Source organism: Saccostrea cucullata, unplaced genomic scaffold, assembly GCF_032062105.1.
Source record: "Saccostrea cucullata isolate Sc308-1 unplaced genomic scaffold, CSIRO_AGI_Scuc_v1 ctg1999, whole genome shotgun sequence".
In the NCBI taxonomy this organism is placed as follows: Eukaryota; Metazoa; Mollusca; class Bivalvia; order Ostreida; family Ostreidae; genus Saccostrea; species Saccostrea cuccullata.
In genome coordinates, this window is record NW_026920764.1 from 111,744 (window position 1) to 172,838 (window position 61,095).

The 61,095-nt window shown below is 32.3% G+C and overlaps 1 protein-coding gene and 2 long non-coding RNA genes across 3 annotated transcripts; all 3 read right to left on the reverse strand.

The window, feature by feature from the left end:
* Nucleotides 1–6,560: 6,560 nt before the first annotated feature.
* On the reverse strand, nt 6,561–10,904 carry LOC134257122 (uncharacterized). The gene is made up of 5 exons (XM_062739770.1): nt 10,773–10,904; nt 10,618–10,676; nt 9,937–10,068; nt 9,376–9,528; nt 6,561–6,580 (listed from the first exon to the last, which is right to left on the reverse strand). Exons 1-5 carry the CDS (start codon nt 10,850–10,852, stop codon nt 6,561–6,563), a joined length of 444 nt encoding a protein of 147 aa, XP_062595754.1. The 5' UTR covers nt 10,853–10,904.
* A 9,295-nt stretch (nt 10,905–20,199) lies between these two features.
* Nucleotides 20,200–43,138, reverse strand: LOC134257110 (uncharacterized). The gene is made up of 3 exons (XR_009989853.1): nt 43,063–43,138; nt 42,737–42,862; nt 20,200–20,333 (listed from the first exon to the last, which is right to left on the reverse strand). It is a non-coding gene; the product is annotated as an uncharacterized LOC134257110 (long non-coding RNA).
* A 13,734-nt stretch (nt 43,139–56,872) lies between these two features.
* Nucleotides 56,873–58,836, reverse strand: LOC134257117 (uncharacterized). Its single transcript, XR_009989854.1, has 3 exons — nt 58,767–58,836; nt 57,864–57,995; nt 56,873–57,518 (listed from the first exon to the last, which is right to left on the reverse strand). It is a non-coding gene; the product is annotated as an uncharacterized LOC134257117 (long non-coding RNA).
* Between the last annotated feature and the right edge of the window lie 2,259 nt (nt 58,837–61,095).

The following is a 61,095-nucleotide window of genomic DNA, read 5'->3' on the forward strand; positions in this document are numbered from 1 at the left end:
CTATACAAAATAGGAGCAGAACAAACACAGACCTCCGAAACATCAGAGGTGGGATCAGGTACCATGGAGGAGTGAGCATCCCCTGCCGGTCAACCCGCCGTGTGCTCCTTATCATGATCGGGAAATAACAAGCAAACCTTTCCATACCTAAGAACTTAAACTAGCAAAACGTGATATATGTCGAGCCAAGAGACATGCTGATAACAGGGCTTACATTTAAATTTGTAAAGAACTTATTTAAATCCAGATCAATCTAAGTCATCGAGATAACAGCTGCTATCTACAAGGAAGGAATACTAATCGGGTATAATTACAGTAATTGGAAGCGATCCAAAACACATTTATGGGATAACAAACAATCTTTTGGGTAATAATGATGATCCCCGCTCTTGACAACAAAGAACTTGCAAACATTTTTGGAAGTTTTCTAATGGGGAAACTAGTAATCTTCAACAGAAGCCATGATATCTATGAAATTCCAACACCAGTTAAAGGATCGGTGCTCTCCATATTTAGGACCTTTTTAAAATAGGTGATCAAAGGTGCTCATTATTAACTATATTTTCCTCACCTGTAATAATGTGACCAGCAGGAAAATAGTTATAAGGCAAAGGCGAACATAAACACGATGGAGGACTTTGTTTCAGATACTCGATATCCAGGCCATGTAAATTTTTATTGTAATTGAAAAGTTTGGAAGCAATGGTCGATGTATATTTGTAAGAAATACAGTGTGTAGTTTTTAAGTTGAAATATGGAGAAATACAAGACTGGACCCTATTAGACATGAAAAGAAGAGAATGCCTGCTGTGGACTTCAATTGGACATAAAGATCTATCTCTGGCGTACTATTTAAGGGGGCTGACTGTGGTTTTCATCGGGCAATTTTTCGCGCATCATAGTTAAATGAAGCGTATCTATTGCTTTTAAGCATTTTTTTCATTCAATTAAAAAATTAACAAAATTAAGAAATCATATAAATTCATATAAATGATTTTTAAAACGATTTTTCAACTGATTGGTAGACTGACGTCGCAACTGTGTAGTTTTTGACGTTACAATAACGTGAAGCTCTTATATATAAGGTAGTAAAATTGTTGTAAAAGATAAATTATCAACTTGAAGCTCTTGAAGTTTAAAATATAGAAAATTGAAAATCTCCATTATTTTAATTATATTTTGTATAAATCTTTTCTGTTATATTTTGTAGTACTCTTTTTTATTAGTGTTTTTTATTATTTCTTTGGAGACAATGATGTATGCTTGTTTTTCTCGACCTTGTTCTCGTTCAGACCCGCATATTCCCCGACACTACTTTCTTGTTTACTAAATCTGTTAGATACAAGATTTCTATCGTCTATTTCGTGGTAAGATGTGACTCGTCCATTATTCGATACACACGACATCCTATTTGGGTCGCTCTTGTGTGCTTTCTTTTGTCCTAGTCGGAACACCAGGGCAACCATGACGATCATTGAGACGGCAACAGTGGAAACTAAAGACAGGGCGATTATGACGATCATATCCGACCATTCCTTGGATGGGATTTGCTTTCCCGTGAGGACTCTGTCTTCATCTTATTTCTTTTGTCATCCATAGAAGAGCTTCTTCTTCACATACATGTTAACTTCATTTGCTAATTCAGGGAATTAAATTAGAAAAAATTAGCTGTTTATGCAGTCATGTATTTCTCAATATATAAATTTGTGGTATCTGTCTATTATATAAACATACGGAGAACAAATATCTTCAATTCTGCATGAAGTTTGTCCATGGTCAGAGGTCAATACGTGACCTAATCACACGACGCAATAATATCTACCGGTGCATAAATATAAGATGACTTGCTCTACTTGTTTTTCATGTATAAAATGAACAAAATATGCAGGTAGAATAATAATTATTTTATTTACAGCGTCAACAAGTATTTCATACAGTTTTTTTGCCAATCGATTTAATATGTGTATATGGAGAATATACCGATAGATACTTGCTTTTGTTTACAAGTTTTATGTCACTTTTTTCAGCTTTACAGTCTCTAACGTTTATCCTTATTTTTGGGATAGACTTTTAATTAAATCTTCACAATAAACTATATTTTTTTCATCAAATTCTACTCATAATAAATGTGTAAATCTGTTGGAAAATATCAAAGAATTCAAAACATGACAAACACTTCGGCGCTGTCGTAGTTCAATGTAAGTTTTCGCTAGTGTCCCCGTGATTTGTTTACATCATAAATATGCATTTAGTTATTGAAATCGTTGGTTAAAACATTTTTATCCTAAATACTGGATTGCAAGTAAACTGGCACGGTCAAGTGTTTCAATCATCGGATCATCCATCCCTTTCTGGCGACCGAAATTCCTTCAACGTTTTATCATCGATCTTCGTACGTGTTTCTTGTGTCTTTTCAGCATTTATTATCAATTTTCTCGAATCGAAATATTCCCAGACACCAATCTGTTCTCTATTACTGATCACAAGTAGCCTTTCACAAAATAGTCCCTTAGAAATAAAATCCTTAGCCTAATGAATTCGAAGCGTAACCGCCATTCAAGCCGATTTACACCTTGCGTCATTTTTCAAAATCTACGACGGATGGTTGGTGCAATAATTATATTCGAAATTTTCAATGGTCTGTCTCAAATGTATATATTGAAGAAATAAATAACAAGTTTATAAACTTCAATGGAAATGGAAGTGGGTTGGTACGTGATCAAGTCTTCTAGGAAGGCCTTCACAGGATTTGATCACGTGACCGACCCACTTCAATTCCCATTGAAGTTTATAAACTTGTTATTTATTTCTTAAAAGAAAAATTGGTGACATCTAGCGCCTTTTTGGTAATAATTAACAATCAGCCATGTAACAAAACCTGAATGTTATGCTTAGCTTTGGTTAAATAAAAATATCTCCTTTCTCAAAGAAATCATAAAACCTGACAAACATCCACGAGTGTTGTTGCACTGTTTCTGGGGACAACTACACGTACCTTCAAGACACCTATACCCATATGTTGGATAAGGACATGCGGGCTCACATTTAGGTCCAAAGTATCCCTGAGGACAGGCTTAAACGAATTCAAACAAAAAAAAATGATTTTTGATGGTTTCTATATTTTATTATTTTTTTCACATCATTTGAAAATTTAGAACTTTTTCAATTTTTCTTTGAAATTTTCTTTTGTTATGTATGACTGAAGCAACCATTTAAGTTATTTGATATTACAGAATCAGGATTGGATATTCATAAAAACTCAAAATAGTTTGAAACCAAAATATATTATGTACGTTTTAAAATTCTGATTAATTGAATTTTGAATGTAATAAGTGGGGTTAATTGACATGATAAAAGTTTTTAATTTATTCAGTACCTTTCGTATTTGAATATAACAGTTATATTTGATAATTTGGTTTCATTATTTCTCTTGTTAGTCACTTTTTCTTTACTTGATTTTGTTTTGTTTTGTTTTTTCATTCCTTTCTTCTTTGCTTTCTTTGCATTATATTTTTTTTACGATTTTTTTTTTGAAATTTTACTTTGAGCCTATTTTTTACATTTAACATTTAGAAAATTGTAACTCTTAATATTTATTAGATATCAATAATATAAAGTCTGCAAAACGTTAAGGAATTTTATCTTAAATATTATGTTTAATGTGCCTGAAAAATTATTTTATCATTCAATTCTCAATATGTCTAATATATATGAAATTCCTACATAATAATAATAATAATAATAATAATAATAATAAAACAGATACATATGCTCTTTCTTACGAGTGCATCTTCCATCCTTCAAATAAAAATCGGCACAGCAAATTTCTGTTTGGCCTGTTCTGTAATAATAATTCATTGTTTGTTGTTTGATACCTTTCTTGTGAAGATATAAATTGAAAGGTTATTTGTTTTTATTAAGTTTAGAATTTCACTGAGGTTACCTACCTTAAACAAGCCTTTTCTGCAGTTATAAAACAAAATATCTCAAAAATCCCTATAAAGAGCTGCAATGTGTTAGATTGATGCATTGTTTTAGTAAAGTGTTTACTTGTAAAACTGAGAAAAGAAGAAACAATTGTGATGTTATATACTGTTTAGTTTCATTGTTCAGGAAACAAATAATGAATAGTAATAATGCTTATTTTTCACGAATAAAATAATATCCCTCAATGCTTATTTACTTTTTAGGTCAAAGGTTTACGCCCCTTTTTTTTTTCTAGATTTCTGCATATAAATTCCTTCCATATTTCATATGGAACTTTTTATTACTGATTTATTAATTTCCCCTCTAAAAGACTTTTCACAATGTTGTAATATATTGACATTTGATTTTTAAAAACTTTCATTGAATCACCTTTAGATACTTATCATGCAATTTTATATTCTATTTCTTGATATGAAAACAAGCAGCAGAAATCAACTTACTTACTTTCAATGAGTTATGACGGTGTGAGACATAACAATTAGAAATGTAAGAATTGCTATTTATACTGTAATAATCGTCATATAATGTTGTTAAGTTCCCAAACCTTTTTATAATACTTGGTAAGTATAAACATTTTTCTCCAAGCTATCTTTATTTATCAAGTGTTGAACGTGTCTATCATAATTTTTTATTTACATTATTTTTTTCAAAAGCTTATAAATTTTTCCATAATTTTCAGTGATAAGAGGAAAAATATGTATATTAAAGAATTAAAACGAGATATATGGTTAAATTATTAGTTCTTATAAAGACATATGTATCAAGTGGATTATTATGATCATTTGTTTTAATTTAAATCGTGCATCAAAAATTAAACTAATTAAGGAACTATTTTTGAAATCAAATCAAAGTTCCATCTGCCTCTGTGAAGTTTCCGGGTAAGAATATAGTTAGTGAATCCTTGTCACTGATACTGAACATATCCAAAGATCTTCGAAGAAGTGTTTGAATGGGAAATTCCTGTCCAGTCTTTGCGATAGTCTATCTCTGGATATTTTTTTAACATTCCTTGTTTACAATCAACAGCTGAGTTCCACTTTCCGTGGTTGAGAACAAACTCATAAAACAACATCCAGTGAGAGAGTAACCAGTCATTGTTTATTTCAGGAATTTATGATGCCTTAAATACCTTTTGGTAAATACAGTGTTTCTGGACGTCTGCAAAGTATTTTGTCAAAATTTAAAAAAAACATTTCTGACAAAATTTAAAAAGAAATGCACCTTAAATTAATGACTATGTAAGTGATGGAGAGTTCAATTCGAGTACAATCAATTAAAAACTATAATTGAGAGCAAATAGAGAAAGTCTCATATTTAACTGCTCAAGGTATTTTTGTGAAATCTTTTTCATTAGTTATGTCCAATAACTTCTCACCTGAAGACAAAAAATGTCTATGTTTTATCCTTTTTATGGGTATTTGAGTAAGAATCGAAAACCTTTATTGGTCGCCTAGTTAATCTTTTACAATTAAATTTTTCCCTCTTGAGTCGAGTTTCGAGACTTCAAGTTTTGGTATCTGCATATATATCGAGTAAGAAATGGATATATTGAAAAGTAATTAAGCTTGAAAATCAATTCAAACAATACAAGGTGTTAGCAGAGTAAATAATGACCTCTAAAAATAAAATTCTGGTATTAAGTGCCATGAAATAGTAAGCGTTGCTGGTTAATCGGTCCCAAGAAATTTTTTATCGTTTATCTAAGCCAAATGTTACATGTAGCTTAATGTTTATCGTAGGGCTTGGTTGTTACATGTAGATTACCATTAGCGTCTTTTTCAAAGTATCGAAAAAACGAAACAGATTTGTAAGATTCTGCTGCATTTTATAAGAATGAAGACAGAGTCTGCTTCATTTAAGAAGGGAAGGATATGGAGATAACGAACAGAATTCAATCTCAACGTCCATTAAACAATATACAAAATAAGAGCAGAGTAAACACGGACTTCCAAAACATCAAAGGTGGGATCAGGTGCCGTGGAGGAGTGAGCATCCCCTGTCAACCAGTCACACTCCCCGGGTGCGTCTTGACAGGATCGGGAAATAACTGAAAAATCCGTCCTCAATTCAGTGTATAAGTAATGGACAGTGTATAAGTAATTGGTATGAAAAACGTCAGTCAGCATTTGACTCAATAAATTGAATTTGCTGACAAGGTCGTTGTATCGACCATAGAACTCACGAAATAATGACTTTAATCGAGACTGCTGACATTCTTGTTTCATCAACTTGTTTATCAGAAATTTACCTCCCTTTAGAAATTGTTCACTAAGATATATGAACTCGGTATGCAAATGATAAAGGTATGTTACTGCATAATGAAGGAAAGTTGAAGTCCTCATGTTTATCACAGGGCTTATTTGTTAGATTACCATCAGCGTCTTTTTCATAATATCGAAAAACGAAACAGATTTGTCAGACTCTACTGCATACAGTCTGTTTCATATGAATACAAAACATTACGCTAATAATGAGGTGCAATTGATACCCAAGAGAATTCCAATAGATTGTTAGAAAACATCGTCTCAAAAAGCCACATATATATATTGTCAATCAGAAATTAAGCCTCTTTTTCATGTCAACTTCAGAGTACCTGTATGTCAAATCAGAATGTTTTTAACAAAATATTTTTGCAATTGACCAATGACAAGGTAAGTAAATCAGCAAGGTCCATTTTTATTGAAAAAAGAACCGTCAATAATGTCAAAAAGCCTGAACTTTAATTTGTCAAGGGAAATGGTTGTATATATAGTTGAAAAGTCTTAAGGTTCAAAAGTCTTATGTTTTTAAGCTGTTAATCTTGGTAAAATCTTGTGATTTCAAATTTTCCAAAAGTTCCTTGGGATTTTTGTGTTCATATCTAGTCCAAAAGTTTTCTCAGCACAACATTTGAGGTGGTAATTGTTGCTTCACAAAAGGAACACCTACATACGAAATAAATGAATATGTATTAATACACGATTTTTTTTATTTATGTTATAACTTATAAGACAAGAATGAAAAATTTTTTAGGACAATATATACAATAATTTCTAGTTCTGAAAGACTATATCATTTGAACTTTATTCAGTTACAGGTATATGATGTTTATTATTGTTATAAACAATTTTGCTACGAACCCTTGATCCATTACCTCTTGACTACTTTTCAGTTTTACTGCTTTGTAATGAACTCTGTCCTGTAGACTTACATAAATAAACGCGTTGGCATTATGTATCTCTATACCACAAGTAAAAACGGGATAGATTTGTTGCGTAATCTTAAATAATTTTTTTGCACACTTTAGATTAGGTAAAGTCAATTCAGTGTATAAATAATGGACTAACTAACTCAAAAAAAAAAACGTCAGACAAACCTTTTTGTAAACACAAATGATAAATTGTATTTGCTGACAAGGTCATTAAAATCTCAACAGACAAATTACAATAGAACTTACGAAATGATAGACACACTTTAAACAAGACTGCTGATATTCTTGTTTCATCAACTTGCCTGTCAATAATTTACCCCGTTTTAGAAATTGTTCATATGTAGAGCATGCTCTTGCATATCGAATCAACTGAGATATATAACTCCGTATGCAGGTGATGAAGGTATTTTGCTGCATAAGTAAGGGAAGTTGACGATAGAAAAGTTAAAGTTATCACATTTATCATATAGCTTGGTTGTTAGATTACCATCAGCATCTTTTTCAAGTTAAATATCCAGTTATGAAACAGATGTGTCAGACTCTGCGGAACCTTTTTTCTCAGGCTCACCAGCATACTGTAAAACGAGAAAATTTGGCGCATACGTATTTTAGCGCAAACGCAAATGGGAATGCATTTGCGCAGATAAATTTTAGCGCTTGCACTTGTCATAAAATACTAATATACAAATGTGATATTTTCTCTTTTTTTATCCAAACCCGTATTTGAATTTTTGGTAAGTCAAGCACGGAAACACAATAGCACTCCCGTATAACTATAAGTAAACATTCGTCAACTTTACCACGGTCTTGCAATGATAGGGACGTAACATATAGTTAAAATTTTATTTTATTTTTATTCTAAATAAAATAAATGGAGTATTTACGCATTTTATTCATGTCAAAACAATGCATGCATCAAAATAAAGTTACTTGGATAAACGGTAATCATTACCATGTATATTCTGCATGCTCAATCGCCATACTTGATTGCAGTGTTTACCTCGAGTCGATAGATGATTGACATATCGAGAAGCCAAACTTTGAAGATGCTAATGAAAAGAATCCGGTAACAACTACCGGGGTGACAATAGTTTAATTATTCAAAATTATAATTTCATTTTGGCAGAACTTCTCCATCAATCCTACCATGTGAATTTTAGATTCCAATATACATATGGTAGTTCAAATTCATTTTGGCTCTGTGTAATAATAAAAATATTTAAAACTGACATATGATTTTTGAAGAATTTCTTCCTTAAAAAGGAAAGTATGAGTATAAGTAGGATTACCACTTGTAGAATTAAATCCAAGTTCTTCTAAAATACAATATATATAATGAGCCTTACAAACGAAGACAATATTGTTACGTGCTTTGTCGGCAGGGACGAGTACGTACTGATCATGTTATCTATTTTAATTCTTTTTTCACTTCTGGATTATTGAACACAGAAGGATATATGGTTTTCATATTGCCCCTCAATCTTTTAATACGCGACTTTAACATGGATGTGATGCATTTAATCCATTCTGACAAGGTGTCAACGTCTTCTTTTTCATATCTGGCCCATCGTCTGGGGGTAATTTTCAACAGAATCCATAATATTCATGAAATTCCGACGCCAGTTGAAGGATAAGGGTTCCCTTAAATAAGGACCTTTTAAAATAAGTAATCTAAGGTCTTCATTATTACCTGTATTTATGTCATCAGTAATAACGTGTCCAAGAGGACTATAGTTATAGGGCGAAGAAGAACATGAACACGATGGAGGATTATCTTTCAGATACTCGGTATCCTGGCCATGTAAAGTCTTTTTTGTAATTGAAAAGTTTGGAAACAATGGTCGATGTATATTTAGGAAATACAAGGTGTAGAAAACTTTGATGTAAAAATAATTCAATTTTAAGTTAAAACAAGCTACGATTCATGCACTTAATTAATTATCACAAAGCTTATTTATAGAAATTAATCATTATTTAGATTAGAAAGTTTGTAAATAAAACAATCTTAAACGTAATCTTGTACGCTCATAATCTCAACCCCAGGACTACGTTTAACTTTACACCACGGATATACCGTAACAGTTGAAAATAGGAATCTAAAAAAAAATGTTGTTCCATCAACAGAAACGATTTGTGCGTTGCTTAACTTGTTTTTATTCTTAAAATATGATTGAACTGTTTTTTATCAAGTACATTACCTTTATTTTTAATATCAGTTTGAGTTCTATCCCTTAGGTCATGATTTTTTCTCAAGGTAGTTGTCCAGATTTTTAACTCATCATCAGTGGATGTTTTTGAGGACGAAAGAGTTGTAATTATGGCGGACATTATCCATTTGTTAATGTCGTTTTCTACAAAAATAGTAGAATCCTTTCAAATAAAGAGGAGATATATGTCATAAGATTTTATTTGTCTTTTTCCTTTATACCTGTTGTGATAAGTAAAAGTAAATTACAAACAGTAAATTACATTTATTTAAATAACTTTAAAGAAATAAAAAGAATGCATTTGAAAATTATCATTTAATTTGAACCAATTTCAGAAACTTATTCTAGATTCTGTACAAAGCCAAACAGAAATACACCCCTGTGTAAATATAGAATGGGATTAGATACATGAATTCAAAAATATTTTACTTCTAATTGCAATTGAAGGTATGTTTCTTATATAATCAATAAGCTCATTTTAATCATATGCCAAACATATATGTATTAAAACTAATATTTAATCAAAAATAATTAAAAACTTCTACTACTAACTCCTCAGACATCCATCGCTGACGGAGCACCATTCCTTGGGACACCTGCAATTGCCATCTAAGCACCGATGTCCGTAGCTTGGATAAGGACATGAATAACTACAGTGGAGTCCGAAGTATCCTCTAGGACAGGCTTTTATATTGAAAAATAAAGTTTTGTGCATGAATTATGACAACATGCTTGTGTGGTAGTAATGTATTTTCAAATATTAAAAATATGAAGTAAAAGATTATGAATTGCTAGCATGATTTTGGGTTTCTTTAAGAATATGTATGTTTCTTTCGCGTACACATTGGATATCATGAAATATTTGTGCTATTTTATTCCAGTTTTTAGTATATTATGAACAGTTCTCAAATATAAACGCAATTAATACATTTCAGTTTAGTACTACAGTTATGGCAGACCTTCATATTGTTAAACATTGATAAAATCTGTGCATTCGAATGAAAATGTGACTTTCGGGGAAAAAAATCAATTTTAAGAGATTGCAATTCGGTTTTATTTTTATCAAGACTTCCAACTTAGACAAAATCAAATTGAATCTTACAAAAAGTGCCATGACACTGGAATGATTTCTGATACCTTTGTGAAACTCAGATAATTGCTAATAAGAAGACGCAAATCTTTCTTTTTGAATTTATTATTGAATATATCATTAAAAATTGTTTTTATCCTTACGAAGGCATTCTCCATTATTGGAATAAATATCTGCACAGCAGTTAGTTGAAAATCCTGTTCTACAAAATTAAAGAAAGAAAGCATATTTATTTATATTATTATCATTAACACTCATAAAAATATAAAACAATATTTCAACAATAAAATTTACCTACTTAAAGCATATTTCTCCTGATACCATCATATGAAATACTGATAAAGATATTATAAAGATTCTCTTCGCTATTGTCACCATTGTTGTTAACTTTGATTTGAATTTGTTGCGAGTGTGAATTTATAAATTAAAGTTATCATTTCAGGATTCAAATACTTAGTATATGTTTAACAATAAGTACTTCCGTAAAGCTTTTTACATTACACTTAAACCAATTTAATAAAAAAACACTCTCCTTAAGCAAAAATTGTTGAACCCAGATTATCAATTTTTAAGAAAATCCTGAATTTTTTAAAATTTGAAATTTAATCCATGGCGGAAAGATGATGCGCGACCACGATCCAGTGATAAGCCCATGGAAACATTATACAGTTATTGACTGGGTATGAGGACAACACATGATTTATGAAAATGTTGCCCGAGGCCGTAGGTTGTTGGACCTGAAGGTGAAAATATTGCCCGAAGCCGTAGGCCAAGCGCAACATTTTCACCTTCAGGTCCAACAAATCATTGCCCGAACCCCACTCTATAGCTGTTTTGCTATACCCTTCACTTAAGATTTAATCATTACACACTATATATATCAATTACTTTATTCGGAAAATTATAGCTTAATCTGTAAATATAAAACAATGGCTGAGAAAGAACAACTATAAATTAATAATATTTTTATTACATCACACAAATTATTCATCACAAAACATACTCTTCCCTCCTTCCTTACCATGCTGGTTTTTTAACTTTCTAATTAGAGTTATTACTGTTTGCTATTCTTATGTTTTGCATAAACATGATTTAAAGAATATTGACGTGTTTTACTTAAATTAGATTAATTACTCAAAAAAGATTTCATATAAAAGAAATTCATTCGTTTTTGAAATTCTTGTGCACATCGATCTAGATCAAGTCGATATACACAAGTGATTGTACTCGACTATACTAATACACAAAGCAAGTTTTTAAGTAGAGTTTATTTTATTTGCCTTGATTTCAAAAGCTTATCAAATCAACAACTTTTAAGATAACTATTAAGATGCACTACATTTCACTTTCATTCTCAATGTGATGCAAGTATTTTGAAGTGTAATTAAATTTTCTATAAATAGAAACCAAATTAAAAATCTAAAATGTGTAAAACCAAACAATATCCAAACAGACATGATTATCCTCAACAAGTATACTGTGTATCCGATATTCAACATCTATGCATTTATCACTATATTTTCAACATAATTTACAACAGTTGCAAGTGAAAGAGAGAGCAGTGCCTTATGTTACTGTATGATGAGCAAAAGGGGAAATGCATTTCTGAAGTAACGTTTTAGGAAAACAACTACAGCTCCCAATATGTATCATATTGGTATATAGTAGTTAACAAGCATCACTTTAATCTAAAAAAAAATTACCACCAAATACTTTTTTAATCGAAATAGGGAAGAAAAGAAGGCGCAAAAGAGTGTTATTTGTGTATCATATTTGTAACAAGATATCAGGTAAAAGGATGGTTAAACTATACAATATTTCCATTCTTTCTTTAGTTATAGGACCAACTCATGATGTTAGTGAAATGATAGTTTTCATAAAACACATTTTATATTTCGGTTAAAAAGTGCATTTCACTTGTGGACGTATAATAGCTGAAATGGTATTCACGTAAATGTACCTTAACGATAGCAATGTTAAACATGTTGTTATTATCATTACACGTTAAACAATTGAATCTTTGTTAGAAATCTGTTGACCTTTTCATAAAGATTCTTATGACTAACGTAATAAATTTACAACCCTGTAATTTCTTAATTTGAAATGGTTCGATTTTTTTTTTTCTTAAACATTCCCTTTATATTTTTATGTACTAAAATGTGAATTTTTCCTCACCTACCATAGTTTAGATACTTTTCGGAGAATTGCATCATTTTTAGTAGTAAGACATTTTGTGAAAAGGTCACTGATTTTTACAATAAATGAAAAAAAACCTTCCGAGTTTTTATTATTCACAACTTAACCATTTGATATAGCATCTGGGTGAGCTACCTTAATTACCGTATAAGTGGAAATTTTAGCGAGACGCAAATTTAGCGATTTGTCTTTTAAATATGATATCTAATTTTTAGCGAGAAGTAATTTTAGCGATTTGAAAATGCTCACTAATATAGCTTTTGCAAATTAAATACGGTTTTTTAACGATCTTTAATTTTAGCGATCTCAGCACCATCGCTAATAATACCAAAATTAAATCCTCGCTAAAAAATCTACTTATACGGTATCATCATTATCACTTCTCAAAATCAGTTTTTCTTTTAAGCTACAGAGGTAACAGAGAAATGAAAAGGATTCGTAGTTTTACGAAGACATTTTGACCTCACTTGGAAAACAATTGTCACAAGTAAAAGGACAGAGACTGTTGTTCCAGCAACAGAAATCAAAACAGTTTGTATGTAAGTCAACATGTTTCTATAGTTTAACTTTAACTTTGGTTTGACTGTTTCTTCCTAGGGTAAACTTCTTTCGTTTTCAGATTCAATTAGGTGTTTTTTTACCCTGGTCATGTTTTCTTCTCCAGGGAGTTGTCCAGTTTTTTAAATCCTCCTCGGTGGAACTTTTTGATGGAGAAAGGGATCTAAATATGACGGACATTAACTGTGTATTATTTTCATTTCCTGCAAAATAATAAATTCAACCAAAGATTAAAGGCGGGAGTAAAATGTATTAATTTTGTATACATAATCTTTACCTTTCTACTACTGCATTAGATACCTGATTAAAATGAACAGCATAAATTCATATCAAAGATATAAGTTTTACAATATCAAATGAAATGTCTTTATTTTCATTAAACTTCATTATCCATTAGGTATCTTATTCAAGATTCTATAGTGGAACAGAAATATATTCTTAGATTAGTTAGGAATGAGCGGCGATTTATTTGAAACTTTACGTAATCTACCTTTGATTGAACTTGAAAATATGTAGCTTATAAAACAATTATTGGCTAATTAAAAATTAGCTCATATGATTAAATATCAAACTTAAACTACATGTAACATTTGGTCAAACAATAATAAAGCTTATCATTATACCCACGTCTTAGACATCCAGCGCTGAAGGAACACAATTCCTCAAGACATGTACAACTGCCTTCCAAGCACTTATGTCCGTAGCTCGGATAAGGACAGGAATAACTACAGTTGAGTCCAAAGTATCCTCTAGGGCAGGCTTTTACATTGGAAAACAAAATGTTTTTTAATGATAAAATGCTTGTGTAGTACTTTTGTATGAATTAATATTTAGAATATGAAGTGATGAAAAAAAACTACAATATTATCACAATTTTCGTTTTTTGAAGAATATGCATGTCATCGATTTTTATTTCAATTACGAAATGGAAATCAGAATATATATTTTAATATCATGCTCTGTCTTACTTTGTATTGTTTTATGGACTTTGATATTGAATATTGTTCGTTATCTCCATATCTTTCTTTCTTCTTTTAGCGATAGTCTTCCTTGTTATAGTGTGTTAAAATTTAAGCTTTCCAAGACAATTTGTATCAATTTGGAATTTCCCAATCTATTTTTAAGTATTGACCTGGAACGTCACGTTTTTTTTATTGTTCGTTATCTCCATATCCTTCTTTCTTCTTTTAGCGATAGTCTTCCTTGTTATAGTGTGTTAAAATTTAAAAGAAACTCCTTCTTACGGCATTAGTTTGATCAAAACATTCAGCAAATCAGAGAGATGGAAATTATTCAATCATATAATAAATATTTTTATATCATGCTCTGTCTTACTTTGTATTGTTTTATTGACCTAGTCTTCCTTGTTATAGTGTGATAAAACCACAGATAAAACCACAGAATCCATTTATATAATGTTTACACAATTATATAGTTATATTAGTATTCAATACCATGCAGTTAGAGATGATGTGGTGTTTTCTTGTATTAACATATTAATGAAAATCATTTTTTATCCTTACGAAGACATTTTCCATTCTCAAAATAAAAATCTGCACAGCAGGTGGTTGAAAAGTCTTCTCTACAAAAAACAAGAAATAATATTTCCACACAATATTCCATTATACTTTGTTATATTTTTTTCCAATGATACAGTTAAAATTATAATACATGTACGACAAATTTCACCTACTTTAAACATTTTTCTGCTGTTGTCAAGAAAGAAAATGCAAATAAAAACATTATAATAATTTCCATTTTTGATAATATGGCCATTGTGGTCAAGCTTTAATTAAAATTTGTAAAGAATGTGAAATTACAATTTATAAATTTTCATTTCCAGGAAACAAATCTAACCATTAATATTTCCTTTACTCTGGTTAAATGACATTATCCAAATTCATTAAAAGCACACCAATGTAATTATATAACAGATTGAGCTTTAAAGAAAAATTACAGATTTTTCCTTCCTTGAAAACAGTTTTTTTTATATAAATTACCCCTCTTCGTTGGAATGGTATTCCATATACTGACTTATTTAAAACCTTTTCTTTACGTTGTCATAGGTTTAACCCCTTGCGGTGCGACTTAACAACGTCGATAAAAATATACTTAAAATAGGGCCATCGCCAAGCTTTCTATGAAAGTTGCGAGTTCTTCAGATGGCACCTTTAAATTAAATGGTTCAATTGTTCTTGAAGAGACTATGAAATATTGGAATTCAAAGAAAAAGGTGATGTGCCACTGAGGTCTGGAACAGAACAGTAAAAAGTCCGATTCATAATCATATGCGTTATATTTTTTTAATACTGAATAAGTTGAAATTGAGGACAATACTAAGTTCTAAGCCAATTAAATTGTACAAAAAAACCGATGGCTACATTACTCAAAATCTAAGAATGCTTTGTTTACTTTTTCGACAGATACTAAATTTCTCCATATGACGTGATACGTTCTCTTCGGGACATATTATTCTAACGTGTTGAAACATTACAAATCAAAACTTTTATCTATGTAAATGTCAAAAATCAAAAAAGACCAAGTTCCAATTCGGCATTCATCAAGCACAGTCACATACTATGGAAATAAAGAACAGATTTTAACTTCCTTTTGATAGCGAAGCATATCTGTCACTATCTCATCAATTATCAAATATGCGAACTGTTGGGTCAGTTTCCTCGGTTCTGTAATTTACGAACAAATCGTTAGTTACTGTTCTTATGTACAGCCCTGCTATTCTTTAAGGACTCGATCTGATGAAAAGGCAAGGAGAATCGATATCAATTCAATGCCGTTTTTGCATCTTCATGTTTTACTAAAAGCGCTGTGTTCGGAAAGTCTTATGTCCACATCACGGCCGCGACTGACCTTAGTCGATAAAAACAGTTAGTCACTGTTTATTCCCTATGCTCTCGGCACTTTAAACTTGTGTGAAAGCATCCTTGGGCAGTGTAGATTTCAATTGTTTAAATCTTGACTCCCGAGGAAAGTGTGAAAAGTCACAATAGGGAATTAAAGTTTAACAATAAATAATTATGTAGAAAAAAAAATTAAAATCTTCTTCTAAAGAACCCCCGTGCGAGAAAATCTAAAATCAATGTTCTACATACGAAAAACTTCTAAAACGAGGTAAATTATTGACGAACAAGTTGATGAGGCAAGAATATCAGAAGTTACGTTTTAAGTCATCATTTCGTAAGTTCTATGGTCGATACAATTACATTGTCAGCAAATACAATTTATCATAAAGACAAAATCTGACTGACTCGTTAGGCCATTATATACACAATGAGTTGTCGACAAATTTCTTTGGGATTATTTTTCGAACATGACAAGGAGCACGCGGCGAGTATGATAGGTCGGCAGGTGATGCTCATTCCTCCAGGCACCTGTGGTTAATTCAAATTTGGCGTATGAAAATATTTTTACCGGGACTACTTATCCATATATCCTACTTGAGCCCCTTATTCCACCTCAGATTTTCTGGAATTTTTTGTTTATACATATACATTATCCAAACATTACATCATCTGTGTGTAGTTTAAGAAATAAAGGCTCTAAATATTTATAAAAGGTTCAGAGTAAAGTTCCATTATAAATCAAAGTAACAAAGTATTTACTATAATTAACTATAGTAAAGTATATCTAATTATAGTAATTTTGTAAGGGTATATTTGTTCTGTGTCTATTTTATGTTAAACGCTTCTTCCGAAAAAAAGTTCACATATATGGAGTCGTCACCAGTTGCGGATGAAGAGCTGCAAATTTTGTTGACCTATGCTCGGCAGTCTGGGCCATTTATCAGTGAGACATATTTTTTGAGGCAGTACCTACTCCGACACGGGGCTTTGATCTATCTACGGTATCATCTGATGACTGGTCTCCGATTCCCACGGTGGGTTCACCGATTCCCACGGTGGGATCTGAACCAGTAACGTTAGGATCAACTGCTTAATCCGCTATTCTAGAGTCGACACTTGAACCACTGCACCACACGGGCGATCCTTACGTGTTAATAGACAATTGGTTGTTACTTCATTAATTTTTGTTTGTTTGGTTAAAGTCCCCATAAATCATAATGAAAATCCATCATTGCCGAGATGAAGGTCAGCAAATGAACAAAGGAAGCCCTTATTTTTACGATTTTTCCCGAATGACCAGTGTCAACGTCCAGCAGTATGATTCGAACCCGCAATGTAAGATCAACTCCATCCTTTGATAGAGTAAATATTCTAACCAATAAGCCAGACCGATGACTCTTTTATTTGTAAATCAAAAATGAAGGCGTAAAATGTTATTTGCAATTCCCTTTGTTATGATCTGAAAGAATTGCTCTCAGCTTGATGAAAGGAAAATAAGTTAAAATTGACCTTTATACCTTACTTTCTTAGTTGTAAATTCTATTGATCTATATTTCACATACTTTTGTATGATATGCTCTGAGACTACTTAGACACTCATAGGGAAGAAACATAGAACCAACTTGTTATTACTTCCTGTTATCTCTCATTAAACTTCGTTGGAGATTTTGTCATTCTAATAAACACTCATTATTAAATTGAATGCTTATCATGTGCACATTTTATACAGCTTTCAAATGAATTCATAAATAACACTTATCCCATGCTGACTATTTCAGATTGCAACATGTTGTTTAATATTAGATCTTAGCTCCCCCACCCCCTTTTCACATATAAGAGAAATTAATATCGACATTTATAACACCTACTTTATCATGATTAATACAAAGATTGATCATTGTAACTGAATACTTTAATCTCATAACCCCCCCCCCCCACCTTCCACCAAAAAATCCCTGAACCAGGCGTCATGCAATTTACAAATTTGGTTGAGGCACTCTTGTGCATAGTAACTATAGACTAAGATAGTTTATTTAATACCCAGAAGCAGAGAAAAATATTTGAAGAATTAATGTATTTTCACTATATAATCAATAGAGCCCCCCCCCCCCCCCCCAACACCAGAACCCCTGATCTAGGGGCCATGAAATTCACATTCACAATTTTTGAAGAGAAGCCCTTGGTCATCATAACAATATAATTAGTTAATTTGTTTAATACCCAGGAGCTGGTGAGGAGATTTTCAAAGAAATAATGCACTTTTACTTTATGGTCTATATAGCTCCACTCTAACACCAGAACCCCTGACTCAGGGGTCATGATTTTCACAATTTTGGTAGAGGACTCAATGCTGATTAAAATCATGCGAACAGTACTAGTTTGACTGCTTGATGTCCAAAATAAAGGAGAAGATTTTTAAAGATTGCATTAATTTTGATGCATTTGGCCCCATCCTCAGGCCCCACGGGGGCAGGGGCCATGAAATTCACAATTAATTTTCCCCTATACCCATCAATGCTGTATACCAAATTTGGCTGATATTGGTTTAGTGGTTTCAGAGAAGAAGCTAAAAATGTTAAAAAGTTTACTCGTACGACCGGCGACGGACGAAAACAGATAGCAATAGGTCACCTGAAAAAATTAATCAATCTTCAACATATTAACATGTCTATTGAAAGGGGTATTTGTACATTATATTTTTGAAGTATTAGATTGAATATTATATTCATTATGCCTCGAACAATGATTTTTTAAAATGTAAAATTGATATTTGTCTACATCCTTGTTTTCCCTGTATAAGTGAATATTACTCTAAGACAAATGTAATTTCCTATTTTATCGTATTGATCATAGGAGAATTTTAATATGTTTTTTAAATAAGAAATCTGTCTTGCTATAACTATTCTTGAACTGCTGTTATGAAACGAAAACTTTGAAATTGAATTTATTGGAGCTTCTTATAACTAAATTACACGTCATCAGACTAAAGAACTATAGCCTTCACAAAGAGCCTATACATTCATTATTGTTTTATTGTATACTGTTCGTTATCTCCATGTCCTTCATCAATGCAAATGCAATGAACGGGATTTTAAGATTTATAAAGAAAAATCTTTGTCAGAATTGATTAAGGCATGTTAAAATCTCGCATTAGTGCTTAAGTGGCAACATGAAAAAAATGTCTACCCTTCTGTGTTTATTACTCCGAAGTGAAAAAAGAAAAAGTTAAGATTAGAAAATAAATAAGTACTGGTATCATTTGACAATTCAGGTAAGAACTTTGTATTTGTTTACAAGGCTCACTATTTTTATTGTATTTTAAAGGAACGTGGATTTATTTTTGCAAATGTTAATCATATTTATATCCGTAATTCTCTTTTGACAGAAGAAATTCTTCAAAATGATTTTAAGTTTTAACTATATTCTTCAATATACTTTACAGTCAAAATTGATTTGATGAACTGAATTTCTAAACTCTTACAATCAGAAATACATTGCGGGTTCCGGAAAAATACTGTACCATTTTTTTCTTTATTCCTCAGTAAAATACTAACATCAGTGAAGAACAAATACCCGAAGAACTTTGCAACAATTTATTTATTTAGTATGAATTAGATGAGAATACTTGAACGCTCAAGAGAAATCTTGGAAAACCTGAAATCACAATTATTTTTACCAAATTCAACCAATCAAACCGTTTGACTTTTCAACACTTTATACAATGAAAATATGGAGATAACGTACAGTACTGAAAATCATAAGTCCATAAAACAATACAAAACAGGAAAAGAGTAAACACGGACCTCTAAAACATAAGAGGTGGGATTAGGTGCCACGGAGGAGTGATCATCCTTTGCCGCCATACCTCACGAAAATACTATTTTTCTATTTCTGATTTTTTTTAATTGAATTAACTTAAAACTTTTATTGTTTGTGTAATATATTTTCTTAGATTTGTTATTTCTGTTTTCTTTTTAAATCTAAGTAATATGGTTTATTCCTGAGTATATACCTCTTTGTTCACAGCCAGACACTGCCACCGCGTAGCATTTTTTTTTTGCTTTGAATACATTTTTGTAGTAATTGAAAAAGTGCGATCATCAAAACAACAAACAAAAGCAATGAACCAGTAGTATATGTGATGATTGTTATTCCAGGAAGTCTTGATGACTTTATATTTTGTGAGATTCCGATAGATGCATTTCTTGAAGCAGTCGTTGGTATCCCATTAGAGTCTGGAGAATCTGAAAAATTTAATTTTACGGAAACCTATCAAGTAACATTATGTACTTTTTGATATGTTTTCAAATTACTTAAGATTGCAGAAAGTATCTGTAATAAGAGACACTCACTACAGCCATAGGAAATATCACACTCGTCTATGGAGCAGTTACATTCTCTGTCAAGACATCGGTATCCAAACTTTGGATAGGGACAGGGGTGAGAACAGTTAGGTATCCCTAGGGGCAATCTACGAGTGGATTGAGTATGTTACTAGTATTTATATCTATATTTCATATATTTTATATAATTAATGTGTTCCGATATGTGGGTGTTTGATCAATTTTTAAACAAGTGAATACAGATTTCTATAATCTAATAAACTATATTTTTATTATATTATATATACTGTATTAAACTTTTTAAAACAAAATCTAAAATATATGCGAACCTCTGCACTTTCCTCTCTTTGAATAAAAGTCAGGGAAACATTTCTTGGAATCTCTTAAAAATCATACTATTTTTTTGTAGATTGAAGACAAAATAAATTACAAGTGTAAAGATAAAAACCCTCATTGTAAATATACATACACAGAGTACATAGATCCATTGTACAAACACAAAAATGGGGTTAAGATCAATGTGAAATGATAGACAAACATGATCTTTGCCAAGCCTAATACTGTTATATTATTTGTATATCTTGTCTGCAGCCAAGACCTAGAACTTGTTTTGAGTTATGGTGATATCGTAAACAAGTCAACGTGAAATTGACACTAAGAGCCCGAGTTATGTCCAAGACACGATGTAGATACGATATCGACAAATTACTTTTTTATAGTTTACTACAATATTTCTCTATCCTTGTGTGTTTATTACAATACTTTCTGTCTTAAGAAGTCTTCCTTACTGTCAATATCCACGATATCGTGTCGATATCGAATCATGATTGTTCAAAGAATTATGGTTTCTATCTATAATACAAGTACTGTATTTTTAACATGTGTTATTTGAAAACTATCTTTTATCAAACTTTCCCTGTAGTGTCGATATCGTCGATATCGACGATGTCGCTTCGATATCGAATCATGTTTGCTCACCTCTTTGTAAATACCGTACCTGTTAAATTGTATGTGTATTTATGTTTAATAACTTTACTATAATAAAGATTATACCTGCAATCGATATCGTCGATATCGACGATATCGTATCGATATCGAATCATGGTTGTTAAAATATATTATTTATCAACCGTCACCCTAATACAAAATCTAATTTTTTAACATATCCCATGAAAATAAGTTCTATTTCTTCATGCAACGCTTGTGTTTATTTACTTTCTGATTAATTAGTTTACCCCTCTGTCGATGTCGTCGATATCGACGATATCGTATCGATATCGAATCATGATTGTTAAAATATATTTAACAACTTTCACCCTCACCCAACTTCTTACTCTACACCTAATCTAAAACAATAACAACCACTTACCTTTTCTTTATCATAATTTAATTTCATATTCATGCTAATAATGAATTTGACATCTCTTGTGATCTTGTAAAATTATGTTATACCACATTATGAAAATAAATTCTACAAAAAGGATCGATATCGATACGATATCGTCATGTTATTGACGATATCGACGATATCGACATGGCACAAAGTCTCATATATGGTACCAAGTATTTCAAATTAACAGTGCTCATCATGATCGATATCGATACGATATCGACATAATATTGTCGATATCGTCGATATCGACATCGAATTCGTTCTTGGACATGTATGAAGAGCCCTTAAAATTTTATGTTGTTGTTTACATTCAAGTTAATCAAAGTTATTTTATGAAAGACAAATGAAATTAATAAGACAAACAAAAACATGAAATTATTTTCCGTCAAATTTTAGAAAACGTAAGCTCTTGTCACTTATGCCTGGAAAATTTACTAAATTGCCGTTAAAGTTGACGTCAAAGATCACCCTTGTTTCAAATTATTGCAATCTACACCAATTAAATTGCTCAAATAAAATTTTGAAAACTTCAAAGGGACGTTCCAATTTCTAGGACAATAGATTATATCCAATTAATCGGTCATACCTGTCACGATCCCTAAGTACTCATTATAAAACGGAATAACCCTTTTCAAAAAAAGTATAATATTAATGGCCTAAGAATCCTTGCAAACAAAGATACATAGCGAGTTCCAGTAAATGTTCAACCAAGCCTTACTCTTCACTAAGATATTAACAGTAGTGAAGGAGAAACTTCAAGAATACTGCGCTACAATATATTCAAGGATGTGAATACTTACAAATTCCAAGGAACTTTGGACAATTTTAAATCACAAGATCTACCAAAATCAACAGCTTAAAAACACACGACTTTTCAACTTTATACACAACCATTCCCAACGATAAATTAAAGTCCAATTTTTGATATCATTAACAACTTCTTTTTCATTAAAAATGGAACTCGTAAATTAACTTACCTTGTCATTGGTCATTTGCAAAATTATTTTTCTATGGTTGATACAATGACCTTTTCAGCATATACAATAAATCATTGAGTCAAATGCTGACTGACGTTTTTCATACGAATTTCTAGTCCATTATTTATACACTGAATTGACGACGGATTTTTCCGTTATTTCCTAATCATGACAAAGGAGCACACGGCGGGTGTGACCGGTCAGCAAGGGATGCTCACTCCTCCATGGCACATGATACCACCTCTGATGGTTCGGAGGTTCGTATTGCTCTGTTCTTACTTTGTATTGTTTTATGGTTTATGGAGATTGAATACTGTTCATTATCTCTATATCCTTCTTTTTTAAAAATCATTCTGATTCTACGCACAAGTGTTCTGAAGTTGACATCAAAAGGATGCTTGAGTTTCTGATTGATAATATCTATGTTTTTGGAGACCAGGTCTTCCAACAATCTATTGGAATTCCCATGTGTAGTAATTATGCCCCATTATAAGTAGACCTATATTTGTATTTATATGAAGCAGAATTTGTGCAAAATTTTATGCGTGAAACAAAACACTTGCTGTTGCCTTCAACTCGACATTTAGATATATCGATGACGTATTGTCAATTAATAATGGTAATTTCCATTCCTACGTTAAAACGACATATCCTGGTGAGCTTGAGATAAAACATACCACAGAGTCTAACACATCTGAATCATACTTGGATATTTTACTTGAAAAAGACTTTAATGATAATCTAACAACCAAGCTGTATGATAAACGTGATTCCTTTATCATTTCAACTTCCCTTACTTATGCAGCAATATACCTTCATCACATACATATGGAGTTTATCTCTCTCATTTGATTCGATACGCAAGAGCTTGTTCTACATATGAACTTCTAAACCGAAGTAGATTATTAACAAATAAGTTGATGAAACACGAATGATTTCGTAAGTTCTGTGGTCGATACATTGACCTTATCAGCAAATACAATTTATCATTTAGTCAAATGCTGACTGACGTTTTTCATACTAATTATTGGTCCATCACTATAGTATTTACACAGTGTATTGAAGACAGGTTTTCCGTTATTTTCCGATCATGACAAGGAGCACAAGGCGGATGTGACTAGTCGGCAGGGGATGCTTACTCCCCCGTGGCACCTGATCCCACCTCTTATGATTCCGATATCCGTGTTTGCTCTGCTCCTATTTTGTTTTGTTTATTGGACTTTGAGCATTTTTACTGTACCTTATATATATATATATATATATATATATATATATATATATATATATATATATAGAAAGCACAAAGAAATTCACTTTTACATGGATACCCACTTCCGCCCCAGCCCGGGGTTGAACTCTCGACCTTCGGAATCTGTCTCCTAGCAGTGCAGGAACAGCGCGCTAGACCGCTCGGCTATCTAGGCAAGTCAAAAAACTTGCTTTCGATGCCGATGGAATTCTCGCGGCGCTGTCCTACACTACACGGTCATTGAGAATAGAAGTGAGATACAGTTATTTGGACATTAGTTTTAACAGAGGATTGTTACCAATACATGTTGTAATGAAATTAATTATTATTTATAAAGCACATTTTACAACAACTCTTTAAACTAACATAACTGCCCTAAGTGAAGAAATATTAATATAGAAAGCACAAAGAAATTCACTTTTACATGGATACCCACTTCCGCCCCAGCCCGGGGTTGAACTCTCGACCTTCGGAATCTGTCTCCTAGCAGTGCAGGAACAGCGCGCTAGACCGCTCGGCTATCTAGGCAAGTCAAAAAACTTGCTTTCGATGCCGATGGAATTCTCGCGGCGCTGTCCTACACTACACGGTCATTGAGAATAGAAGTGAGATACAGTTATTTGGACATTAGTTTTAACAGAGGATTGTTACCAATACATGTTGTAATGAAATTAATTATTATTTATAAAGCACATTTTACAACAACTCTTTAAACTAACATAACTGCCCTAAGTGAAGAAATATTAATATAGAAAGCACAAAGAAATTCACTTTTACATGGATACCCACTTCCGCCCCAGCCCGGGGTTGAACTCTCGACCTTCGGAATCTGTCTCCTAGCAGTGCAGGAACAGCGCGCTAGACCGCTCGGCTATCTAGGCAAGTCAAAAAACTTGCTTTCGATGCCGATGGAATTCTCGCGGCGCTGTCCTACACTACACGGTCATTGAGAATAGAAGTGAGATACAGTTATTTGGACATTAGTTTTAACAGAGGATTGTTACCAATACATGTTGTAATGAAATTAATTATTATTTATAAAGCACATTTTACAACAACTCTTTAAACTAACATAACTGCCCTAAGTGAAGAAATATTAATATAGAAAGCACAAAGAAATTCACTTTTACATGGATACCCACTTCCGCCCCAGCCCGGGGTTGAACTCTCGACCTTCGGAATCTGTCTCCTAGCAGTGCAGGAACAGCGCGCTAGACCGCTCGGCTATCTAGGCAAGTCAAAAAACTTGCTTTCGATGCCGATGGAATTCTCGCGGCGCTGTCCTACACTACACGGTCATTGAGAATAGAAGTGAGATACAGTTATTTGGACATTAGTTTTAACAGAGGATTGTTACCAATACATGTTGTAATGAAATTAATTATTATTTATAAAGCACATTTTACAACAACTCTTTAAACTAACATAACTGCCCTAAGTGAAGAAATATTAATATAGAAAGCACAAAGAAATTCACTTTTACATGGATACCCACTTCCGCCCCAGCCCGGGGTTGTACTCTCGACCTTCGGAATCTGTCTCCTAGCAGTGCAGGAACAGCGCGCTAGACCGCTCGGCTATCTAGGCAAGTCAAAAAACTTGCTTTCGATGCCGATGGAATTCTCGCGGCGCTGTCCTACACTACACGGTCATTGAGAATAGAAGTGAGATACAGTTATTTAAACATTAGTTTTAACAGAGGATTGTTACCAATACATGTTGTAATGAAATATATATATATATATATATATATATATATATATATATATATATATATATATATATATATATATATATATATATTTCAAATAATATAACTTTGTATAGGTTGATTATTCAAACCTTCCTAAAGTTTGATAAGATTTTACAAGGTAAGTGATTATTTATGTGAAGTACGATTCTATTAGTATGAAATATTACCTGAATATGTTTCTTACTTAATAATGTTTACCAATTATTGTTTTTTTGCTAGAAGCACTGACTTTTACAGTTGTCGATTTACTTTGACATGGAAACTTGTATCAAGGCCGGGAGTTGAGGGTAGGGTGATTGTTGTTTTCTTCGAGGAAAACTAATATGTGCTTTAATCATGAAATGATCTTGTGTAAAAGTAAGCTGTCGACTGTAATTAAGTCAGTGTTCCTCGCAAAAGTCCAAAAGTAACAATTCGGGGTAATGTTAACTTTTTATGTATGTTTGAAAATTATAGAAATTTTTTAATGCATTATTGTATATTAAATTATATGTACCTGAAAAAGCCTAATTTTTGATACATCAGGAGGAAAGGGCACGTAGAATGTCAAGAAATATTCTGTTTCGATGTATGAATATACAGACTTTGAAAGGTACTTGGACACAGATTTGAATTTATTATTTTCTCTATAATATTACGACTTATATATTTTAATAGCATTTCACACATTTCAAAAATTAATTGAAAATCTTTTTTCATTTAAAAGATATTGAAATTTCAAATTTTTCGGTGGATTTGATTGACATATCCTTGCACTCTCACAAATTTAATTGTATTCTTAATCCTTAGGAAAAGTGGCAATCTCGTTTGTATCAATGAAAAATATTAATACTATAATCCAGACATGTTCGAAAGCAAAAAAAAACACACACAATATATTGTCAGTCCGTGTGCAGTTGTGGTAAGCAGACTGTGATGATTGAACACACCCGGTGAATTCTAAATATAAACAATAACAAAACTCGAGCCCTGTTTACAAAAACTGTGTACATTACACGAGTGTGCTCGATTTGCTAAACTCTGTGATGCATCTCTTAGTTCGGAATGACGATACTTGTGAACGTGTTTTGATTTCTAACATTTCTACTCTGAATAAAATTATTTTTCTTGATAAAAGTTTAATATTTCTCATTAATACACATCAAAATTGTCACTTTTCCTTAGGATTAAGAATAAGGTTAAGATTTGTGAAAGTGAAAGGATGTGTCAATTTTTAATTAATTTGTGTATTTATGTATATAAAAGAATTTATGGGATCTAAATGCTCAAATTTTTTTGTATTTTGATTAACTAATAATGTGTATGAATGTTTGGGTCTTGAGGGGTTTTTCCGGGTTATAGTTTCCAAGCGCCCTCTATGACGGCTATTAGCCTAACCCATATTCATAATGACGCTTGGCTCCAGAAAACGTGGTTTGAAAATTTTAGAAGTTTTTACTTGTGTTGTGAGTATTCATAAGTGTATAAATCATGCAGGATAGTGTCTTGATTCTCGGGCATTCGTTTATTGTTCGTTTACAGCGGTTTATGAATCGTTCTGAGCAGTTACATGTTAATCTGGATTTGAACGTTAGGCAGAGAGTTTTTTGCAGAAGATATTCGGGTTGTACAGTCGATAGAATATCAGTTAGAGGCTTAAGAGAGGTTGATAGATTTAAACCAGCTGTAGTGTGTCTGCAGATAGGTTCGAACGATTTGTGTAACTTAGATGTTGAAGTTTACGATCTGGTTGAAAAAATAGTTTCATTTACCGATAAGCTCCGGGCTCGTGGAGTGCAGAGGGTATGTGTTTATCAAATTCTTCACAGAAAATCACCAAGTAAACCTGGCAGGTTTTCAGTAGACGTCGAGTGGTTCAATGCCAGGGTAGATGTGGTTAATAGGCTTTTGAATGATAGGTTAGGAAGAGACTTTGGCTCGGGTGTCAGATTCTGGAGGCACTCAGGATTTTGGTCACAGGAAAACAAGGAAATAGTGTACTGTGAAGATGGTGTGCACCTAAATGAAACATACGGGTACCCAACATATTACAATAGTGTTAGGGCCTCAGTTGTTTCAGCGCTTAAAAGCTTACAAGTGGTTTTATAAAATTGAATACAAATTACACTGTTATGGTAAGATGGGGTTGCTTGTGCATTGTTTTATCAGGGAACTTGGGATGTCAGGAAGTGCAATTAAATGACATAGGTTTATCTACAACTATTAGGTTTTATGTCATTTGTTGTTCACCCGGTAAATGTTACGTCAGTCGATTACCATGTTTTTCATGGTTTACCATAGGATTCAATTCATGAAAGTTTCATGGGTTATTTTAAACAGGTATTCCCAAAGTATATTATATGAATTGTGACCCCTCATGGTTGGGCTATCAGTGCTGTAGCTCTATATTGTTAAGCTATATGTTTCCATGTATGGTTGGGCACCATGGTGTTGTTATGCCCTATATGGTAGGGCAATATATACTATGGCCCTATCTGGTTGAGCTATATGCATCCCAGTATGGTTGGGCTGCATGGTGTGCTGTCCTATATGGTTATTGTTTGGACACCATGGTGTTGTAACGCCCTATATGGTTAAAATTTTTGAAAGTGCAAGGATGTGTCAATCAAACCCGCCAAAAAAATTTGAAGTTTTAATAACTTTTGAATGAAACAAGATTTTTAGTTAATTTTTGTGTGAAATGCTATTAAAATATATAATTCGTGATATTATACGGAAAAAATGAGAAAATTTTATCTTTAAATCTGTGTCCAAGTACCTTTGAAAAGTGTTGTAAATTTTACAACAGTTTTTTGGAGGTTTTTAGATTAAAAAAAGCACTACTAGTTTTGTTAGTAGTTTCAGGTGATATTTATCAGAAGTGAAGATTGGAGATTTCTGGAACTTTAACTTGACCCTTCCAAGAGTCTAATGCATCAACCTTCAAAATGCATTCACTTTCGTAGTAATAAAAAGATGCAGCTTTAATCTTTGATGTATAAAATTTATTTTATCAGCTTAACTTCAATTTTCCAAAAGGGTTTAATTGCAACAAACAGTCCAAAAAATATAACGTTTTGTTAATATTGAAAGTTTAATCATTTTTTTATGCAAAACTTATGAATGTAATAAGAAAAACAAATACTTTTCAATATACTTCTGGAAATCTTAACTTTTGTCTTTTATGTTTAGGGTCTTGCCTATCTTGCCATCCAAGTTTAAGTTCTGGCTCAGTTAACAAGCCAAAGAAAAATACATGTATAGACTGACACAACACTTTTTTCAAATGGCAGTTTCATTTTCAACTCTTTGCATCAATTAAATGGCTTCAGTATTATTCCAAAAGATAATAGAAGGAGTCAATCTAAAAAACGGTAATCTATCAAATCCTAGCACATTGAGTTTTAATATTCAAACACTAGGGTCTTGCATCTATTTCAGCGTTAATTCCACTATTATCCACGTCTTCTTGAAGTGACATTGTCGCCGTCTCTCATTCATGTGACTGTCTTTGAATACATTTTTGTCTCATTTGATCAATTACAAGTGTTAATGTAAGGAGTGTGACAAAGCAACCAATCACATATATTATCGTTGTGACCGCATTTAGTCTAAATGATTTCTTTGCATATGTCATGTTTGAGAATTCCTTCTCTGAAACATTCAAATGTATTTTTTAGAAGTTGGACATTCTTTTCAAGTTAGTTTAATTGTGCTTGAATCTATCATTTACAAGATAATGTATCAAACATTGAAGGTTTTTATATCGTTAAATCATATATTTAAGTTTACAGATTCAGATGAATGACTGATTAATGCCAAATTAATGCTAAATAAAACAAAAGATAACTTATGTTCAAATTTCTGAAACAAAACCTGAATAGATTGCAATAAGATTGCATCTTCCCTTACCTATGCATCAATATACCAGTACCTTCATCACCTGCATATGGAGTTTATATCTCTTAGTTGATTCGATAAGCAGGAGCATGTTCTACGTATGTACAATTTTTAAAACAAGGTTGATAAAACCAGACTATCGATAGTCTAGTTGAAAGCCGACATTTCATAAGTTCTATTGTTTGTAAAGTGACCTTGTCAATACAATTTATTAATGAGTCAAATACTGACTGTTGTTTTTCATACGAATTGTTATCATTATTATTACCACACTGAATTAACGACGGATTTTTCAGTTATTTCCGACCATGACAAGGAGCACAGACAGGCGTGACTGATCACCAGGGGATGCTCACTTCTCCATGGCACCTGATCCTACCTCTGATGTTATAGATGTCCGTGTTTGCTCTGCTCCTATTTCAAATTGTTTTATAGACTTTTGATCTTGAATACTATTCGTTATCTCCATATATTTCAATGCAATGAATAAAGGGATTTAAAAAAATAAAAGATTTATATTACTAATCATCTAATGTTAATTATATAATTAATTATCTAATGTTAATGATATTTTAAGAAATAACATTTTTACTAGTTCATATCAATACAACATGATTACCATCATAACAGCCGTTTGCAAAGTCACAAAGTTTGATGGAACAGTTGCAGACACCTTCTAAACAACGACGACCATAATTTGGATATGTACAGTTGTAAGCACAATGATGTCCATACGATCCACGGGGACACTCTATAAATAACATGTAAATTTTGTTTCTTATTTAATATGGAGATAACTAACAGGCATCCTGGAATATCATGGAAATCTAGAGAGAACAAGTTTGGCGCGGTTTCTGGCCTTTCTAGATTTTCCATGTAATTCTAGGACGCCTCTACATTTTTCATCGTCAGAAATCGGCGCTTCCGTTGCTTTCAATTTCTGTACTTGGTATAGAAGACGTTTTCGGTTTACTATTTGTTTTATACGGCAAGTTCAAATCGGCAAAAGTTTGAAAGGCGTTATTCAATCATTTTTAACGCTAGATCTCACCCGACATCGGTAGGAAAAATGTAGAGATTAATTGAATTCAAGTGTAAACCGAGGCACCCCCTGAAATCCAAGATGGCGAGTGACTCTCCTTTCTTCTTTTTATATATAGTAAATATGACATTTTTTAAACGTGCTATAAAAGCTAATTTCAGCAAATTTTTATTTTTTATTTTAATGAGGTTATTCAGTCACACCTACAAAAACACATAATACACAGAATACACAATCCTGAAACCAAGCGCCTATGCTTCAAAGGAGCTTCCAATACATTTGTTTATACGTTTAACTTTCCAGCCGTTCGTTGCACGAGTACGACTCATTCAACCATTTTTGTCACAAGTGACCAAGATATTGACGTCATTTTCAAATTGTGACCTTACAAACATGGAGCAAAACATTTTATTAAAAATTCTATCTATAGAACATTTGACTCCTTGTGTGCCTAATTTCATTCTGATCTTAATAGAGGTTTTGTAAATATAAAGATAATTCGCGAACCGTTTGGTCATCCCTCGTAATAGAGAACACCAAACACGTAGCGAACGAATATCGGTTTAACGAACGGTAAAGTTGTTTACTTTGTGAATACCTGTGTAACTGACGAAACGTACGGACGAATCACACGTATAGAAAAATAAAAGTTATTTGTGAATTTGATAAGTATATTCGCTTTGGTATTCCATGTACCAGTATGATTTAAATATATGCTTATGTTCAGGTGTGTATTTATTGATTCATTTCAATTAACTTATAATAAATGAAAATTGATCCATATTATATTATAGCATTGACAGATCAGAGGGGGGGTTCCAGGGGTTTGAACCCCCTTTATTTTTGTACAGAGAGAAAGAGAGAGAGAATTTATAGCTTTCCTGTAATTTTGATATTTATACGTCTAATCATTTGAAAAAAAAAATCTCTGTCCTTTCTGCTCGCTAGATCTGTAGATTTTCGCGTATATATTTGCATTTCTCCGTGTACCTTCACAACCCCGTTTAAGGGCTCCGAACTTCCACAAGTAACATACAGTAACAAGGAAGATTCCAGCGAACTTTAGCTTTTGGACCATCTTCAGAAGTAACTAACTTTTAGAAGTATGCATATTAAATATTTTTAATCAATATAGAAAAATGTTAAAATGTTCATGTAGTATGCAGAAGAAGGGGGCTCACGTTTTCTGAGAATAATCTTTTGCTACAGTTTTAAATAATATTATGTTTTGGAAGCTCCCTCCACATCTTTCATTGCCGGAAAATACACAGATTCAAAATTGAAAGTAATGTACCGAACAGAAAAGTGACACGAAGTCCCCCTCTACCCCCTCCCAATTTTAAAGTGTGGTGCATAGGTTTTTTTCGTTTTGTTTTTGTTTGTCAAATGTTTTTGGAGCTCCCCCTTCTTATAAATGAAGCTACGGACTTGGTGGCTATGGTGTGAATATATGCATGAGTGCAGGGTACATCGACCTTGACCCCCCCCCCCTTTTAACAAAATTGCCGCATCCGCCCATGTTAAAGGATGACCTTTGTTCATTACTATAATGTCTTATATATGACACGCCAAATTCACAAAAATGAGCTAAACATAGTTTCGCAGTCGAAAAACTAGGTTTATCGGTTGTACACTATAGTTAACGGACTGTAAACTATAGTTAAAAAATTGAACGTTAATCTATATTTTACATCTGTAAATCACAGTTAATGCGATAATCTATGTTTTAGAACCGTAAACCATGGTTTACAACTCTAGATAACGATCTGATAAATTTAGTTTCACGATTTGTGAAACTATGATTTTCAACTCTTAACTAAAGTTCACGATTGTAAATTATAGTTTAAAGACGTGAATCTGTGTTTATCAACAAAATCTTTTGTTAACGTTTAATACAGACAGATAAACTTAGATTAGCATTCGTAAACTAGAGTTAACAACCGTTAAATATAGTTTTACAGATAGTTCACGAATTGTTAACTATAGTCTACGGTTTGTAAAATTTAGTTTACAGTTGATAAATCTAGTTTATCAACTGTGAAATGAATTTGGCGTGCCATACTTATAGGTTGTAACCATTATCAATACGACGCTTTGCAAGAGCTGAGCACAATTTAACAATTGATGCAAGTTCCCATCTAGGGTGTCGATATAAGGAACCCGACATAAATATAAGAACCCGAGATCGGTCGTTCATATTTAAGTAGGAAGTGTAGCAATATGTACTAGCAGTTAAACTGTCTTAATATTTATTCAGCGTTTGATCCGGGAATTTCAAAACGTGGAGGGGGGTTGCAGTAGAAGACGGGGAAGTGTGGGGGCTGCATTAAAGCCCCCAGTTGGTCCACGACAAAGCCCTGGTGGGGATCCAGGGGCGAAGCCCCCGGAAACTGAGGAACTCTTTAACAAAATAGAGGTGTTTTCCTGTTGATTTTAAGTTAATACAATCAAATGGGGGAGGGGACGCATGCCCAGTGCTGGATCCGCCTATGAAATAATTAAAAAATAAATACAAAACGAGTGATGGTATTTATAAACTAGTAATACGGTTAATATCGTCGAGATACGTTCGTTCGCTACGTGTTTGGTGTTCTCTACTGGCACAAGTAAATAAGTATAACAACATTAAAATCATATTTTCTAAAGCGAATAGAAACTTGCATGTAGATATAATTATTTGGCTTGTAAACATAATTAAACTTGCATGTAAGGGGCAGAAATATGTCACCACAAATAACATATTTTCCATGAATTAAACAATATGCAGATGAGAGTTGATATGTTTAAAGGGGTATACTCAATTTGGAAACAAATACCCGATTATGATTGATTTATTTCAATAAAAAAAAAAACAATACTCAAACCTATCAGGTCGTGCATAATTTATCAAAATATTGTTTACTTTCTGATATTCAAAAAAAGGAAAATTAGGAAAAGAACTTACCAATACATGTCCTGTTTTTCAAATCCCATTTAAAGTCTACGGGACAATATTCTCTGCTTCAAAAATATTATTTTAAATGTTACTTTGATATAGTAATAAAAAGGTTTAAGGATATATGAAGTAATTAAATACATGTACCTTTCTATTAAAGAATTAAATCCTAAAATTAAGATCAGGGTCATGTTTACACTTTTGAAGAATAGGTTGCCTTTTGTCATTACCATATCTGGTAATATGAGAAGTTTTGGGATGAGGATGTGATGGACGCTCTCCTTCAACCGAAAGAGGAACTGGAATACAGAAAAAATCTATCACTCCAATCGCATATATTACATTAAATTGCAAAAAATAAACTTTAAATTACACTTCAATCGTTCTCAAACCGGAACAAAAAATAAAAATATGACATTGCAAGACCTTAAGTTGATTGATTAATTGAGTGTATGTTGTTATACGTCCCATTTTAGACTCACATAGAGATGTCATCATAAACCGGTGAAGATTTTAGGACTAAACTCGGCAATTAGGGCCATTGAGCAGTGACGGACCTTTATCGTGTCAACTCTTGTATTGACAAACAACTTTCACTTAATTCACTTCAAGTGCCGAGCGCATGGCTAGGAACAGTTGCTATCCATAAATATTGACTTAGGTCAGTCGTCTGAGATTCAAACTTACGACCTCTTGATTAGCGTATGAGCTACCGCGAACGGTCACCATGACCTCAGGATTAAGAAATTAAAGCTGGCTGAACTGCAAATATCACGTGTAAGGCATGTTTCAACATACTACAACACCTGCATCTAATGGGTTTGGTCCATGACCAAAGAGCCATACATTTTGCTATTGCATAAATTTTAACAACACTCTATCAGTAATAAATAAATATATGCACATTTTAAAATATATTTTATATATAAAGATTTTTCATGATGAAAAGTGTTAACAAATTGCAGAGTGATCTCACTTAAAATTCTAAATACAGTACAAATCTAGCAGCTTAACAAAAAAAAGTACAGCTCAATTCAAGTAATATATTCCACCTTACAATATCCTGTTTTTGAAACACGTTAATTGTACCGATTTTAAATATAAGACTTATTTATTTTAATACAAATGGAAGAACAACTTATGATCAGAAATCATCGTTCAGAATTTTTTGCAAGTAGAATATGCTCTGGTGTATTGAAACAACCGAGAGATAAAAATCCGATTAGCAATACTGTTACATAAACTTGGGAAGTTGCTTAAAAAAAGTAATCAGGATTTTCATAATGGAATTGCACAAGTGATTTTAATATGAACACATCTCAATTACAAATGGATAGGAAATAATAGATAGAATTTCATTTAATATGTCACATCCGCCGTGTTCCCCGCATAAAAGAATTCATTTGAAGTTACTTGGACACAGATTTGAAGTTAATATTTTCTCTATAATATAACGACTTAAATATTTCAATGGCATTTTACACAAAAATTAATTAAAAGTTATTAAAACTTCAAATTTTTGGCGGGTTTAATTGATACATCGTTGCACTTTCACAGATTTTAACTTTATTCTTAATCCTTATGAAAATTTAATTGAAACTTAGTTGTTTGTTTCCGAAATATGTTGATCCCACTGGAAACAAAAACGTCAACTTCCGGTTATGAGAGAAAAACTACATAATTTAAGCATTTCCCTTTCCCATAAATATTGCTTAGAGATGTGAAACTTGAAAAGGTTTTTACATATGTTATCAAGACTAAGAGTGGGTTAAGTAACATCGAGAATCTTGGTAAAATACACCTCAGGCCGGGGTTTGTTTCCCTGTCCTCAGAATGTGAATTTGTTTTTTAAATTTCTTTTTCAGTATATATTATATTTAAATATTGTACGTATGTTTATTTAACATAGAAGAAAGCTCATTCTTACAGATAAAAAGAGAAAAAAGGAGGAACCTTTTTGTTGCTGTAGAAACAAGAGGTTCTGGTTATCATTATTACACTTTACGGAATCAATGAAGGTAGTATTATTACACTTAAATGAGTCATATTGAGATAAAATAGGAGCAACAGACCTCCAATTAATAAAAAACCTTCCTGATTATTATTATTATTATGGAAAACAATATTTTGGTATTTCTATGGCTGAGAAACCTTAATTATCATCATTTTCACTTATCTGTTTTAATTCTTTTAAGAAACAGGGGTAATTGAGAAGTGAAAAGGGTTCCCAGCACGAGGAAAACATTTTGACCTTACTTGGAATACAATTGCCACAAATAAAAGAACAGAAATTGTTGTTCCAGCAACAGAAATTAAAACAGTTTGTGTGTAGGTATACTTGTTACTATAGTTTAACTTTTGTTCGACTGTTTTATGGTAATCTTTTGTTTTCAGAATCAATTAGGTGTTTTTTACCCTGGTCATGTTTTCTTCTCCAGGGAGTTGTCCAGTGTTTTAAATCCTCTTCGTTAGATCTTTTTGTTGGTGAAATGGATCTAAATATGACGGACATTAACTGTGTGTCATTTTCATTTCCTTAAAAATAAAAATTCCACCAAAGATTAAGGGCGGGAGTAAAACGTTTTAATTTTGTATGCATAATCTTTATCTTTCTACTACTGCTTTAAATACTAGTACCTGATTAAAATTAACAGCATGAATTCATATCACAGATATAAGCTTTACAATATCAAAAAGAAATGTATTTATTTTCATTTAACGTAATCATTCATTAGGAATAGTATTCAGATTCTATATTGGGACATAAATATATTCTTAAATTAGTTAAGAATGAGCTGCGACTTATTTGAAACTATACGTAATCTACGTTTGATTGAACTTGAAAATATGTAGCTTATAGAAGCAATTATTGGCTAATTTAAAATTAGGTCATTTTGATTAAATATCAAACAAACTTTTATGACTACAGTTGAGTCAAAAGTATCCTTTAGGGCAGGCTTTTATGTTGAAAGACAACATCATGTATTATGATAAATTGCTTGTTTAGTACTTTTGTATAAAAAAATATTTAAAATATGAAGTGATGAAAAAACTACAATATTATCACTATTTTTGTTTTTTGAAGAATAAGTCATTGACTTTTTATTTCAATTACGAATTGGATATCAGAATGCATTTTTTAAAAATCATTTTTGGAGTATAACATGATCATTTCTTAAACAAAAACACAATAAAAACATTTCCATTTAATATTTGTATTTTCTTTTTACTAACAGTCGACGTCTAATATGAAAGTATAGTTAGTTAACAATTGATTTAAATTTATTTACCTTTATTTGCATTGAAGTAGTAGATAACAAATAAATCTATCTCACTTCTAAAATTATCCATAAAAATAGATATAAGTAAGTTCATGCAACAATAAACGTGGAGCAAGTGACCAAGTGAATTGCCTGTAAATAACTAAAAGCTTGAAGTACAAAATGAAACACTAAAAACCTTTAAAATAAATGATAAGAAAAAATTAAAATTTAAAAAGATATTCTTAGAAATGAATAATAAAAGTGTATGGTGGAAAAAAAATATAGATGGTTATAATTGCGTATCTTACAAATTATTAATCATTGACAAACCTTTTGCTACACATATTTGAGATAACACGCTATAACAATCATGACAAGGAGCACACGGCAGGTGTGGCCGGTCGGCAGGGGATGCTCACTCCTCCATGGCACCTGATCCCACCTCTGATGTTTTCGAGGTCCGCGTTTGCTCTGCTCCTGTTTTGTATTGTTTTATGGACTTTGATATTGAAAACTGTTCGTTATCTTCATATCCTTCATTTCTTCTTTTAGCGAAAATCTGCCTTATTATAATGTGTTATAATTTAAAGGTAAACTCCTTCTTACGGCATTAGTTTGATTAAAACATTCTACCTAGATAAAACCACAAAATTTATTTATAAAAGGTTTACGTTGTTATACATGTATAATAAAAAAGTTATATTAGTATATAATTATATAGTTATATGAGTTTACAATGCCATGTAGTTAGAGATGATGTTGTTTTCTTGCATAAACATTTTAATGAAAATCTTTTTTTTATCCTTACGAATACATTCTCCATTATCAGAATAAAAAGCTGCACAGCAGGTTGTTGAAAAGCCTGTTCTACAAAAAAAAAAAGAAATAATATTTCCACACAATATCCTATTAAACTTAGTTATATATTTTTTTCAATGATACAGTTAAAATAATAAATGTACGATATATTTCACCTACTTTAAACATTTTTCTGTTGTTGTCAAGAAAGATTATGATTGATTTTATACTGTTTAACATCCATCAGATGTCAACATTTAAATCATACTTGAGTCACAACTAGAGTTGGCAGGAGAAAGATGCATTTAATGCTCTAAAATTTGAAACTCTTCATTTGCATACGATGACTTCTCCATATTACTGAAAAATATTGACTTTTTTGTACTCCTCAGTTTGAAGAGAGGCAGAAACCGTCTATTTCTAAATGTTCTTACCGTTAAGCATTAATGTGAAGTTATATTCATTTTAATGGTTCAATTGTTCTCGAAAAGACTATAAAATATTGGAATTTAAAAAAAGGTGATGCGCCAATGACGTCTGGAACAGAACAGTAAAAAGTCCGATTCATAATCAATTCAGAAATTTCAAACAAAGTTCATAACAAACTTATAGAATTTAAATCTCGACAAAAAGCGTAGCTCATGTGCATGTTTTCTAGTTTTTTCCCTTTTTTTAATAGTGAATAGTTGAAAATCAAGGACACTACTAAGTTCAAGGCCAATTAAATTGTACAAAAAAAAAAAACGAAGGCTACGTTCTTTCAAAGTTCAAAATCTTAGAATCCTTTGTTTACGTTTTTGACAGATACTAAATTTCTCCATATGCGCCATATAATGTTCTCTTCGGGACATATTATTCTGACGTGTTGAAACTTTACAAAAATTTTATCTATGTGACTGTCAAAAATATAAAAAAAAAGACCAAGTTCCAATTCGGCATTCATCGAGTACAGTATAGTCAAATACTATGGACATAAATAAAAAATTTCAACTTCCTTTTGATAGCGAAACATATCTGTCACTATCTCATCAATTATCAAATATGTGTGAACTGCTAGGTCTCTTTCCTTGGTTCTTTAATTGACGAACAAATCTTTAGTTATTGTTATTATATACAGCCCTGCTATTCTTTAAGGACTCGATCGGATTAAAAGGCAAAGAGAATCGATGTTAATTCAATGCCGTTTTTGCATCTTCATGTTTTCACATTACTGAAAGCTCTGTGCTCGGAAGGTCTTGTGTACAAATCATGGCTGCAACTGACTTTAGTCGAAAAAAACAGTTCGTCACTGTTTCTTCCCTATGCTCTCGGCACTTTAAACTTGTATGAAAGCATCCTTGGGCAGTGTAGATTTAAAATGTTCAAATTTTGACTCCCGAGGAAAGTGTGGGTCACAATAGAGAATTAAAGTTTTACAATAAAATAATTATGTAGAATTTTTTTATATCTTCTTCTAAAGAATGCTTTGGCGAGAAAATCTAAAATCTACGTTCTATGTACGAAAAACTTCTAAAACGAGGTAAATAATTTACGAACAATTTGATGAGGCTAGAATATCAGCAGTCTGGTATAAAGTCATCATTTCATAAGTTCTATGGTCGATACAATTACCTCGTCAGCAAATACAATTTATCATTTAGACAAAATCTGACTGACTCGTTAGCCCATTATATAGACATTGAGTTGTCGACGGATTTCTTCGGGATAATTTTTCGAACATGACAAGGAGCACACGGCGAGTATGATAGGTTTTCAGGGGATGCTCACTCCTCCATGGGACCTGACTCCCCTTCTGATTATCTGGAATGTTTTGTATATACATATCTCATTCAAACATTACATCATCTGTGAGTAGTTTAAGCAATATTAAGGCTCTAAAGCTTCATAAAAGTTTCGGAGTAAAGTTCCATAATAAATCAAGGTATCAAAGTATTTTCAATAATTAACTATAGTAAAGTATATTTAATTATAGTAATTTTAGTTGGGGTATATTTCTTTTATGTTAAACGCTTCTTCCGAAAAATTTTCACCTATAAGGAGTCGTCACCAGTTACCGGTGAAGAGCTGCAAATTATGACCCATGCTCGTCAGTCTGGGCCATTTATCAGTGAGGGATCTTTTTCGAGGCAGTACCTACTACGACACGGGACTTTGGTTATACGGTCTCATCTGATGGACTGGTCTCCGATTCCCACCGTGGGATTTGAACCAGTGCCATTAGGATTAACTCTTTACTACGCGATTCTAGAGTAGACACCCTTACCACTGCACCACGTGCGCGATCCATACGTGTTTAAAGACGATTGGTTGTTACTTCATTAGTTTTTTGTTTGGTTGGTTAATGTCCCTTTAAATCAAAATGAAAATTCATCATTTGGGGGGGGGGGGTTGTTGAAGGTCAGCAAATGTACAAAGGAAGCCCGTGTTTTTACGATCTTTTCCGAAGGACCTGTCACAACGTCCAGCAATATGATTCGAACCCGCAATGTAAGATCAACTCCATCCTTTGATAGATATTCTTACCAATAAGCCAGTTCGATGACTCTTTTATTTGTAAATCAAAAATGAAGGCGTAAAAATATGATTTGCAATTCCCTTTGTCATGATCTGAAACAATTTCTTTCAGCTTGATGAAAGGAAAATAAGTTAAAACTTACCTTTATACCCTACTTTCTTATTTGTAAATTTTATTGATCTATATTTCACATTGTTTTGTACGATATGCTTTGAGACTACTTAGACATTCATAGGGAAGAAAACATAGAACCAACTTGTTATTACTTCCTGTTATCTCTCATTAAACTTTGTTGGAGATTTTGTCATTTTATTAAACACTCATTATTAAATTGAATACTTATCTTGTTCACATTTTATACAGCTTTCAAGTGAAATTCATAAATAACATTTATCCTATGCTGACTGTTTCATATTGCAACATGTTGTGTCAAAACATGTATACAATTTAGATATTTTAGAAAATAAATGCAAAATAATTGAATCTGTAATTTCATTCCATTTTGTGAAATTGGATTTTGAGTTCAACCCAGCGTAGATAAGAAGTTGATAATAATTATGATATCATACTCTAGGTATTTGCGATTCTCTTCAATATTGGGTCTAAGCTCCCCCGCCCCCTTTTCACAAATAAGAGAATATCGACAATTTGAGCTGCTCGATCACATAACAGCTACTTTATCTTGATTAATATAAAGATTGATCATTGTAACTGAATACTTTTATCTCATAAAAAGCACGAATACTAATATATGTGATTAATTCCTTTAAACTGCTACAGAGTATAATTACCAAAATTTAAAGTCTTTCAAAAGCCGAATTAAAGTACAATTAAAGAAAATAACTTTACTAAAAGACTTTTGTAAAAAAAAATATTGTATTCATTCTTATATTTTTTAAATGTATTTAAAAGTTTTGTGGATTGTGGTTATTCGAATTATGGCTTTTCGAGAGGATTTCCAATAAAAATGATTAAGTATTGCTAGTGTTTTACTATATTTCCATCGAACCTGGTTGTAATTTTCCGAAATAAATATAATTATATAAATACATAAATAACTGCCCACTTTATAGCATTCATTGAAATTCATGGACATAACGAATAGTATTCAAGCTGAAAAGTTCATTCTCACAAATCGAATACAAATCAGAAGGAGAACGAACGCGGACATCTCGAACATCAGAGGTGGGATCAGGCGCCATGGAAAAGTGTGCATCCTCTCAAATCAATAAGAAAATAAAGTTTCAAATCTATTCTTTTTTTTAAAAAATGAGAATAACAATTTGAACTTTTATTTACTATGTGAAAACTTTGGAACTTTGATTTACTATAGGAAACTATAGTTAACTATAGATTACTATAGTATTTTTTTTTTGTTAGAGTAATTCGACCGTTTGACTTTTCTTAAGAAATAAGGTATCATTTTTTTAGTTTATTGAGATGTAAAACGGGTTGGCACATGATCAAATCTTCCATAAAGCCCTTCTTTTTTGAGTTTATTGAGATGTAAAACGGGTTCGTCACGTGATCAAATACCATAAAGCACGATCATGTGCCAACCCGTTTTACATCTCAATAAATTCAAAAAATGATACCTTATTACTTATATATTTACATTTGTGATTTATTCATACTTTGAATTTGCCTGATTGTTACTTTTAAAGAGCGAAATGCGTTATTTTTCAAACCCAACGGCATGTTTTTTATCCACTAAACGCGCGTCGATCCTTTATGACGTCACACAGAGATTATGTCGAACGTTTATCCAAACGCACATCTATGACCTCTTGACCCCGTACATGTATTTATACAGTTATAAAAACGGTTGCTTTCAGTAGTGTTTATAAAGGAAAACATTTGCAAATGTAAATATAACACTTTATACTATAAAAAATATGGAAATAACGAACAGTATTAAAAATCAGAAGTCCATAAAACATTACAAAACAGGAGCAGAACAAGAACAGACCTTCAAAACATCAGAGGTGGGATCATGTGCCATGGAGGAGTGGGCATCCCTTGCCGCCATACCTCACGAAAATACTATTTTTCTATTTCTGATTTTAAAAAAAAATGAATTAACTTGAAACTTTTATTGTTTGTGTATTGTGTTTGCTATGATTCATTTTTTTTAATCTAAGTAATATGTTTTATTTCTGAGTATACACCTCTCTGTTCATATCCAGACATTGCCACCGCCTGGCATATTTTGCTATAAATACATTTTTCTCGTAATTGAAGAAATATGATCATCAAAACAACCAACAAAAGCAATAAACCAGTACTATAAATGACGATTGTTATTCCAGGAAGTCTTGAAGACTTTTTTTTGTGAGATTCCGACAGATATATTTCTTGAAGCAGTCGTTGGTATTTCATTAGAGTCTGGAGGATCTGAAAGATTTTGTAACCCTATTAGGTTAAATAATGACTGTGTGCACTTTATGATATATTTTCAAATTTAACATTGCAGAAAGTATCTGTGATAAGGGACACTCACTACAGCCATAAGAAATATCACACTCGTCTATGGAGCAGTTACAGTCTCCGTCAAGGCATCGATGTCCAAACTTTGGATAGGGACAGGGGTGAGAACAGTTAGGTCCAAAGTATCCTAAGGAGCAATCTACGAGTGAATTGAGTATGTAACTAATATTTATGTATATTTCATATAATGAAGTGTTCATATTGGAACAGACGCCTGATAAGTGGGTTTGATCAATTTTTATACAAGTGAACACAAATTTTTATAATATAATAAACTATATTTTTATTATATTATACTGTTTTAAACTTTTGTAAACAAAATCTAAAATATATGCGAACCTCTGCACTTTCCTCTCTTTGAATAAAAGTCAGGGAAACATTTCTTGGAATTTCTTAAAAATCAATTAATTTTTTTTGTAGATTGAAGACAAAATAGATTACAAGTTTAAAGATAAAAACTCTCAATGTAAATATACATACACAGAGCACATAGATCCATTGTACCAGCACAAAAATGGGGTTAAGATCAATGTGAAATGATGGACAAACATGATCTTTGCCAAGCCTAATACTGTTATATTATTTGTATATCTTGTCTGCAGCCAAGACCTAGAACTTGTTTTGAGTTATGGTGATATCGTAAACAATTCAACGTGAAATTGACACTAAGAGCCCTTAAGATTTTATGTTGTTGTTAACATTCAAGTTAATCAAAGTTATTTTATGCAAGACAAATGAAATTAATATAACAAACAAAAACATAAAAATAATTTTCCGTCAAATTTTAGAAAACTTAAGCTCTTGTCACTTATGCCTGGAAAATTTACTAAATTGCTGTTAAAGTTGACGTCAAAGAGCACCCTTGTTTCACATTACTGCAATCTACACCAATTAAATGGCTAAAATAAATTCTTGAAAACTTCAAAGGGACGTTCCAATTTCTAGGACAATAGATTATTTCCAATTAATCGGTCATACCTGTCACGATCCCTATGTACTCATTATAAAACGGAATAACCCTTTTTAAATAAAGTATAATAATAATGGCCTAAGAATCCTTACAAACAAAGATACATAGCGAGTTCCAGTAAATGTTCAACCAAGCCTTACTCCTCACTAAGATATTTACGGTAGTGAAGGAGAAACTTCAAGAATACTGTGCAACAATATATTCAAGGATGTGAATACTTACAAATTCCAAGGAACTTTTGGCAATTTGAAATTACAAGATCTACCAAAATCAACACCTTAAAAACCTCCGACTTTACGACTTTTCAACTTTATACACAACCATTCCCAACGATAAATTAAAGTCCAATTTTTGATATCATTAACAACTTCTTTTTCAATAAAAATGAAACTCGTAAATTAACTTACCTTGTCATTGGTCATTTCCAAAATTATTTTTCTATGGTCGATACAATGACCTTTTCAGCATATACAATAAATCATTGAGTCAAATGCTGACTGACGTTTTTCATACGAATTGTTAGTCCATTATTTATACACTAAATTGAAGACGGATTTTTCCGTTATTTCCTGATCATGACAAAGGATCACATGGCGGGTGTGACCGGTCAGCAAGTGATGCTCACTCCTCCATGGCACCTGATACCACCTCTGATGGTTCGGAGGTTCGTATTTACTCTGTTCTTACTTTGTGTTGTTTTATAGTTTATGGAGATTGAATACTGTTCATTATCTCGATATCCTTCTTTGTTAAAAATCATCCTGATTCTACGCACAAGTGTTCTGAAATTGACATCAAAAAGATGCTTGAGTTTCTGATTGATAATATCTATGATTTTGGAGACCAGGTCTTCCAACAATCTATTGGAATTCCCATGTGTAGTAAGTATTGTCTTTATTATCATTGTTACACTCTGAAGAGCCGTAACGGCGAAAGCGCTTAGTGTAAAAAATTAAACGTAAACTTGTTTGTTTATCTTGGATTTAATTTTGATTTATAACTTAACCTATACCATGGACTTCTACAACATTTTCCCTATATATATATATATATATATATATATATATATATATATATATATATATATATATATATATATATATATATATATATATATATATATATCAAATAATATAACTTTTTATAGGTTGACTATTCAAACCTTCCTAAAGTTTGATAAAATTTTACAAGGTAAATGATTATTTATGTGAAGGGAGAGTACGATTTTGATAGTATAAAAACTACCTAGATATGTTTCTTACTTAATGTTTACCAACTATTGGTCTTTTGCTAGAAGCACTGAATTTTACAGTTGTCGATTTACTTTGACATGGAAACCAAAAACCTAAATATGTTTGTTAATTATTGCTTTTTAAAAAATATTTTCTTATTACTAATTTACATATTATTACATTCATGTACGGAGGTACAGCATTGCCATGTACTCTTATTTTTTTTTGTCTGTACCCTTGCACACATGTACGGAGGTACAGCATTGCCAATAGATAAGAAAACAATTCTAGTGGCCATAGGTATGGTGCTAGGGACACTTTCATGTGAAGGCTGGGAGTTGAGGGTAGGGTGATTGGTGTTTTCTTCGAGGAAAACTAATATGTGCTTTAATCATAAAGTAATCTTATGTAAAAGTAAGCTGTCGATTGTAATTAAGTCAGTGTTCCTCGCAAAAGTCCAAAAGTAACAATTCGGGGTAATGTTAACTTTTTATGTATGTTTGAAAATTATAGAAATTTCTTAATGCGTTATTGTATAATAAATCATATGTTCCTGGAAAAGCCTAATTTTTGATACATCAGGAGGAAGGGGCACGTAGAATGTAAAGAAATATTCTGTTTCGATATATCAATATACAGACTTTGAAAAGTGTTGAGAATTTTCCAACAGTTTTTTGGACGTTTTTAGATTAAAAAAGCACTACTAGTTGTGTTAGTAGTTTCAGGTGATATTTATCAGAAGTGAAGATTGGAGATTTCTGAAACTTTAACTTGACCCTGCCAAGAGTCTAATGCATCAACCTTCAAAATGCATTCACCTTCGTAGTAATAAAAAGATGCAGCTTTAATCTTTAATGTATGAAATTTATTTTATTAGCTTAACCTCAATTTTCCAAAAGGGTTAACTTGAAACAAACAGTCCATAAAAATATAACGTTTTGTTAATAATGAAAGTTTAATCATTTTTTGTGCAAAACTTATGAATGTAATAGGAAAAACAAATACTTTTCAATATACTTCTGGAAATCTCAAACTTTTGTCTTTTATGTTTAGGGTCTTGCCTATCTTAAATCTCAAGTTTAAGTTCTGGCTCAGTTAACAAGCCAAAGAAAAATACATGTATAGGGTGACACAACACTTCTTTCAAATGGCAGTTTCATTTTCAATTTCTTGCATCAATTAAATGGCTTCAGTATTATTCCAAAAGATAATAAAATGAGTCAATCTAAAAAACTGTAATCGATCAAATCCTATCACATTTAGTTTTAATATTCAAGCACTAGGGTCTTTCATCTATTTCAGCGTTAATTCCACTATTATCCAAGTCTTCTTGAAGTGACATTGTCGCCGTCTCTCATTCATGTGACTGTCTTTGAATACATTTTTGTCTCATTTGATCAATAACAAGTGTTAATGTAAGGAGTGTGACAAAGCAACCAATCACATATATTATCGTTGTGACCGCATTTAGTCTAGATGATTTCTTTGCATATGTCATGTTTGAGAATTCCTTCTCTGCAACATTCAAATGTATTTTTTAGAAGTTGGACATTCTTTTCAAGTTAGTTTAATTGTGCTTGAATCTATTATTTATAAGATAATGTATCAAACATTGAAGGTTTTTATATCGTTAAATTATATATTTAAGTTTACAGATTCAGATGAATGACAAATTATTAATGCCAAATTAATGCTAAATTAAACAAAAGATAACTTATGTTCAGATTTCTGAAACAAAAGCTGAATAGATTGCAATAAGATTGCATCTTCATCACCTGCATATGGAGTTTATATCTCTCAGTTGATTCGATAAGCAGGAGCATGTTCTACGTATGTACAATTTTTAAAACAAGGTAAATTATTGACAAACAAGTTGATGAAACCAGACTATCGATAGTCTAGTTGAAACATTTCATGAGTTCTATTGTTTGTAAAGTGACCTTGTCAATACAATTTATTAATGAGTCAAATTATTACCCCACTCCATTATTACCACACTGAATTAACGATGGATTTTTCAGTAATTTCCCGACCATGACAAGGAGCACAGGCAGGCGTGACTGATCAGCAGGGGATGCTCACTCCTCCATGGCACCTGATCCTATTTCTGATGTTTTAGATGTCCGTGTTTGCTCTGCTCCTATTTTGTATTTTGTGGACTTTTAAACTTGAATACTATTCGTTATCTCCATATATTTCAATGCAATGAATAAAGGGATTTAAAAAAATAAAAGATTTATATTATTAATTATCTAATGTTTATTATATTATTTATTATCTAGCGTTAATGATACATGTATTTTAAGAAATATCATTTTTACTAGTTCATATTAATACATGATTACCATCATAACAGCCGTTTGCAAGGTCACAAAGTCTGATTGAACAGTTGCAGACACCTTCTAAACAACGACGACCATAATTTGGATAGGTACAGTTGTAAGCACAATGGCGTCCATACGATCCACGGGGACACTCTATAAATAACATGTAAATTTTGTTTCTTATTTAATATGGAGATAACTAACATCTAAAGAGGCATCCTGGAATTACATGGAAAATGTAGAGAGAAAAGGTTTGGCTAGATTTTCCGTGTAATTCCGGGACGCCTCTACATTTTTCATCGTCAGAAATCGGCGCTTCCGTTGCTTTCAATTTCTGTACTTGGTATAGAAGACGTTTTGGGCTTACTGTATGTTTTATACGGCAAGTTCAAATCGGCAGACGTTTGAAAGGCGTTATTCAATCATTTCTAAAGCTAGATCTCACCCGACACCGGTAGGAAAAATGTAGAGATTGATTGAAATAAAGTGTGAACCGAGGCACCCCCTGAAATCCAAGATAGCGAGTGACTCTCCTTTCTTCTTTTTATATATAGTAAATATGACATTTTTAAAACGTGCTAATTTCAGCAAATTTTTATTTTTTATTTTAATGAGGTTATTGAGTCACACCTACAAAAACACATAATACAAAAAATACACCATCCTGAAACCAAGCGCCTATGCTTCAAAGGAGCTTCCAATACATTTGTATATACGTTTAACTTTTCAGCCGTTCGTTGCACGAGTACGACTCATTCAGCCATTTTTGTCACAAGTGATCTATATATTGACGTCATTTTCAAATTTTGACCTCACAAACATGGAGCAAAACATTTTATTACATATTCTATCTATAGAACATTTGTATGACTCTTTGTGTGCCTAATTTCATTCTGATCTTAATAGAGGTTTTGTAAATATATAGATAATTCGCGAACCGTTTGATCACCCCTCGTAATGGCACAAGTAAATAAGTATAACAACATTAAAATTATATTTTCCAAAGAGATTAGAAACTTGCATGTAGATATAATTATTTGGCTTGTAAACATAATTAAACTTGCATGTAAGGGGCAGAAATATGTCACCACAAATTACAATTATAACTTCTATGAATTAAACAATATGTGCAGATGAGAGTTGATATGTTTAAAGGAGTATACTCAATGTGGAAACAAATACCCGATTATGATTGATTTATTTCAATAAAAAAAGCAATACTCAAACCTATCAGGTCGTGCATAATTTATCAAAATATATTTTACTTTCTGATATTCAAAAAAGTGGAAAATTAGGAAAAGAACTTACCAATACATGTCCTGTTTTTTAAATCCCATCTGAAGTCTACGGGACAATATTCTCTGCTTCAAAAATATTATTTTAAATGTTACTTTGATAAAGTAATAAAAAGGTTTAAGAATATATGAAGTAATTAAATACATGTACCTCTCTATTAAAGAATCAAATCCTAAAATTAAGATCAGGGTCATGTTTACACTTTTGAAGAATAGGTTGCCTTTTGTCAGAACCATATCTGATAATATAAAAAAGTTTGAAGAAGAGGATGTGATCGACGCTCTCCTTAAACCAAAAATGACCTGGAATACAGATAAAATTCAACACTTCAATCGCATAAATTATATAAAATTGCAAAAAATATACTTTAAATGACACTTCAATCGTTCTGAAACCGGAACAGAAAAAATATGACATTGCATAACCTTAAGTTGATTGATTAATTGAGTGTATGTTGTTATACGCCCCATTTGAGACTCATATAGAGATGTCACCGGTGAAGATTTCACATTTAGGACGAAACTCGGCAATTAGGGCCATTGAGCAGTGACGGACCTTTATCGTGTCAACTCTTGTATTGACCAAGGATCTACACACCCCTACTAATGTTATTGTGATTTAAATTCAAGACACGTGGTTTAGGTTGATCTATTCAAAGGTTATAGGGCAGAACCGGTTTTATAAATAAAATTGGCAGTAAACATGATATTAACTATAGCCTGTTTCTTTTGAAAACATGTCCTGTAAAAAATGTTTATAGACTTTTCTGAAAGACTTTCACGATTTTCAATAGAAAGGGGTGGCTAAAGGAAGGGGTGTTAAAATAACAATTATCTTAGACTTTTCGGCGAAAATTTGAGCTTACTAGTGACCGATTCGCTGGTAAAAAATATGCATTATCATCAACACTGACAAACTTTTGTTTGCCTTATATGGCTATTGTTATAAATGCGCACAGAGGATCTTACCACGAGCAACTGACCAATGAATGAATAGCAACGTTTACGCCAAATACATGTTTACATTTTACTTCGAACACGTAGTCAATCTACGATCATGTTAATGGACTGCAAAATTAAAAAAAAAATGTTCTTACGAACAAAATACAAAGATTAGAAACTATGAAAGATGTAACGGGCGTTTTAAATTTATTGTTAAATGGAAAAAAACGTTTAATTAATAAATCTAGTTTGTGTCTAGTTCAGAACACCAGCACTTCAAGGGTAAGGAAAACGAGCAGCATCTTTTATGCATTTAAATGGACAAAACTTTGCTTACGTTCGTGATCACGTGTTCGGCCAGTGAATTCACCTGGCAATTGTATTCACTGATAGTACAACAAAAGAATTAATACAGACGCAAATCGCTTTTGCAGTATGACTTTCAGAAACCTAGACTTCCGCTGTTTATTTAACAAATGAATTTTTTCACATTATGAGCATGAAAATAATATTTTTAAAAATGCTTTTCATTTCCATAAGATTTTCCTTTTTTTTAAGCGTAAAATTCCTGTAGTATTCGTAGTAACCCACAATGCAATACTCATTCAGCTGATTGGTCAGTTAAAAATCATGCTGGTGCCTCATTTGCTAATCTGACGCCAAAAATATAGTCCCAATTCCCATGCAAAAATATTTGTCCAAAAAGAAATTTTAATTCATGACCGCAGAAAATTTTATCATACTAAGAGAATACTTATTTAAGTTTGAATGAATGTAAAACAGATCGATTGATTGAAGTACATTTCTACAGACATTATCAGCTGTTTTTAGGGTGGTGAAAACTGAAACGCAACATAACTTTTCTGTTTACCATGCCTCCACGTGCTAATCACTTCCTAGCCACATTTCCGTGAATAATTTACCCTATCTCGCTGAAGTCTCGCTAACTCTCGCCAGTGCCACTGCCAGAACTACTCTGAACTCATCGGGTTTTATAATTTGCAGAACACCGAAAAATAAAAGGTTCCGAACACATTAGTAGGGGTGCTACAACTTTCACTTAATTCACTTCAAGTGCCGAGCGCATGACAAATGAACAATTGCTACCCATTTATATTGACGAAGGTCAGTCGTCTGAGATTCAAACTTACGAACTCCTGATTAGTGTTTGACCTACCGCGAACGGTCAACATGACCTCAGGATTAAGAAATTAAAGCTGGCTGAACTGCAAATTTTACGTGTAAGGCATGTTTCACATACTACAACATCTGCATCTAATGGGTTTGGTCCATGACCAAAAAGGCGTACATTTTGCTATTGCATAATTTTTAAGAACACTCTAAATAAGTGCGCATTTTAAAAATATATTTTATATAATATATAGATTTTTCATGATGAAAAGTGTAAAAAAAAATGAACAGTGATCCACTTGAAAATCTAAATAGAGTACAAATCTATCAGCTTAACATAAAAAAATACAGCTCAATTCAGTTAATATTCCACCTTACAATATACTATTTTTGAAACACGATAATTGTACCGATTATAAATATAAGACATGTTTATTTTAGAACAACTTATGATCAGCAATCATCATTCAGAATTCTTTGCAAATAGAACATGCTCTTGTGTATTGAAACAACCCAGAGATAAAAATTCCATAAGTAATACTGCTACATAAACTTGGGAAGTTGCTTAAATAAAAGATGAAGTCATCAGGTTTTTAGCTCACCTGAGCTGAAATCTCAGGTGAGCTTTTCTGATCACATTTTGTCCGGCGTCCGTCTGTCCGTCCGTCTGTCTGTAAACCTTTCACATTTTCGACTTCTTCTCAAAAACCGCTGGGACAATTTCAACCAAACTTGCCACAAAGTGGGTGAAGGGGATTCAAGTTTGTTCAAATGAAGGGCCACGCCCTCATTCAAGGGGAGATAATTGGGAATAAAGGAAAATTTGGTGACATATTTTAAAAATCTTCTACTCAAGAACCACTGTGCCAGGAAAGATGAAACTTATGGGGAAACATCCTCAGGTAGTGTAGATTCAAGTTTGTTTAAAACATGACCCCCCGGGGGTAGGGCGGGGCAAGAATGGCCGACCAAAGTTTTACATAGAAATATATAGGAAAATTCTTTAAAAATCTTCTTCTCAAGAATGACAAAGCCATAATTCATCATATTTATATGGAAGCATGCTCAGGTAGTGTAGATTCAAGTTTGTTCAAATCATGACCTCCCGGGGGTAGGACGGGGCCAAAATGGCTGACCAAAGTTTTACATAGAAATATATAGGAAATTTCTTTAAAAATCTTCTACTCAAGTATGACAAAGCCATAATTCATCATATTTATATGGAAGCATGCTCAGGTAGTGTAGATTCAAGTTTGTTCAAATCATGACCCCCCGGTGGTAGAGCGGGGCCAAAATGGCCGACCAAAGTTTTACATAGAAATATATAGGAAAATTCATTCAAAAACTTCTTCTCAAGAATGACAAAGCCATATTTCATCATATTCATATGGAAGCATGCTCAGGTAGTGTAGATTCAAGTTTGTTCAAATCATGACCCCCGGGGGTAGGGCGTGGCCAAAATGGCCGACCAAAGTTTTACATAGAAATATAAAGGAAAATTCTTTAAAAATCTTCTTCTCAAGAATGACAAAGCCACAATTCATCATATATACTGTAAACCAACTTTTATTCGCGACGACTTTATTTCGCGATTTACAGTGAGTAAACTAGTTCGCGACGATTTATTTTCGCGATCAAGCCTTTTTGGAACTGTTTTAGTAGAAAAAGAGACATTTTTTATTAAGGACGCGTTCGCGGTGAGAAATATTCGCGATGAGGAGGCTCTCGCGAACCTCGCGAAAATTTCTCGCACTCGAATAAAAGTTGGTTTACAGTACATGAAAGCATGCTCCGGTAGTGTAGATTCAAGTTTGTTCAAATCATGACCCCCAGGGGTAGGGCGGGGCCAGAATGGCCGACCAAAATTTTCAAAGATATATATAGGAAATTTCTTTAAAAATCATTTTTTAAAAAATAGCAAATCCATGATTGGTCATGGGACTACTTTTGGATTTAAACTTTACATTAAAAACCATTTTCTACTTTTTCCTACCCTTAGTGCTCAGGTGAGTGATGTGGCCCATGGGCCCCTTGTTCATAATGGAATTGCACCGGTGTATTTTAATAGGAACACATCTCAATTACAAATGGATAGGAAATAATAGAAAGAATTTCATTTAATCTGTCACATCCGCCGTGTTCCCCGCATAAAAGTATTATTTTAAAGGTACTTGGACACAGATTTGAAGTTAATATTTTCTCTATAATATTACGACTTAAATATTTAAATAGCATTTCACACAAGAATTAATTAAAATCTTATTCATTTAAAAGTTATTAAAACTTCAAATTTTTTGGCGGGTTTAATTGACACACCCTTGCACTTTCACAGATTTTAACTTTATTATTAATCTTTAGGAAAAGTGGCAATCTTGTTGTTTATTAATGAGAAATATTAAAACTTTAATTCAGAAAAATAATTTTATTCAGAGTAGAAATATGTTAGAAAGCAAAACTCATTCACAAGTATCGTCATTCCGAGTTAAGAGTTGTGTGCAGAGTTTAGCAAATCAACCACACTCGTGTTATGTACACAGTTTTTGTAAACAAGACACGAGCTTTGTTATTATTGATGTTTACGATTCACCGGGTCCGTTCAATCGTCAAAGTCTGCTCGCCACAACTGCACGAACTGACAATATATTGTGTGTTTGTTTTTGCTTTCGAACATGTTTACTTTCAATTTTCTGGATTATAGTATTAATATTTTTTTCATTTATACACAATAAGATTGCCACTTTTCCTCAGTATTAAGAATTAAAATAAAATTTTTGAAAGTGCAAGAATGTGTCAATCAAACCCGTCAATACTTTAAAGTTTTAATAACTTTTAAATGAGATAAGATTTTTAATTTATTTTTGTGTGAAATGCTATTAAAATATATAAGTCGTAATATTATAGAGAAAATATTAACTTCAAATCTGTGTCCAAGTACCATTAAAAAATCTGTAAGGAAAGTCCCTTTTCAATTCTTTGATAAATATCTAGAGATAGTTTCTTTATCTTTTTTTTTCCTTCTGTATTCATTTGAAGTCTCTTAAAGTGTCATTTCAACATGAAATATAATGAGATCACAGACAGTGTTCCAGATCAAAAGACCATACAAATTACAAAATAGGAGCAGAGGAAATATCCAAAATGGGATCAGGTGCCTTGGAGGAGTTAGCATCCCCTGCCGACCGGTCATATATCTTTACATATAAAGCACTAAAAATAACCAACGACACGAACAATAAAAATTGTCAATTTTTTAAATTCTAACCAATATTTTATTGCATCTATCAGGAGATATATCAGTTTTTAAGTGCTTTATAATTTAATTCTGGTTGTAACGCTGTATTTGATTGGATAAAAAATTTACTTCATATCGTATAAAATGGGTTGCCTACGTCACAATGACTTACGTCAAAAACGTATCAATCCGCCAGACGTTAAATTCAAATTTTGTACAAACTTTTTGTCATTTTGTTAGAACAATCATCTTTTTTTCTTATATCAAATGAGTGAAAATTAAATTATAAGGAATGAATTTAATAGCTACCCATTTTATACGGTATAAACTGGGTTGGAACAGTTTACGCTTTTTTATAAACCGCTTCGCGTTTTATAAAGTGTAAACTGCCCCAACCCAGTTTATACCGTATAAAATGGGTAGCTATTTAATTCATTCCTTAAATATATATATATAAATGGTAGTTCAAAATCATTTTCAAAACTGACATATGATTTTGAATAATTTCTTCCTTAGAAAGGAACTATGAGTATAATTTGGATTACCACTTGTAGAACTAGAAATATGTCCATAGGACATGAATGCCCCGCCGAGGATGTATTAGTAAAGCAACATGAAAATTTGTATGTGTATAAAATTTGATCAGAATATCTTGAATAGTGATGCAGCTGAATTGCTTGTTTGGAAAATATAGGTCAGATCCAGCATCCGAAGCAAGTCTGCTAGTGTCCCTCCCTAGATGCATCATCCATGAAAGTTTGGTACAGGTAGGACTTATAGTTACTTGGGGATGAAAATATAGGTCAGATCCAGCATCCGAAGCAAGTCTGGTAGTGTCCATCCCTAGATGCATCATCCATGCAAGTTTGGTTGCAAGGTAGGAGGGCTTATAGTTACTTGGGAATGAAAATATAGGTCAGATCCAGCATCCGAAGCAAGTCTGGTAGTGTCCATCCCTAGATGTATCATCCATGCAAGTTTGGTTCGGGCAGGGCTTTTAGTTACTTGGGAATGAAAATATAGGTCAGATCCAGCATCCGAAGCAAGTCTGGTAGTGTCCATCCCTAGATGCATCATCCATGCAAGTTTGGTTCGGGCAGGTCTTATAGTTACTTGGGAATGAAAATATAGGTCAGATACAGCATCCGAAGCAAGTCTGGTAGTGTCCATCCCTAGATGCATCATCCATGCAAGTTTGGTTCAGGTAGGACTTATAGTTTCTTGGGAATGAAAATGTAGGTCAGATTCAGAATCCGAAGCAAGTCTGGTAGTGTCCATCCTTAGATGCATCATCCATGCAAGTTTGGTCCAAGTAGGGCTTATAATTCCTTAGGAATGGACCTGCTCCAAATACTTAAATCTGGTCACTCATCTGGAAAATGTAAGTCAGATCCAGCATCCGAAGCAAATCTGGTAGTGTTCATCCCGAGATGCATCATCCATGCAAGTTTGTATCAACATGTGAAGTTTGATAAATCCATCTTAAATGGTATGTTTAAAACTGAGCTAAACACTAATTTAACAAAAGTGAGGTCAAGGTCAAAGGAAAGGTCAAGGTCAAAAAATGTTGATGCAGTTGCATAGCTCTCATCAATATCTATCAGCATATGAAGTTTGATGAAAATATCTTGGATAGTTTCTTTGAAACTTAGCTTTGAGCAGAGCTAAACGCAAAGTGTGACAGAAGGACGGAAGACAGACATGAGCCTTACAAACTAAGACAATGTTGTTACCTCCTTTGTCAGCAGGGACCAGTACGTACTGTCATGTAATCTATCTATTTTTTTTTCACTTCTGGATACGTCGATGTTGATTTAAGATATGTGTTACACATACAGCATTTAAAATAAAGAGTTATATATTATTTTTTTGATGTGTCGGTAGCATGGTTGTGGTCCCCACAGCAATGGCTACTTACCGTTTTGGACGACGTATAAAATTTCGTTGTAGGATGGTGAGTCTGTTGTAAGTCATTACAGTCTTTATATAAATCATATAATTTTTTTCATAATGTGCCTATATTTGTATATTCGTTGTCTTCGATTTCTTTTAACTCCTTGTAAACCTTTACTGACTTAAAATATTTTCGAAACAAAATACTAGTGCTATGTTTATGAACGAGATGTATGTTTTAATTAAGTTTTATTTTTTTTATTACCCTTAATTTGATTTTTCAATCATTACGTTTATTGATCCGGAAGATCTAAAAAAAAAAATAAATAAATAAAAACTCGATTACAACACGGTGCTTGAATGCAAATTTAAACTAAAATTATTTCCCTATCCATTTGAAATGACACATCTGCATAACTTGACAGCTACTCAAATCATTATATTTTTTGTTTTCAAATTATTTCTTCAGTTCTTTTTAAATTTTTTCCTTATCATATCCTTCATCCTTCATATATGCAAGTGTTCGGGCAGATTGTTGGAAGATCTTGTCTCTTAAACCACATATACATTGTCAATCAGAAGCATAGATTATATCTCATATCAAATTTCAGAATACTTGTATACAATCAGAAAGTGTTTTAACAAATTCATTTTCAAATGACAAATGGCAACATTATCAAATTCACGAGATTCACTATGACGTATTGAAAAAGCAGCTGTCAATCAGTCTGGACTCAAGGGAAATGATTGTATATAGAGTTGAAAATTTTACGTATTGATTTTATTAATTTTGGTAAACTTTTGTGATGTCAATTTTCCAAAAGTTCTTTGGAAATTTAAGTATTTACATCTGGTTTAGAGGATGCTGATTCTCATATATATTGTTTTGTTTTAAATACCCGTGTATTTTATTCATATAAATTAGATGCATTGAGAAGAACGCATAAATGTTTAGGACCATTCTCTCCATATGGCAAGGTTCATGTACAATTACAGAAACATTTATTACTGAAAACTATGTATGAACTATGAAGAGTATGATAACTGGGTGACATATTCTTCAGACGTAAACATTTTGCTTTATTTTCCTCAAGCATCTATTGACTAGGAAAGAGAGAGTAAAACAAATAGATTGGAATATTTATTCAGAGCATATCATAATAAAAGCTTATTAAAAACCTCTTTGAGTTTCCTATAAAGGATGTTCATGTCTGAAAATGAGCGAATTAACAGTGTGGGAGTATAATCATTATGTAATTTCATTTCCTTCGATTTCAGTTCATGAACATGGATTGAAACGTTTTATAGTAACTTTTACTGTGAAAATCTTCAAAGGAAACGTTATCAATCAAGATTTATAAAACAAATTACACATAAAATGTTCATAAACTTAATTGTTAATTCGTATTACCTCTGAATATTCACCCTCTCTTTCGTAGACAGAAGTAACAGACAAATGCAATGGGTTCTCAGTATGATTAAGGCATTTTGACTTAAATTGATATACAATGGTCACAATCAAAAGGACAGAAATAGCTGTTCCAGCGACAGAAATCAAAATAGTCGCTGTATAGCGTCTCTGATACTGAATATCATCCGACTTTGTTGCGGCTGCTATTTTACTTCTGGTTTCATTAGCCATTTCGTGAAAATTATCCTGGTATTGCTTCTTGGCATAATAACTTGTCGATTCCTTGAGATCCTCCTGAAGAGAGGGAATTGGTGACGACGTGGTTTTAAATATTGCTGACATTAACCATGGACTCATACTACTTTCTAAACGTATAAAGAAAACATTAAATTAAGATAAACATTTAAATAAAAGTTATTTCAGACATATTTTAATTACTAAAGGGCAAAATGTATAACAGTTAAAGTTAAAAAATGTTCGAAAATCTATTTTAAAAAATCATTCAAAGCAAGAATCTCGAAATAAAGATATTACTAGATATTACTAGATATGGGGTTTTGCTGATGCACACTCAACTGCACTTGAAAGTATGTTCCTCATGAAATAATTTAAATTTATATTGTGATGGTCAAATACCAATCACACTTATTTAATCTTTAAGAGGAGAGTAATGATACATCAAATACTTTTACGTGAGGAAAAATGCTTACGTTTTACACATCCATATTTGATGCTGCATGATTCCTTTGGACATTCACATTCGCCTTCTGTACAATTCTCTCCATATGTTGGATAGGGACAGGCATGACTACAATTGGGTCCAAAGTATCCTGGAGGACAGGCTTTTTCGTGTTATAAAATAAAATGAATATCAAATATGTGATTTAATCCACAAAAAATCAAACACAAAGGAAATGTATATAGATTGCCTACAGTCTCTCAGACAGTAATTTGAATATTTTTAGACTCTCTTTTAAAGTAATATTAAATTGAATACAGGTATTGGGATTACTGTCCACCTGATTTCACAAAATCCAATGAAAAACATTTAATTTTCTACATAATTTTATTTGACCCAAATTGTATAGGGGAAAAAGTTACGATGATTATGACCTCATAATGGATCTAGCACAAAAACATTACTGGGTTTAATTCATTTATTAGATCTTGGCCTTAAGATGACTTTCATGTATGATTATTTTTACCCATTTTATCTCGTCATCTTTCAGTAGTTTTATTTCTAATCTGCACTTCTACTTCTCATTTTATTATCAAAGCCAAAATGCATAATATATCTACTGCTCATTTTTATCAAAACTGTTTAATTTTGATTTGCACATTCGCTGGACAATTTACCGCCAGGTTTTAGATATGTAATCCTTAAATGAAATTAACATGATTTTGCAATTTTGCTTCAAAACCTGGTAAGCACTTATCCTGTATAGATTAAATTAGACAAGAACTTAAACAAATTTGGTCTTAAGAAGAGTCTTAATTTAATAAATAATTCATCGAGATTAATTTTCTGTATATGATTTTTAGATAAATATTAAGTGAATACAATATTAATTAACATTAACCAAATGTTTGATAAAATCATTGTTCATTCTTACGAACACAGTTTCCATTCTTTGAATAATAATCGGCACAGAAGAGAGTTGGTACGTCAGGGCTACAAAATATAAAAATGTCTTCCATTTTCCTCTGTATAAAATCGCGATAAGCTTAATTTTGAGGAAAGCAAAATTTGAAACTCGGTATATTTAAACCAGATTATCATCTCGTTATGATTATATCTCATTAGATCGAAATCGTATCTTTGTCTATCGATTTAGTATCTCGTTAAAATAAATACGTAGTCTCGTCCTAATACGATAACGATCTCTTAATAACGAGATTCTACCTCACTATAGTGATATTACTTATTTGTCATAAAGGGAAAATTATATCGTTATTAACGATTTAAATTTTTTTTTCTACCAAAATTTGCTTATCCCACTATTGTACATTTACATTTTGATTGTAAGTTAAATATTAAATAAATATCAAAAACAGCAATATGTACATGAACTAAGTACAGTGATAATTGTTTGCCTTCAGATGAACCTTACCTTCCACATTTTTTCTGATTTGCCGATATCAAAAAGAATAATTTTAAAACATTTTATCAAAATATGCAGCTTTTGTAATGTGTACATTGCGGAGTAATTTTGATAGGAACGCCTGTAGGATGTGAATTTATATCTTATAAAAGTCTCATTTTCAGGAAATACATATAAACATAAAAATTTCCTCGATACTTTTCAAATCGCAATTTTAAATATAATTTTAAAAAAAAAGGATTTGCAATATGCAAGGAGTAAACAGCGGGTGTGACCGATCGGCAGGGGATGTTCACTTGATTTTGAAATACTATAGGTGGCTTCGGTAAAAATATGACTTAATATTAATGGCTTACAAGTTAATTGATCCTGAGAAGAAGATTTTTACAGACATTTCCTATACCGGTATATCCTGTGTAGACATATAACTCTCTGTTGTGTCTCTGCCCAACCACGTGCACCGGTCATGTTTTGAACAAACTCGAATACACCCGAGGATACTTCTATATTTTAAAATATTACTAATAACAGGAATAATGGATTAGTAGCTCTTGAGAAGAATATTTTTAATAATTATATTTTCTATTTATTCCTACGGTAAAATTAAATGTCCTGTACAAATAAGTAATACCCTCTTTGTCAATCGTAAAAGGTCGCCCGCGTGGCGCAGTGGTTAGAGCGTCTGCTCTAGAGTCGCGAAGTAAGGAGTCAATTCTTACGTCGCGGGTTCGAATCCCACTGTGGGACGTGGAGACCGGTATGACTAAATAATGAAACCGTATAAACCGTGGCCCCGTGTCGCAGTAGGTGCTGGCACGAAAAAGATCCCTCACTGCTCAAAGGCCCAGAGTGCCGAGCATACGACAAAATTTGTAGCCCTCCACAGGCAAGTGGTGGTGTCTCCATATGAGTGAAAAATTCTCGAGAGGGACGTTAAACAACATACAATCAATCAATCAATCGTAAACGCATCGATTCTGTCTCTCATGTTCATGACTGGTTTACAATTTATTGGAATAAAAAACCCCTAAAGATTGATGTAGACCTCTAATCGTATCAATTTTTCATGCGTTTTTCCAAAGACTTGTGAAACAATTCACAAAGAGAGCTATCAATGACACTGTGTAAATGGATAGATGTTAAGCATTACCATTAAAATTTATACTTCAGTGGATTCTCTTTGCTGACCTAGCTACAACTGACCATTTTTATGTAATACAAGCAAGAAAGCTTTATGTTTAATTTGATTGTCCTACGTTGTCGTTTATATGCACATCACATTTAACCGTCTACAGTCGTCTGCATTAATTTCTTTGACAAACCTTTTTCTGCCTGATATCAACGATATCAAAGAAATGTTCACAAACGTTTGTCAAGTCTTCACACAGCGCACGTCAAATATTACTGCTACATGCTACTATAGTATACGATACCTATTCTCTCTCTCTCTCTCTCTCTCTCTCTCTCTCTCTCTCTCTCTCTCTCTCTCTCTCTCTCTCTCTCTCTCTCTCTCTCTCTCTCTCTCTCTCTCTCTCTCTCTCTCATATGCATATGTTTAACTTCAGTATACATTCATCAAATAATCAGACTGCCCTGTCAATGAAAGATTCTCGGCTTAACAAAATAAAATAACAATCAACATCAGCGTAATCTTTCAAGCTGATTAACCCCATATGTATTGTGCTGGCGTTACGTGGATTTGGAACTGGTACAAAGCATAATATGTAGCATTATCAATTAAGTTAAACATGCATAGCGGAAACCACTAGGGTATATCATATATTATGTCTCCTTTCTGCGAGGATTCTGATTATTGACAGAGCGATTTGTTGTCATATCT

Coding starts and splice junctions, on each gene's coding strand:
- LOC134257122 (XM_062739770.1), bottom strand. CDS start 10,852: ATGGTGACAATAGCGAAGAGAATCTTTATAATATCTTTATCAGTATTT. Junction 10,677..10,772: donor TCAGGAGAAATATGCTTTAA/GTAGGTAAATTT, acceptor TTAATTTTGTAG/AACAGGATTTTCAACTAACT. Junction 6,581..9,375: donor AACTGATATTAAAAATAAAG/GTAATGTACTTG, acceptor TTTGACATACAG/GTACTCTGAAGTTGACATGA.